This window comes from Cydia strobilella, chromosome 7, assembly GCF_947568885.1.
Source record: "Cydia strobilella chromosome 7, ilCydStro3.1, whole genome shotgun sequence".
NCBI lineage: Eukaryota > Metazoa > Arthropoda > Insecta > Lepidoptera > Tortricidae > Cydia > Cydia strobilella.
Window position 1 is genome coordinate 20,450,496 of NC_086047.1, and position 72,089 is coordinate 20,522,584.

The window sequence follows — 72,089 nt, forward strand, 5'->3', positions numbered from 1 at the left end:
CCCTGTCTCACCCCGCACTCCAACCTGTACTCATCGGACAACGCGTCTGCCCATCTAACACTGTTGACCTGGTTTCCATACCAATACTTAAAAATGCGAATGGTTTCCTGCGGTAAACTTGTATTTTCCAGCTTTTTCCACAGTAGGTCATAGGAAACCAGGTCAAAAGCCTTAGATAGATCAAGGAAACAGGCCACCACCGGGGTTTTACTTTTGGCATAATACCTGACAGTGTGCTTAAGACACAGGATCGCCGACTCTGTAGATAACTGTGGTCGAAAACCTAGTTGGTTATCATGCAGTTTAACATGGCTATTTAACTGGGAGTTAAGCACACTATCAAGTATTTTTGCCATGACTGTTGCCAACGAAATGGGTCTGTAATTACTCCTATCCGCCAGGTCTCCGGTCCTGTTTTTGGCAATAGGTACGACGATCGTCCGCATTAGATTATCTGGCAGATAAGAATGCCTAATACACAAGGTATAAAACATTGCCAACACTCTCGATATGTGGGGACCTGCATGTTGGAGGTGCTCAATAGAGAGACCGTCGTATCCCGGGGATTTACCTCCAGACATTGATTTTATAATTTTGGCAATGTCCTTAGCCGTAAGGCTAGGACCCACACTCTCTATCTCGGTCTCACTATCGAGCCCCCCCAGCTTCGTTGGGCCTAAAGCCGATTTTATAACGAAATGATCCTTAAAGAGGTTGGCAATGCTTTTAGGATCACTAACGCCCCCCACGCTAGCCGGGTGACCATTCAAAGGCTTTAATTTATTTGTGGCCTTCCAAAAGGAGCGGAAATTCTTCTTTGAATGATGAAAGGTAATTATGTCCATCTTTATTTGATCTTCATGATCTTGGCACCATTTCAAGCGCGATTTAAAGACCTTGCGACTGTCACGCATTTCATTAAAAAGAATACCACTTTCAGGCTTTCCAGCCATTATCCAATCATAAAACCTTTGTCTAGCCACCCGGTGAGCGGCACTAACATGTTTGTTCCAACCTACAATCCGTTTCTTAGCCCTCGGTTTCCTGTCTCCCCGACCGACAGTCGCTGCACTCTTAAGCGCACCAACGATTTCCTCATATAGCCGGTCCAAAACTTTTTTATGTCCCTGTTCCTGACAATACCTATCGGCACAGGACTCTAATTCTATTGGAAAATTTATTAAACGCAGTCTTTGATGACATTCGTTGCGATAAACAACAATTTGTTCCGTCGTTCTCTCCCCCCATATTACTTATTCACTATATGTGGTATTTCCTATAAAAAGGGACCTTATTGTCGATGGCGCTTACGCCATTATAAACGATGCTCCGATATAAATACAATGCCGCGCGACGCTGTGCGGCCTAAGCGCCATCGACAATAAGGTCCCTTTTCATAGAAAATGCCTCATATGTGTACTTGTGTGCCTACTATGTGAAATCATCAATTGTGACGTTATCAACCAAAAGGTACCACATTGTCGCTTGTTGATAAGGTTGATTTCTAATTGATATAGAAATAGCGCCTTACTGACAAGCGACAATAAGGTCCCTTTTGGTTGAAAATGGCACAGTTAACAAACATAGGTCAAAATAAAATTTAAGTTTCATTTTTAATATTGTGCCTGTTATATTGTTTGAGTTTACGTGCAGTTTCGCTCGTGATGGCGCTTTTGGTGCGAGCTAAGTCTCCTGATGAGAAATAGTTACTTTATTTTGACGTTTATTCCAAAAGTTTCCAACTATGGTTTAAAACTAACCGGACTATCTTCGTTCAGGTGTGACTATTATTTAAAATACGCATTTCTTAAGCAAAATATTTTCATTAATAGAAGAAAAAACTCACACAACATCAAAAAGAAGATTGGTCAATACCAATCTTCTAGTATCAATATACTTAATTATGTAGGTATTGAATTTGTGGACAATATTTTGTGTTTTTATGGTACCTAATCAAAAATTCAATTTGGATTTTAATTTGTAACAGCATAGATGTTATTTATGATAAACCTATGTACATTTATATTATCAGCAAAATAATGTCTTGTTAGTTTTGTGCCCAGATACGGCCACGACACGTCCCAACCGAACCAATCATCCGTACAACCAAACTAATCCATAATCCATGGATAAATTACGCATTTTTTGTTACCAGCATTTAGCTCACAATTGTATTAATATCTACAAAGTTTTTTTACTCCCCCGTTCCGGTAGAACACGCCTTTTTTTCCAGTTTCTATTTTAACCTTTTATTTTCCAGTCTAACCCATGACTCAATTTGTCTCAGTGAACCGTGAACTATATCGTGTTCTCAAATGCACATGATGAAGTGATCAATACTATGTTAGCTGGGGCCAGAGGCTAGGAAATATTCAAGACGAACAACCTCCATATAACACCGCGTTCCTGGTGCCTTTTAACTATTTCTACATTTTAGTTTTAAACAAGGTGTATCAAGGTGTATTATGTTGCTAAGTTAATTTGTATTTTAGTTACTCCCTTATTAGTTATCATTTGTATACGCTCTGTTCACATATGTGGCTGCGATAGTGCGCAACCTTAGTATAGTACCTACTAGTTTAGTATCATGTCACTACCTGTGAGTTCCTATAATTGGCTTCCTGTATCTACTATAATTTTTATGTTAATGTCACAGCTGTTGGATCTCCAAATAAATAAAATAATAAATAAAAATAAAAATTGTGGGAATCCGTTTAAGGACATATTCGGTGTCGTGTTCTGATTAGGATAAAGTAAAAAAAAAATTGACCCGAAAATTTTTTGGCCTTTGTATGGAGGTATGTCCGGCTTGTATGGCTGTCAGTCTTCTTTATTTACTAGAATCTTGGCTTAGTTATCCATTTAAAAACTGTTGCGTATGTATGAAAGTGCAGGGCTTACGTGCAAATGCGGCAGTCATCTCAATTACACCTTAGGTTAAAACTACATAATTTAATTTCTGAGCTACATTTTTTTCTCTATTTTCGAGAATCTGCACTCTGTATGGTACGTGTAGAAGTTGTGTTAATTTTTAGTGTTTTTTATTGTTTGATCGATATGTTTTTTGATCTGTAACAAGCTCAAACAGTTTGAAAAGGCTCAGATTCGAAAACAGAAGCTGATTTGACCTGTAACTTAACATCCCTATTGTCGCAATGTATTTATCAAACCTACTCATCAATAATTCATTTTAAGACGTACGTCAAAAGACTTGCCTTCAAACATTAGTTTAAACAGGTTTGCAACTAAGTGATTTACGTCAGAACTGCTCTGTGTCTGTCAAGAATGCGTGCACGCATATCACCGCGTGATGGTCGCGCGGGCGCGGGCGGAGCGACCCGCCCATCGCATGCGACTGGAAATAGTACGCGCGGTAATGGCAATAATATTAAAGTAATACTGTAAGTATTTACCTGTGAAGACTGTGAAAAATTGTGAAGAATATGAGGACCAGAAATGTTACCACCTGATCGGTTAATTTTTTTTTTCAAATGCCAGAAGGCATTCTTTACCAGTCAACCATGGGCTAAACTGAAAGACCTAGTTGGTGCAGGGTCAGAATACTGTTAGAATAAAATGGAAAAAAAATTATAATTTCGAAAACCAATGGCAGAAACAACTTTACCTTTGGATACTTGTAGTGTTAACTTTAAGTAATGGTTAAAATATAAAGGTTTATTCCGTTTCGATTACATAACTTTAAAACCATAGCTTAAAGAAAAAATATTTTCCAAAAAATAATTGTTACGTTACAAATCGGTTTCAGAAATTTAGTACCTTTCGCATAAATGAATACTTTTTTTTTATACTACGTCGGTGGCAAACAAGCATACGGCCCGCCTGATGTTAAGCAGTCTCCGTAGCCTATTGTACGCCTGCAACTCCAGAGGAGTTACATGCGCGTTGCCGACCCTAACACTCCTCTCCCTCGAGCTCTGGCAACCTTACTCACCGGCAGGAACACAACACTATTAGGGTCTAGTGTTATTTGGCTGCGGTTTTCTGTAAGGTGTAGGTACCTCCCCAGTTGGGCTCTGCTCTAGATCTGGAATGACATCCGCTGTCCTGTGCCCTACCACACAAAGCGAGATGTCATTCACAGTGCCCATACCTCTCTTTTAGACGTAGTTTAAGGACATACCCGGGTCCGGGTCCTGGTCCCTACTTTAGGGCTATTGAAAAGCTTGTACGCAGGTATTTATTGAATGTATAACATTATTAAGCTTAGAATAAATTTTAAAGTAATACCATCGGTCGCAGACGTTTCTACTTGTTAAAAATTTAATTTGTATGACATTATGCCTTATGGCATTATTATGTAGCATCAACACCAACACGTACTAAACTGTTTGCAAAAAGTTAACTGTTTCAGCTGGATAATTTTTTGAATATTTTTTTGTGCTAATAAAATTGAATATGAGCAAGCCAATGAATCTAGAAATCTAAATACGGTAAGTAATAACCACTAGTACTTGCCACCTGCTCGTCTCAAAAGTCGCAGGAGTTTCATGCGGAGCACCAGCCCCCTGCAGGGTGAGCCGCCCGATGTGCGCCGCTTGCTGTGGCAGACCCGGTGCCCCCCACCGGACGGGTACGTGCAGGCTTTAGAGCAGCTGCCGCCTGGCTATAAAGAGCCTTGGCCAATTTGGGAGTCCTTAAATAGGCTCAGGTCCCAAGTTGGTCGATGTAAGCAAAACATGGCCAGATGGGGACTGCTCCGTACCCTCTCAACTCAATGTACCTGCGGCACAGCAACGCAAACAATGGCACATCTACTGGTGTGCCCCGCATGCCCACATCACTGCTCGGAGCTGGATCTGAGGGACGCGACAGCCAGAGGTGTCAATACCGCTGCCTACTGGGCATCCATCGTATGAAAAGGAACCTCGACACGAAAAGAAGAAGAAGACTAGTACTTGAAGGAGTAGTATAATATGCAACTACACCATCAAAACTGACAGCATACAAAATGAACTATAAAATGCATTCTGCTCAATGTATCGACATCGACCACAATTTTTCATCTCCGCCTTATCTGACCACATATTCTAATCGCTTGCGAGATTTCGGTGAGTTTAGTCCGCGGGTTGACTAATTTAACATGATCTCGTATCAGGGATGCAACTGAAATGGATTTGAACATTTCGAAAGTCTAACACATTTCTTGGTAAGCTTTCCGTCTGTTAAGGTCTCGTGGTGCAGCCATCCCTTACTACTACGAGTATAGTTTATACCTACATGTGTATTTTCTATGGTTTGTGCTAGGTATGTAGAGCATTAGGGTGCTAGGTTTGTGGTGGAGCCATAGGGCGTAAGGATGTAGTGTACAGCTCATCCCATAGGCATAATTTGGTAAAGCCACTTACTTGGTTTTACATTTGGTAGTAAGTTCCTACGTATAACTTCTTACGACAATGCTGATTGTATCCTTCCTGGAAGGCCTTTGGCTTCGAAAGTTTCACTGAATCCAAAGAGGCCGGATTTTCCAATTCACAGAGCAACCGATAGAATATTTATTATATATTGCGCTGTCCTATCATGCTATGTGTAATTATAAGTAATCTGCATTAATAAACTTGGCGTTATGGCTTCTGTCTGTCTGAGTTTTGGTTTATAAAAAAAAAAAAACGGTCAAGTGCGAGTCGGACTCGCCCACCGAGGGTTCCGTACTTTTTGGTATTAGTTGTTATAGCGGCAACAGAACTACGTCATCTGAGAAAATTTCAACGGTCTAGCTATCACGGTTCATGAGTTACAGCCTGTTGACAGACAGACGGACAGCGGAATCTTAGTAATAGGGTCCCGTTTTTACCCTTTGGGTACGGAGCCCTAAAAATGAAGTTTATTTCACATTATAGCTGTTTCATGATTTTTAGGGTTCCGTACCCAGAGGGTAAAAAACGGGACCCTATTACTACGACTCCACTGTTCGTCTGTCACCAGGCTGTATCTCATGTTCACGAATAAAATTTTCTATTTCTATTTAACCTCTAGCCACCCAAACTTGCCAAGACAAAGCTCTGGGCGGCTAGACGTTAAAACTATATTCTCCAGAGCCTATGACCGCTCGTCGAGCTTTTATAATTGCACAGCTAACAAATGATCTGGATACCACATCCAATTACTACCGGCCTTCGATCGCGTTTCGCGCGACAATCACTCGCGCGATAATTGTTGCGGGCGGGGCGCGGTGACGGATCGCGCGACAAGAAAACTTGAAATGGCTCGCTTCTGTCAGCAATCCATATTTCTGACAGGTGATAATCGTTGGACTACAATTAATTTATTTAGAATACATATTTCTTACTTCCCTTCGGATTAAATTAAGGACATGGTTTATTTCCCAAACCGCATTTTGACAACAATACTCCCTAAGTATTTGTTTTAATTACAGACTCTCTCTGTCATCGCATATTCAGGTAAAACCTTTAAAACTTCTTTAAGAAATCAAGCATCTTGATTAGGATCATTCGAACTTTTAAAATTGATTTTAAAATTTAAGGCCTACAACACTAAACAAATTTGATCTGGTTCCCAAAAAATAAGAAAACCCATTTGGATCAAACATTTCTTCTAATTTGTTCCCAAAAGATTGTTAATCACTTTTGTTTGAAACCTCAAGCACAAACATCATGTGGAGCGATAGGACGATAAAATTAGGTTCCAGCATTCTAGCTATGTGATCCAGAAGATAAAAAATATATCCGTGTATGGGCCATTTGCCTCCTACTCCTATGACTTCCAGTAAGTGTTCACGATTTAAGCAGATTCTTGCCATTAGCAGTCAACGGTACACAGTGTATGTGGCCCGCCCATTAAACTCTGGCAACTTGCACGAGTGACATCGTTATGGACATCTTCTGAGACGATCGCATTTCTAGTATCATAATTGGCACTGCAAGCCGCTCTTAAGCAACACCTACATATATGTATGACGATTTGATTTAGAATGTATGAGATTGAGCTCGCCAATTATCAGATATCCCAAATTACCCAAGCCATTAACTGAAACCGTGTCGAAAATAATATTTCAATTAATAATAACAGCAGGTGCGTTATCAGATGGTGCGCTAATGCGTACATATTGGCGCGCGGGCGCAACGCAAAATAATGGCGTCCATCGCGCACTGTCAGCGCATCACACAAACAATCCAAAACGTATTACATTTCCTTAAGAATCTATGTCCTTAAACCCTTCTTGTATTGATACGGTTATAGGGAATATGTAGTAAAATGGGGTAAGTGTGTTGAAATGGAATGGACTTGGGATGTTTTGTTCGGAGGGTAGGACGGTAGCGACCGGTTGGGTTGGTGTCCTGGGATGAAATATGATGGACAAAGTCGTCTTAATTGGGGTGATTTTTCAACGTCCTACGTAAAATGATAGAGGAACTGAAAAATATTTGAAGAGTTGATGATGTTTTGTAAATATTAAATAATAATGAAAATAATAAATGTTCAAAAGTAGACTCGGGAAATGAGTATTTCAATTGCAATTGCCAAAAGTGAATCGGACGTATAAATGAGGTGCCTACAGTGTTCAGAATATATATGTTAGTTGGAAATCTTTTTCACCTTCTCAGCTTAGTAACGAAATTCCAGTAGACTTGCTAATTTTCGATATAAATATTTGTGCACATTACAAATGCGCAGAACTAGTTCTCGCGTTTGGTCAACGAGACAGACATTGTTTTGTTATAAATACGCTAATAACTATGACCATAGGCATGAGGTGCCATATCACGTCTCTAAATTACTGACTACAAGCATCCAGGCCCAATAATTCCATAAAATTTCGCCATAGTGGAAAAAGACATGACGAACTTTCGAAATTTGATAGCTTAATAAGAAACCTGTAAGGTAACCGTCTAGAATCTAAGCGTCATTAGCCGCCGGCATTACCGGCGATTATTCCGCGGACATTCTGCCCACATTCCCCATCGCTACTGTATCATCTCCCGCGCATCGTCATCCTCCGTCCCCGCAAGCAGTTTTCAACCCAATCGGAAGTACATAAAATTGAAAATGTCTTAATAGCGTTGTGAATCCAGACCTTTTGTTTTTGAGTTAAAGCATGTTAAAGGTAGAGTTTATTTCATAAGAATATAATTAGTGGGCGGAGTTCAATCAAATAGTTTGTGCTCCCGGCTCCCGCGGCCGAAATAAATCGCCGCTCGCGCACTTTATGGCCCATATTAAAACAAATGCGCATCGGAGCCTTCTTAATTTATTTGAACGACTCGACTTTAAAGGGAAAATAATGTAATTTGCAAATGCTTTCGATCGACTACTGGAATTGAGTTTACTATCCGATACACATCTGCCTCATTGAAGAATGAAATCGTTATTCCATAGCAACTGCATGTATTATATTTTGTAAAGTTTCTTTTCATGAGGTAAGTACCTACTCATAGAAGCTTACATTTCATAACTTCAAGTGGTACATTACAAACTAATGATATCCAGGTTTGTATTTATAAATCTGTCTCACGTGAATTTTTTTAATTCATGAGATACAGCAGTATGTTAAAAATCTATCATAGAAAAATACATAAAAAATTATGACCGATCACATTATATTATGTATATGTAATTCATAATTTACGAGCAGGTTCACCAATAACACTGCACCAATTGTAAGTTTCTCTGTTTGGCCCTATGGTTGACTGGTATAGAATGCCATTTTGCCATTAAGTCCGTCATTTGTATGTTGTTGTATATATTGTGTGCTATAAAGTTTAAATAAATAAACTCTACTTATCCTATTATATTCAATATATTATCTTATTTTATACAAAATGAAATGTGTCTTTTATTATTTGTTTTATATTGTGTTAGTATTCTTAGAACTGCACTAGTTCATGGCCCCGACGGAAGATCAGCGCTAGCCCAGCCAGGCTAGCACCATGCTGAGTCGGGACCATTTCGTGGCTTATATTATTTATGTTGTGTTTCCTATGTACGTGTTTTCCTCTTTTTTGCCACGAAAAAACGCTATCCATCTATCTATCTATCTATCTAAAAATAAACTTTTAAATGTAACTACGAGTATAGTAACTGTACTCTTAGTTACAAACGTGCTTGATGCTACAAAATACCCAACCTGATAACGGATGTACGGGCTGTGCTTTCCTCGGTGTACTAATCTCTCGGAACAAGACTTAGCGACGCAGTTACAAGCCGCACGGTAGCAACACCGGTGTTCGATTACTGTCTACTGAGCAGGTCCCGCACGGCGGACTGAAGGCAAAAAGCCTTATATCTTGCTACTAGGATTGTGTCTTGTCTTGTGAATTGCAATGAAAACTCCGTTGCGATAATAGTAGTCTATGTGACTGCTGCATAATGAAAGGCTAATGCGTATTTAATAAATACGAGTGTGGATTTATGAAACGAATGAAATGAGTTTCATAAAAGGATCACACGAGATCCATATCATAAACTTCAATAAAACAAACTAATTTTATACTTACAAACCTACTAAACGTCAAATGGCGGCAAATGAAAACTTTGCACGCATGACACGCATCCGAAGTACGATATGGAAGTAGTATAGATAAAAACTTTTACATGTAGATTGGTACTTAACTTGATATTCTAGTTCTTCAAAATAAAATAAAAGTTTACTTTTAGTTGATTAATAGATATACTATTTTACTATTGGTACCTACGATAAGACACTCTTTCGTAAGTAATTCTTACTCCAAACGAATAACATGAAAATGCAACCTTTTTTGACCCGTAGACTCGCTTCACTCAGTCGATAGTTCTGTCTGTCTGAATCAGTAACAACAGGCATTCTTTAACTTACGATGGAAAAAGACTAAAATTATAAGTTTATATGTCTGTAGATGTAGATGTAGATGTGGAGGAAAACCGAGGAAAAGGTGGATGGACTGTGTGAGAGATGATATAAAACGAATGCGAGTGAGTGATGAGATGACGGGCGAGAGAGAGGTATGGAAGAAAAAGACATGCTGCGCCGACCCCAAATGAATGGGATAAGGGCAAGCGAATGATGATGACTGTAGATGTAGGTACCCATATGTAGTATCTTAGTTACTGAACAGATGAATCGGATTGAGTGCAATTTTTTGGTCCAAAATTAAAATGGTTTCTTTCCAAGTTCTAAATTTTGTAATAGACGTAGGGATGTACGTACTTATTCAATGTTTTTTTTTATGTAGAAAGCTTTTTAAAATAGATACTGTAGCAGTTTCCGATCGAGTTTAAGTCGCATGCGCACGCCAGACGAACGCGACTCCCGTGCTACGCGCACTATGATTTAGGAATATTACGCGTGGGCGCGTAATCGCCTGATGATAATGCTTAGCGTAACCTGCTTCTGTGCGGGGTGATTCTGCCGATCGGAGAGATAATCGGCAATCGGTGTTACTTTGCCGAGTTTGAAGACAGTTAACCTCGACAGATTTATGAAGCCAGTGATAAAAAGTAAATAGTTACTTGATAAATCTGTGATAATAACATGAGTGACCATCATCCACACGATAAATTGACAATTCAATTGGCAATATTTTCTTTTATGACATAGGAAGCAAACGAGCAGATTGATCGCCTGATGGTAAACAATTACCGTCGCCCATGGACACCTGCAACACAAGGGGGTTTGTAAGTACGGTGTAAGTCGGAGGACCTTGAAGGTCGTATTGACACGGAAATACCCCGCGGTTTTCATAAAAAAATAGTAAACCTAAGCCGTATGTAGTTTTGTAGGCAGACGTTGATAGAAAGCAGACTCACAGAAACACCCACGAAATAATTAGGTATAATATGGGAAAATATTTACTGTTCACTGAGTTTGGCCTGCGGCTTTATTTTATGACACAAGTTAAGGCCTCAGACAGCTTTAATAGCAGATAGTTTTACAAAATTAATATTAGTTCTATAATTCCCTGTGGCTATCCATGCGACAAAACCAAGGTCTTTTCTAGCCTGTGCCCATACTTACAATTTTATGTGTTTCTCAAATCCGCTCGGATATATTGACGTTATGTTCCGATACCGAAGCATCAAGTTTCGAGTTTCGAGCACAGGTAATTACGGCGCCTGTAATGGACGTCATAATCGCGACAGTAACGCTGCGTTGAACGTCACTCATTTTACCAAGGAATTTGACAGCAAAAACATTTATTGACAGGCAACAAAGGGCCATATATTTACATAGCTTCCAGACTAACATAGAAATAAATTTCATAAACTTAAAACTAAGCAACAGAACGGCGTGGGTCCATTGAATCGTCTGGATTGGATTCGGCAGTCTGCCCCAGAACCTCCTAAACACGATACCCTTCGGCCAGATGTCAGGCTATAGATAGATATAGGTCTGATGGGAACGGTAGCAATCACGTTGCGAAATGAGAACACGCGGTGCGCAGGCGGCGTGTCGCGGCGCGGCACCGGCGCGGGCGCTGCCAGACGCCAGACACTGATGGTATTCATGTTAAAGGGAGCGACAGCAAATTACCTATAGCTACATGCATGCATTTTGTGAAAGATGTCAATCGATTCTAATTCTGGGATTCAACTGTTTTTAATAAAACTGTAAAAATCTATTGTACCCCAGAAACTTTTGCGAAAATAAATATGACGCGCGCACCGCGAGTATGAACGGGGCATACAACAACCGCGCGTGACATCACAGGCCGTACGGCTGCTGCAAAATGTATAGAAAGCATGAAAAACTAGTTGTGTTTGAACGTGTTTATTTAACACACATTATAAAATATTATTCATAAATGTTAGCCTATTGTATTTTATACGATCGTGACATAATACTTACAGAGCTTTTAAAACGAGTACCGCGTTAGGTATCGAGTAAGATACGAGATTTGAACAGCTAATTATGTCAATACTTTTTGTACGAGTGTAAATGTAAATCTAAGTCCCGCGAAACAGAGTGCATGCCTAATTCAGCCAAACAACGAGCTTCAAGGTCAGAAAAGAAAATTCTTCCTTCTGACTTTTAAACCGCGGAAAAAAATCATGAAAAGAAGTGTAAATACATATTGTACGTTTCTTTTCAAGAGGCACTTTCAAAACAGTCAGTTTAAGTAAAACTACCTATATAATTTCTCTGTAAAAACAATCACGCAAACTAAATCACCTTAATCCAAATTGATCCTTTGTTGGTCTTAAATAAATTAAATTTAATTAAATTTAATTTTAATGACTCTACTGGCCGTACTCCTCTCAATCGGTTCCCTATTACATGATCGGTCGTTTGCGTCGGAAATTGATAGGAATTATAAAAATGGCGGCGGAATGCGGGCGCAGCGCGGGCTACCGGGCTTTAGCGACAGATACCTGGCAACATGGTACACGTACATAGTTAATGACTTGCAAGTTTGATTGCATTAATTCATTAGATATGCCTTTGACTTCATTGATCGAAACTAAGAAGCTCACCGTCTATCTAAGATCAAGACGAGCTAAGCGAAGCGCAAGGGCACTAGCTACTTTTTCTCGAAGCGCTTTGTCGTTTTTTTTAACCCTGTTAGCTTGGGTTTGGATTATACCAGATAAACAAAATTTTGGGGATATGATGTCAATATCAGACTTATTAAACATACGAAGTTTCAATTGCATAGCTCTTATACTTAAGTAGGTACTTTAGATTTTTATTCATATCGAAAAAAAAACCGATTTCGTCACTGACACACTTACCTAGTCACTGACGACCATCAAAATTTTCAAGGTACTTCCTGAATTCCTAAAAAGCTGAAATTTGGTACGTAAGCTAGTACATATAAGTACACAAACAACAAGAAAATTCTATAAATTGGAACTTCTACCCTTAAATTAGGGGATGGAAGTTTGTATGAGATTTCTACACATTTTGATGCTAGAAGTCTGAAAATTGACATAGGGAGTCCTTGTTATAAATAATAAAACATATATTTCAGGATTTTTAGTAAATCGCCCCATCATTTAAATTGGGGAATGAAACTACGCAACATAAAGTCCGATCAAAAACATTTCCATGTAAAATGTTGCCAAAACGACCATATGCCTCGCACTGCCAAAAAGTTAACAGATCTCATATAGAGCCAAGCTTCTAACTTCTAAGTCTACACTCCTTAACTTCACAAACTACTCCTTAGTTTATATAAGATATGTATGTATGTATGATATGTGGCTAAGTAAGTAGGGAAATGTGGAATACGTTTGTATAGAGAGGTGGTTTTGGAGCGCGACGTATAGCGCGATTGGCAGCGCATCGTCACGCCATTAAATATGCGCGCGCGCATTAGACGCATTATAATAATGATGACGGCGCAGGAGTCGCCTTCATTGTGTATTAGCTTTAATTTGAGAATCGGTAGCAAAAAGTTTAAACTGACTGGACCTCGCTCTTTCCCGGGCAAATTTCACTTAATTTCTTTAAGTGAAATTTGTAAAAACATGTATAGCGGCAACGGCGTTTGATCAATATTAAGATATTTACTAAATCTTATGTATATGTCTGTTAGACTGTCCTGTCTGTTGCTCTGCCGTTAAATGGTAAAACGCTGCAACTCAAGTTACAGCGTTTTAAGTAACCTTAGATCTAGTGATTCCTTCCATGTTCTTCTACCATCCCCTTTTTTCAGATTTTTGATATCTCTTTTAATTAAGTCTGTAGAAAACTCAAAACGCATTACACTTACAATGTTTTCTTTTTTTCAATGAATTGGTTTGTGAGTTACAACCTAATGGCCAAAACGATGCAACTAGGAAATAACTGGTGCAAAATAATGTAACTCTGGAGTTACAGCATTTTGCTAAGAAGCTTTCTTGGTTATTTTTTGTGCGATCCTATTAGCAAAACACGTTATAACTAATATTTAAGTAAATACATTAACTTTTAAAATTTTCTTCAGGTAAGTATTTTATTTACATTTATTATTTTTATCAATATTATTGATTAAATTTCAACATGATAAGTTCATAAACAATAGGTGTTACAAAGACCTTTGAACGCGTTTTTCTCAAAACTAAATATGTTTTTAGGGTTCCGTACCCAAAGGGTAAAAACGGGACCCTAGTACTAAGACTCCGCTGTCCGTCTGGCCGTCTGGCCGTCTGGCCGTCTGTCTGTCTGTCACCAGGCTGTATCTCATGAACCGTGATAGCTAGACAGTTGAAATTTTCACAGATGATGTATTTCTGTTGCCGCTATAACAACAAATACTAAAAAGTACGGAACCCTCGGTGCGAGAGTCCGACTTGCACTTGGCCAGTTTTTTTGACTTGCAGAGTTCTACTCTATACAGCATAACCGATGATTTTTGACCGCCACACACATACCTATGTATGATTAAAATCGAAGTTATATTTTGTCAGTATATATACAGTTTCAGCTTGAAACGAATACTCTGAAGCAGTGACTTGTAACGGTCAGACCCGTAAATCAACACGTTGACATGTAACCACTTACCACGCAAATCGCACAATCAGCAACGTTGCAGTCGAAAAAGTCGCCACCGATTGCCGTAACGTCGCAAAAAAGTTTCCGCTCCGGTTGCCGCCCGTTGCGCGCGCGTTGCGAGATGTGCTCGAACGACTGCCAGGATGACTGACTGACATTTTGTGAAGACATCTTACTTGTGTTTCATATCCTAAACCAATCTTTCAGTCTTGCAAACATATTTTTCAGTCTTGAGCAATTCCGAAGAATTTTACTGCAGTTCGAAATATTATCTTTGTTTTCCATTATACCATCTCATCTTTAAAATATGGTTGAATGTGCTATACATAAAAAAGTACATTACTAAATAAAATAAAATAAAATAAATTAAATTAAAATAAAATAAAATAGAGAAAGATAATAATAGAAATCTTCATAAATACCTAGCATACTTTAGATTTAAGACTATTGCTGTGCCCTACCAGGGTCCATGTGAAACCCACTATGTATGTACCACCAAATGTAAACCATGGATGCAATAAATAAATTATGATTTATGAATTAAAACTAAAACGACAGGTCACGCGCTACGAAACTTCAGCGCAGAAGTTGAAACGGAGCATTCATTTGCATCGCTCTACAATGTAGCAAGTGTAGCAACCTAATTAGTAATTACAATATTTAAATCGGAGAACTATTACGACGTTCCAGTTGTTTTTTTCGATTGATTTATACAGTGGGGGTTTAATTACTCGACTATAGACGAGCAACTTACGAAGGAAAGTAACGTTACAAATGTCTTTATTATTTTTAAAAGATTCACCTGAATGATTGCTCCAACCCAACGCGTTTATTGAAAGCAAACTCGGAGATTCGAACCCCGGCTTGTACCAACGAGTTTCCTGTATTTTGAGTAAGAAATTGCATTTTTGCTCTGTTATTCTTCTCTATGGCATTCTCTTTAACCCCGCTACACCACCTTACCTCAAAGAGCGTTTCAAGTATCTCTCTTCTATCAGATGTTCTCAGACTCATATTCTTGCTCCTCCCTCATCTACTTCTAAATTTTATAATAGCTCTTTTACCTTCCGGGCTGTTCGGCTGTGGAATGCTTTACCAGTAGAATTAAGATTAGCTAAATCTCTCCCCATATTCAAAAATCAGCTAAAACTATAATTTCTATCTTTGCCTTAAGTTGCCATTTTATATATTGTATATATGCTTGTATAAATATATATTATATATATTGTATTGTATATTTATTTGTGTGTTAGGTTTCGTTTTAATACTTATATGTATAAGTAGTAATTGTAGTATGTGTGTTTGTGTTTAATAGTCTCCATATTTAGCTCTTTGCACTACCAGTTGACTTTTGTATGAGTTCTACATTTCCTGCTACCCAAAGGTTGTCTGGAAGAGATCGCTTTTTAGCGATAAGACCGCCTGTTGTTACCTGGTTCTATTTTTTCTTTAAATATTTCTTTGTAGTTTTACATGTATGTAAAATGTATAATTTTGGTGCAATAAAGAATATTTACTTACTTACTTACTTACTTATTCTTCGGTCAAGATAAATTAATAAGATTGTACCTACAGAAGTATGCATTGCGTATGTCAATTTTCTATTTGCGTAAGGCTAGCATAACCATTAGCCCAAACCATCTCACGCAATGAGAGGAGGTCTATGCCCAGCAGTCATAGAGATATAGGCTGGCGACGAAGATGATGATTTCGAATAATTATGTATGGACAATGAAATTATCTCATGATTTGCTTCGTTTTCATGTAGAAACACCACTGTCGCTACCAGGGCCACGTCTAGAGGTTATGCTATCGAAGTAGATATGCGTGAAGACGTTGTGATGTGATTACCTAACATATTGCTTATAGCCTGATATTTTAACACCTTCAATTCAAGTATCACGCTTATTTATACAAGCATATCCTGTAACGATTAACCTGTTCCTTTCACGGCGATCAATCGCATGATATTACAAAATATCGTGTTTTTGTAACAAACGTGATATTTTGCAAAGCAACTGAATGATAAGCTTGATTGGCCACGCCTATTAGAATCTTTCCATCGGCGTGTAATGATAATCGTTTGTTTCCCGCCTCGGTATGTTTCCTATATGTAAATACTTAGTGCGTAAGCAGGTGCCTTTGCCAATTGTTATAAAATCCACTAAGTACAAATTATGAGCTTTCAATGCAGAAACAATACAGGAAAAACGATCTTTTATCGAACAATCATTTAAATTGTTACATAAATTAGAACTATAGAATGTAAAGAAATCTGATTTCCTAGTGTTTTAGGCAACTTACCTAACCTAACCTAAAAATTGGATCAATACAATGACTGATGTCTTTTCCACGTTGTTAAGCTAAATAGTCATTTTTAAAACCTACTATTTCAGTAATAAATATATAATAAGAAAGTGGCGAATTTGACAAAAAATTTGCCGACTGAAACAGGAGCTAAATATATAAATAGTCAAGATGACAATCGTTTATTAACAAATGCGAATCGGCATACAATTCATGAAGAGTACGGCTACCATCAGTTCGGCACTAACATATACTCTAACGTTTACGTAATTTACTTTCTATGCATCTCGATCGTACTGACATATTAGTGCGAGCGAGATGTATAGAAAGTAAATTACGTAAACGTTAGAGTATATGTCAGTTTTGACACTGTCAGTGACTCATGGTACTGGTACAGACGCCTAACAAACATTATACGGGTCGATCAACTTTTTTTTGTCACTGAGAAAGACTCTTTCAAAAAAAATCTGTTGAATTCGTATTTAACACTTTAAACTCTCGCGTTTTGTACACATATTTTTTTTTTTTTTTTTTAACTTTATTTAGAACACAAACAGTCACATATACAAATGGGTTTGAAGTACAAATGTACTTAACATACTTAAGAAAACAGACCTGGAGGTTCATTAGTAAGTACATAATGTTAACATACACACTAAACAGCAGAGATAAAAAGGAGATAAAAGAAAAACATGAGCCTACGGTTGTCCTACCGGAAAGCCGGAAAGTTACATTTATACATTTACTTATTTATATTTATACTTGACATATTAAAACAACTTATGTCTAAGTTTCATTCTAAGACTAGACAGGGAAGTGTGAAAAGGATCAATGTCATGTAGGTGCTTATTATAATAATTTGGGACTCGTCTGAAAAATGTGTGCCGAGCGTAATTCTTGCGGGCAAAGCTGATATGAAATAGAGGTCTAGAACGTAGGGGTTGGTGCGGACAACTGAAAGTGACTAATTCTAAGAGATTCGGACATTTTATCATTACATCTAAGTAGTGTCTTCGGTTATAGAGGGAAGGAACACAAAAATGCTAATATAATTAATGTCATTACCGGGTCTAACGCGATTAAATTTCATTATTTTACCTTTTTTCCATCGTTTCAGCTAGGTTGCACTAGCTGTGGTCACGGAAGACTGACGTCAGTGACGTCCCAGCAAAATGTCAATTAAGATATTGCTAAAGGTTAAAATAATTAAATTTTATCATGTTAGACCCGGTAATGACATTAATTATGAATTCGTATTTGTTTTAATATATTTCACGTAGAATGACAATGAAAGTTTTGTTTGCAAATACGAGCAGCGCAATTTTTCATTGTTTTGGCAACATTGTTTATTATACTGTGATGACTCAAAACGTGTCCCCTGGGTTATCCGCGATTTAACAAATAAAACTTGATTTAATAGCTTGCTCCTGTGGGAAAAACTACATAGGAGAGACGGGCCGAAACATTTCCACCAGATTGTCCGAGCACATACGTAGTATGAAGAACAGGGATAGCCGGGGTTCTGCGGTGACGGAACACGTATTGGGTTCGGATTCGACTCACTATATACGTTTCGATAAGGTAACTGTGCTGGCGAAAGAAAAGTTTGTAATTCAGCGAAAAGTACGGGAGGCTATCGAAATTGGTCGTCATCCGAATTTTAACCGTGATTGTGGTTGGTCAGTGCCTCCGAGCTGGAAAACTGTTTTGGGTACTACGTCGGTGGACAGTGTGGACGAACCATTAGCGAATGACGTAGTGAGTGTTGTGTGCAACCCATCATTTGACAATAATGCCGTAAACGAGGGTAGTTTCTCGCCCCCCCTGTCGCCACCGGCGCCCGCGCCGAGTCATCGGGCGCGGAGGGCTGCGGCCCGCAGTCTGCGCCGGTCCGTCACCGTCGACGCAAGCTCCTGATGACGTTGCTCGGTACGGAGTGAAACATGTCGAGCGTTTTCGACTTAAAACACGTAAGTGACCCGTTATTAATATATTTAATATGTCTATGTCTCACGGAAGTTTCGTTATTAAAATTGATTTAATAGAATGAAATGGTTGTCTAAAAGAACATTTGAAAATGAGGACATTCTCTTTGCTTTCCATAACAGCAAAAAAATACTATCTCCTGGGTCACTAATGCCAAAAAATGCAGGAAAAGCTTATGTAATACTTACTTAAAACACGCATTCATGCATGTTCTATTTATCTTAGTGATAATATAATTATGTCAATACAGTTAAATAATCAGAAAAAATTATAAAAACCCAATTTATTAATTCCTCTCTTTCAGAAAAATACAAAACTTTCGTAAAGTTTACGTTTTCAAAGAGACAAATTTAGTTTGCCAAGAGACATTTTCACTGACTGATTTGCGGCCTGTACTAAAAATCTAGCATTATTATACTTAACTGTTTTAGGCTCAGAGTGAGTGGCCCAAAGCCTTTTCCATAAGTTACGTGTTACGTCTTTAATAATGTAAGAAGTTTATTGCAGTATCTGAAAAACTCTAAATGTATACTGAAAATATTAATTGTTTGTTTACGAGATTTTCGCTTTCAAAAAGCGATTGTACTTGGTTAGGCTGGACTCAACATTGACTTTTAAGCGACAAAACAAGTACGCTCAAAATTATTTCGATGGACAATCAACACAACGATACAGATATTTAAACAACTATTTTGGCAACACAGTCTGAATCCTGCATCGGCGCATGCAGCCAGATCCAGAGCCGCCGATACCGGCTCGGGAAGGGCATTGTTTGCTAAATAAGATGCGCTTGCACCCAGCCGCCGCACATGCTTTACGATACGTAATCATGTGTGTTCATAACTATTGTTTATAGTTTTGGTAGGTACAGTCAGCATCAAAAGTAGCGGATCAGACTACGCATCAAATTCACTATTACTGTTCGGAACGCACCCTAAGTGACGTCACGGACGGCCGACTGCGTCCGAAATTCGAACTTCGGCAATCATCGGGGGCCTATATAACGTCCGCCGACAGCAGCCAACGGCAATCTTCGAAACTACATTGAACGATAAAGTTGTGCTGTAATTCAGTCCTTAATGTAAAATAAAATCTTTGTAAATAATTTAAAATAATAGTCTCCATTGAAGATCCACTAGGCATCCCTGCAGTATATTTAGAAAGGAGCCTAGGCCTCAACAATTACCATCGTTATTTGTATTTATAATAAATAAACTAAACTAGTGACAAGGAGAAGATTTATCTCTATTTAGAAAAGTTATCCAGGGTGGCAGATACTTTTGGCGCGTTGTTTCATCCGCTACTATTGATCCCGATTGACGTATATTTACATTTAAGTGGCTGTTATATAGTGGTTTTAAATATTTCCATAATTCAGGTTTTGTCTATTATATAAGAAGCTTTTCACCATACCTTTTCTTTAAAGATGCTAGAGCGACGAACGCCACCTCCCAGAGAGTCAGTGCGGATTCCGTCATAGCAGAGGAGGAGTCCTCCGTATGGATGACCGCGCCAAAACCGTATTTTACTCGGAATTGGGGGAAGGCAAGCGGAAGCTCGGCGGTCAGCATCTGTGTTATAAGGACGTGCTCAAATGACATCTGAACGGTTGCAACATCGACCCTGAGCGTTGGGAGGAGCTTGCTACAGACAGATCATCTTAGCGGTCTACGATCTTCAACAACATCAAATCGTTTGAGGAAAACCTCAATACCTTAGATGCCAAACGCCAACAGCGTAGATACAATGCGTCTGGCCAACTTTATTGTAACACCTGCAAAAGACCAAGTTCGGCCTGGCAAGCCACATTAGAGCCCATAACAGGCGTAATCCATAATTGCAGGGGTCGTCGTCATCGAAATCGATGAGGAGGACTATTATATGTATCTCCACAATACAAATCATAAAGGGAATATCCTACGCATTAGCATACGTCCGCGAGATTTGATCGCCCGTTAACGACGTACATACAAAAACAATTTCATAAACAATAAATTCACATACGTTCTCAGTGATCCTGCAGATTAAGGGTCGCTCCAACTAAATTATTCCACAACCGAATAAAGAAGGTCTAACGTTGTATAAGTTACTTGTGTAGTTAGGATGTTTTTATAATTTGGTGAGGTTACCGCAGAGTATAGTAGCGTCGTCGGTATTGTTGTGATGTTGGCGTTGATATGTATCGCATAATGCGCTCGGTGGCCAACTGTTGTCTGATGATGGGTGAAATTAGCTCGTTCGTAATTTGTTCATATTGATTGGGCTTATTGAACAATTTTTATATTTTCGATGAGGATGCCTTTAGCTCTTGGGTACAGTCGGCATCAATTGCGTTTTAGACTCAGCGTCAAAAGTATCTTCCATCTTCTGATAGCTTAACGAAAAAAGATATGTCTCTTTAACAGAATAATTAAACTGTTGCAGATAATTCTGAACGCGAACCTTCGAGATAAATCTCTAATTAGCATCAGATCATGATGATGTTTTGAATAAATATCTAAGAAAGGTACAATCGGCAATAAAATTATCCGTCGAAAATGTCATTTTAGATTCAAAAGTATGACACGACTGACCAAAAGTTGTTGTTTTTTTTTTACCATAACATTTATAAAACACATTTTTTCCTAAACTACCTATTGTTCTTTTTTATTGCTTTACAAAATATTATTTCTTTTTTAAAGACAAATTCTTTTTTATACTAGTTATGTTTTACGTATTTTTCAATAAATATTGTACTTAATTAAGGAAACGGAAATATTATACTTACTTATGGAACCAGGACAAGTAGGCAAGTTTAAATATACATCAAGATAATCTTGTCTATGATGAAGCCGTTATATAGGTGGATACATTTTTTTCTTGTTATTCTGTCCCATCAGCTAGGCGACAAAAGTAGCATAATTAGAAGAAATGTTATACTATACTTCGTTCTACTGAAAAAGGCTTAAAACTGCCATATCTATGTTTGGTTTCAAAAGTGATCCAGGCGACCGTAATCATGGCAATGAGTGAAAAGAAAAAGTTGATTCAGCCGTATACAATATACATCTATAAAATAATTGATTCTTAGGACGATTGATTGAACTCATGTAGATGTTCGTAATTGCGCAAGTTGAAAAACTATGAAGCATGGCTTTATGGATATCTATGGCCACCATTATCGCTGCGACACTGCGTTCAGTTAATTAAGACCATAAATTACAAATAAAAAAGCGGGTGGTTGCAAAATGAGGTTTGAAATATTATTTTAGTAATAACGTAATTACTGCTGCCTTGCCGGTCGCCGCGGGGCAGGCGCAGGTGGCAGTGTTGTGTTGGCAGGAACAGTGTTTTGAGTCTTTTGAAGAACACTACTCGGTTTTACGAGACTGCGCTAAAATAACTTCCGAGTCTTCAAGTCCCGATATTATTTATTGGGCCTTTATTGCCAAGTCTAAAGGGCTAGTGCCTCATAATAAAGACTCCGTCAACAATTTTGTAGGTTTCATCAAAATACTAGTACTTAGTAGTAAAGAAAATATGCGTTATTTCATGGTATAACTAACCCATAAATTTTACATGTGGACACTATAATTCGTCCTAATATTTGTGACATTGACAACTATTTCTGTTCAATCTTCATGAAAAGTAAACTAGAAGTGGATTATAAGTTATTTTATTTTAATAATCTGTAATTATTGTTATTTATAATACAATCATATTACAATGTATGGGCTTCTGTGAGTTTTCGCCAAATATATTCCATCATACCTTAAATTTTTTGCCCGTTGTTTTATGATAATCTTCACTCTCTTCGTACATACTACAATGCCACAATTGTATTTATATTTTCATAAGCTGTTTTATGCTTATTAGAATGTCATCTTCTCAAAAACATTCTTTTTGACTCTTTTCTACTTGAGCTAGTCAGGAAAATTTTCTACTCCAAGCACTGAAGGCTGTTTTTATATGGGAGGCATTTTTTTTGTCAAAAAGTCAAATGCACCAAAGTTAAAACACCTCAGAACTATCTCAATCTGAACATTCTGAACACAATCAGAAAAATGTTAGGTATTGTGAAAAGATATTGTAATAAGGTATAATTTGTTTAATATAATTAAAAATAATAAAATATTTTTGCCGTGTGGTGCCGGGTAAGAATAGCACCACCCCCCCTCTCTTTCCGTGGGTGTCGTAAGAGGCGACTGAAGGAAATCCGGTGGATGGGCAGCAGCGTCCTCCGAGAACTACCTCTATCAAACTGCGGTCGCCAACCCGCCTGCCAAGCGTGACGACTACGGCAATCCCCCCCAAGGGATAAAAACAAAAAACAAAATAATGCAGACACAAATAAAACCCAGACCCCTAGTCCCCGGCAGCCCCGCTATTCCTGGCTCCGGTAGCGGCCAGGGTAATGGCGGGGCAGGGGGTGCTACAGTGAATCACCGGCAGAGGCCCGGCTACCATAACCGACGACCCTTGGCCCTGGCAACATACAACTGCCGTACGCTGCGGACCGACGAAAAGTTATTAGAACTGGAGGAAGAATTAAGCAGGTTACGTTGGGGAATCATAGGGTTATCGGAAGTCCGTAGAGAGGGGGAGGACATGATAACTCTGAATTCCGGCAACTTGCTCTATTTCCGGGAGGGCGAACAACGGTCCCAGGGAGGTGTCGGGTTTATCGTCCACAAGTCCCTCGTAAACAACGTGGTGAAGATCGAGAGTGTGTCGAACAGGGTAGCGTGCCTTGTACTCAGAATGACCCAACGTTATTCGTTGAAGGTCATACAAGTCTACGCACCGACCTCGACACACTCCGACGATGAGGTGGAGGCTATGTATGAGGATATCTCCAGAGCCATGCATAGCTCCAAAACTCACTTCACAGTTGTTATGGGGGACTTCAACGCTAAGCTGGGCAAACGAGACGGTGAAGAGTTGAGAGTGGGGCAATTTGGAGTGGGGCGTAGGAATCACCGGGGCCACCTACTGGCTGGTTTCATGGAGAAGGAAGGACTCTATATGATGAACTCCTTCTTCAGGAAACGTGAGCACAGGAAGTGGACCTGGGTGAGCCCTGACGGTGCAACAAGGAATGAGATCGACTTTATCATGTCGACGAAGAAGCAAATATTCAGTGATGTTTCTGTGATCAATTCGGTCAAAACCGGGAGCGATCACCGTATGGTAAGAGGCACACTGAATATTCAATTTAGGCTTGAGAGATCTCGACTGATAAAGTCTACGCTCCGCCCGGCACCGGCCCAGCTCCAAAACCCCGAGAGCTTTCAGCTCGAACTTCAAAACCGGTTCGAATGCCTAGCTAGCGACCTGGACGATTACAACGACGGGTTTGTGGAAGCTGTTCATACGGTCGGGTCCAAGTTCTTCAAGACTCGTCGTACAAGAACCAAGAAACTCTCGGACTCCACTCTCAAGCTCATGGAGGTGAGGCGTGAGATGATTCTGCAGTCGTCAGGTGACGTTTGTCGTTATAGGCAGCTCAACAGACGGATCTCGAAGTCTCTGAAGCGAGATATACGCCGATTCAATACTAACAGTATTGAAGAGGCTATCAAGCGCAACAGAGGCTCGAAGGTGTTTGCCAGAGATCTGTCTATTGGCCAAAGCCAACTGACAAAACTGAAGACCGACGACGGCAGGATCATCTCATCCAAACCTGAGCTCTTGGGAGAAGTCGAGAAGTTCTATGGACAGTTATACACAACAACCCGAGCACCCGTCGTGGATCTAGCTAGAGACCCTAGAGCTAGACTAACTCGACACTATACCGAAGATATCCCGGACGTCAGCCTGTACGAGATTAGTATGGCTCTCAAACAACTTAAGAATGGCAAAGCCCCAGGTGATGACGGAATTACGGCCGAACTCCTGAAGGCGGGTGGTAAACCAGTCCTTAAGGCCCTTCAGACGCTGTTTAGTTCCGTCATGCGCGAAGGAAAAACGCCGCAAGCGTGGAACAGAAGTGTGGTGGTGCTCTTCTTCAAAAAAGGTGATAACACCTTGCTGAAGAATTATAGACCCATCTCACTTCTGAGCCATGTCTACAAGCTGTTTTCGAGAGTCATCACGAACCGTCTCGCACGCAGGTTTGACGACTTCCAGCCTCCCGAACAAGCAGGTTTCCGTAAAGGCTATAGTACCGTAGACCACATACATGCGTTGCGGCAGGTTATACAGAAGACTGAGGAATATAACCTCCCCCTTTGCCTTGCATTTGTGGACTACGAGAAAGCCTTCGATTCGATCGAGACTTGGGCTGTGCTGCAGTCTCTCCAAAGGTGCCAAATCGACTACCGGTATATTGAAGTGCTGAAGTGTCTGTACGAAAACGCCACCATGTCCGTCCGACTACAGGGCCAGAGCTCGAAGCCTATTGCGTTGCAGCGGGGAGTCAGACAAGGAGATGTAATCTCCCCAAAGCTGTTCACCGCTGCATTGGAGGATGCCTTTAAGGTTCTGGACTGGAAAGGACGAGGCATCAATGTAAATGGCGAGTACATCACTCACCTTCGGTTTGCCGATGATATCGTAGTCATGGCTGAGACCATGGAGGACCTCAGTGCGATGCTCGCTGATCTCAGCAGAGTATCTGAACGAGTTGGTCTGAAAATGAACATGGACAAGACGAAGATCATGTCTAACGTCCATGTTGTGCCAACTCCCGTATTAATCGGAGGCTCTGCGCTCGAAGTTGTTGACGATTATGTATACCTAGGACAAACAGTCCAGTTAGGTAGGTCCAACTTCGAGAAAGAGGTCACTCGTCGAATCCGACTCGGTTGGGCAGCGTTCGGGAAGCTCCACAGTATCTTTTCGTCCAAATTGCCGCAGTGTCTTAAGTCAAAAGTCTTTGACCAGTGTGTGTTGCCAGTGATGACATACGGATCTGAGACGTGGGCGCTAACGATGGGCCTCATAAGAAGGCTCAAGGTCACGCAAAGGGCAATGGAGAGAGCTATGCTCGGGGTTTCTCTGCGTGATAGAGTCAGAAATGATGATATCCGCAGTAGAACTAGGGTCACCGATATAGCTCGCAGAATTGCAAACCTTAAGTGGCAGTGGGCGGGGCACATTGCTCGCAGAACTGATGGCCGGTGGGGCCGGAAGGTTCTGGAGTGGCGTCCGCGTACCGGAAGACGAACTGCCGGTAGGCCTCCAACGAGATGGAGCGACGACCTGGTGAAAGTCGCGGGAATTCGGTGGTTGCGAGCGGCACAGGATCGGTCGGAGTGGCGAGCCTTGGGGGAGGCCTATGTCCAGCAGTGGACGTCTATCGGCTGACATGATGATGATGATGATGATGAATAAAATATTTTTAATGGATAATAATCTTAACTGGAGTGCTCACTCCATACAAGGCTGTCCTTTATTCATAATAAATTGTACAGGAGTTATGGTAAAATATATTTCTTATTTATCTATACCTATACTGATGTGTATTCATAGAACTGTCTTCACAAATGTCCGGACACTACTCACAATCCCACAAGCACGCCCTCACTATCTCTTCCTATTCTCGTCACAACTCAGCAATTGGTCGGCGTGCGGCGCCGGCGCCGACGATGCGAGATAACCTGCGTACGCGACGTTACTAACAACGACCTAAGTGCCGTAATACTTATATGCGCTTGGGACGTTTTAGTTCGGAGCAATGGTAACCTCGGCTCGCTGCCAAAGACTGCCGACTTTAACTTTGCCAAATTTGCTTCCTTGTTATAGTGGGAAACCAGTTTCTGAGCTCAGTTGCTTTGTTTACGTATTTCTTTTTTTAGGGTGCAAAGGATTTAACAAAACCTAAATCCAACTGCCTACCTCAAGCATAAAATAACTTAAAATTATCTAGATTTCCATAGCACAAGCCTTGTTGAGCTTACAATGGGACTAGGTCGATTTGTGTAATATTTATATTATTTATTTATTATTATTTTTGCTATGTTCTCACCTCATAGATGTTAGGGATCTTGGCATTGAGCTGCTTCAGGCCTTTCACCGCATAATACAGGGAGCTAAGGGCCTCGCTCTTCAGGTTCTCCTCAGCGCAAATTTCGTCAGTCATCGCCTCCCGGGCAAAAACTCGTATAACGGTTAACGGCTATGTATGATGAACCCTCGTGAACGTCAGCTGCCGCTCCGTTGGTGGGTTGAGGAATGGCAGCCACCGGGACGCGTAACACGGTCTTTCCACCGCGATACAACCGGCTGACGATTTGTTTTATTAACAATAGCATCTAAACTATCATCTGACAAAGTATCAAACGGGAGGCGATGACGCCGATGACTGAAAATAATTTTCTTTTTCACATGTTCATGTAACCAGCTGACGGTCTTTCCACAGCGATACAATCGGCTCACGATTTTGTTTATTCACAATAGCATCTAAACTATCATCTGACAAAGTATCAAATGGGAGGCGATGACTAAATTTTTCTATAGACTTTATTTGCTGCCAGTGTGTTGGCATTGCCTAGTGCTAGGATGCTTACTAATAAAAATATTAAAAAAATGGCTAGTCTGATTGAGGTACCCATACTACCTAAATTCAAACAAGGAATGCATTGAAAATTGTAAAAAATTTGGTCACCTGAATATTTTTTTCAGAACAAGAATATCATATTTCCGCAAAAATTGGTGCGTAAATTAGGCCCTCTTCGCTTACTCCTTAAAAGGCATGTATTAAGGTGAGGGCTGGCAACATGGAATAATTATTAGACATTTTTTATTCGTTATTACTCCCTTTATTAGGTATATAAAAATTTGTTTAATAACTTTAAAATTATGGTCTCTCTCTAGAGGCAATTGACTTTGTAACAGAATTTATGGCTATTTATCTCTGCTTACAATTATATTTTTTGAATTGACACAACGAAATTTTGTATTAGATACACGTTGACTTATTAGACCAGCTAATTATGTCAACAATGTTCTCACACTTGATATGCCTTTCCGAATCCCGAGTATGCAAAATGGCCACGACAATTACGACTAATCGCACATCGGCGACGCAAGCGCAGCATTTACAACGATCCTGCGGTATTCAGATTTTAACGTCTGTTTAGGTTTTGATATTGATATGATATGTTCGCTCGCTTGGGCTCAGGGAGACTTTGTCCACAGATCTATTTCATAACCTTTTTAAGTTGCCATATGGTCCACTGTCCTGATTCATCGACATTCCTATGTGGCCACCTTTCTTAACTCGTCCACATTGCTAACTTGTCAACATTCCTATATCGCCTTAGCACTCTACTATTATATAATATAACTTATCAATAACAAACTGAAATAGATGTCATATACTAAAGGAAAAGTGACTAAGCCCTCCAATGGCAGAGGCTTGATTCGAACCGGCGTCTCCATCAGCTTACGCGGCTAATGCCCTGGACTGGACCCCTAGGCGACACCGTCACCACCTGCCACCATATCCACTTGCTTGCTTGACTTGGTTACTTTTTCTTTAGTATATGGCATCTTTTTCATCATATATACATAGTGTCATCACTACATAGTATAAAACAAAGTCGCTTTTCCGCTGTCTGTCCGTCTGTCCCTATGTATGCTTAGATCTTTAAAACTACGCAACCGATTTTGATGCGGTGTTTTGTAATAGATAGAGTGATTCAAGAGGAAGGTTTATATGTATAATATGTAATGGTTTTATATAAATTAGTTAAACTAATACCCGTGCGAAGCCGGGGCTGGTCGCTAATTAATATCGTATGTAAAAACACAAATCAGATAATTTTATTTGTTCCCAAAGTTATAACAAATCCATAACAGCTTTTTAGAGTTCTAATGGCACTCCTATATTCATTCCACACACCGCAGTTACTCGTGTTAGTGCGGTGTTATGGTTGTACGAATTATTCATAAGCAATTAAACCTATTATACAAGTGGTTGTTCAATTCAAACTACTTTTCAATCGCTAAACTATTCTATTTGTATCGTAAGACAATAACATAAACATAAAGTAACAATTTAATATTAGCTCCAGCTTCTAACACAAATGAAATAGAGCAAAAACAAGTTTTTTTTATGGTATCTGAAGCTACGTTTGTATGGGGAACCCAGCTTGTTGCGACTCTTAATCTGCGTACGACTAGTGTCTGAGGGCCTACCATGAAAATAACGAAACTTCGATTTTAGTTTTTTGTGGTAGTTTTGGTGGCCCTCTGAACATACAGAGAGTACGGAGTAGAGAAGTAGGTAAACACTTTGTCACGTTTGTTTGATCATTGTACCTACCTACATGTAGGGTGTAGGTAATTAGTCACCCTGGAATTCCGCGTAAAACTGTTCAATCAAAGTTAACAGCACCCCATTAGCATGACACCCGCCTCCGAGAGATCGGTGCCAGAGATTTCTATATCGGCTATCAGTGTCAGCAACCACCCACATTTTAGTAACTGACTACTGACTGTATCTTATTCCGTTGTAGCAGAGTCCACAATAAGTCGGCTGTCTTTTAGGTGATTCTTTGCTATTGAGCAGATATCAGCAATCACTGTCCGCGACACGTACATGTACGTACCTACATTTTAGGAACCGTTAGTATAACTTAGTAAAACAGAATTCAAATAATAGGAAAAACTATGTTAAAAGATGAGATTAAAGCAGAATGAAGACGAGGAAATACCTACTCCTATCCGAATCCTCCTCGACCTTAGAATATCCTAAAGCCTAGCCTAGCAAAGATTGCATATGCTCTATAAATGGATGGCCTAAGATTAGCTGAACGCCCTGCGGCGACCCCGACTTCGGCCACCGGAGCGGAGGGTATTTTTTTAGTGTATGACATTTATTTCAGTTCAGATATACCTACATTATTTACAGTAGGTGTTTACCTACTATATCAGGGGCCACCAAACGCATCCGGACCGCCGACCTATTTAATTTTTTTGCTTATTTAATAAAGTCAAGGAGAAACGGACCGCGATGGTCATTTTATTTGAAGAAGAAACTAATTGGTGACCCCTGAAGAAACTAATTGGTGACCTCTGGACTAGATCATGCAACAGTAAGATTTAACCTTTCATACGTGTGTCACTTGTGTGGTCGTCAAAAATCGTGGCCTCGGTTGTGCTGTATACCTAGACTCTAGATCCTAGAGTAGACAAAAAACGTTCTATTTTTTTTTAAGATGACTAAAAATTCTGTCAGGATCCTTATCATACACAGACAATAGGTTTAAAGCAGTTTATTTAAAAGTATATTTAAATAGTTCAATAGAGTAACAAAATAACACCTTATTTGTAACCTCACGTTAACCGTCGAAGTTCCCATACATGCGCGAGCGCCTGCTGCATCCCAATGTCGCAAACCCCCACTCTAAAAAGAACAATAGTGCATAACACTTTATGGTACACTTACGTCCTTTTAGTGAGCAAGGAAGCGACGATCGTAATTTCTGTGCACGGCTGGAATCCTAAGCAGTGTCGGTAGAAATGTCCCGATGTTTTGTCTCATGTGGTGGGTGTGGTGGGAGGGAGGCAGAGATGGGAATTGGGCAATTGTGGTGGACAATGGTCGAGTGGCGAGGTCAAGCGTGCTGCCATCCGACGAAAACTGTAGGGTAGCGTGAAAGTACGGTGCTTCATCAAAGTATGCAGTCACACTGCCATTATCAGATTTATTATGCTATGTCCATTGAGTTATTATTACTATAGAAGCCATACAAAACAATGAAATTTTCGCAATCACAACCTGTACCACGCGACCAAAATGGCGCTTACGCGTTTAGGTCGCGAGATTCACGCTCCGCTTCTGTGGTTTGATGTCAAAACAACATCAACTCATGGCCCAAAATACTGGTTCTCTGTGCCGGTTCTATACGGTAGTAATAATAGTTCAATGGCTACGTCTATTCGTTGCCCTCACGAAGCATCCTAGGGATTCGTATATGAAGTGCAAGCATGTACTGCTAGCCCTTAGAATTGTTCAAAGACTTTGAATTGGTCAAAAAATTGGGACGGGTACCGCCGTGACGGGGTAGTCTAGCTAGAGGTCCACCAGGGCGTTAGCTTCATAAGCTGAACCGGCTCGAATCAGGCCTCCGCCACAAGCCAAGCCATCCGGCTTAGTCACTTTTATATGTCATCTATTTCAGTTCATGATAAGGAAATTCGAGGTGTAATTTACTCAGCTAATAAATAATCCTAAGACGTTTTACCATGTGGATTTTTAATCGAAAGGAGAAACCAAGACTTATTGGGGTTGGGACAGTTTTCTCACCATAATTTTTTATCGCCTGTTTTTGTTTTCGTTGTCATGTGACCTGCCTGTAGGAAAGAGCCCGTTATCGATTTTAGTCGCAAAAAATGTAAAATTGATAGATTTAGTCGCTGAAATTGTACAACTTTTGATACGTAATAGAAATAACAAGTACTAGTTTCTATTAGCTTGTCTTCTCATCTTGCTGTTTTACAGATACATTTTTTGAAAACAGACTCACAAAATTATTAATGATTTTTTTTTCTGATGGACGTTTAGGTAAATGCGCGTAAAGCACTGATTTTGTCGCTCTTATTTGTAAATTTCGTAAAGTCTGGATGGCTAAAAATGGTAATTTTGTATTACACATATCCTGTACTCCACCTTTTACAGACTATATTTTTATTATTATGACTTTGAAGTAGTGTAAATGAAAGTTAGACGAAATCAATTTTCTCCAGAAATTACTTCAAAACAAGTGACAATTTCTCTGAATATCGAATTTTCTGAAACTGTTCTTATACATCAATTTGTATAATTTAACTCCATAATTTTTTGATGAATTTTTAAAAACTACCCCTTCTCTTCATATATTACCGGTGACGCACGCTCGCGACCTCATTATTAAAAGGCAAGATAAGGAGACGTGCTAAATAAAAACCAATACTTGTTATTAAGATATTACGTAACAAAACGTGTATAATTTCAACGATTACAAATTTATCAATTTATTTATGCTCCAAAATCGTTACCGGGCTCGTAAGTCCTGAAAACACTTTGTGGTTCTGTCGTTATTTTTACAATAATTAAATCTAAACAACGGTAGTCTAGTTCACACACACACTCTTACGAACTTTTAACTATTCTCGAGATACTGTTAGATATATAATAAAATAGGAAATTTGTCGAACGTAGATTGAGTAGTGCAGTCTTTGCGTTGCGGAAGTTGAAACCCCTTATTTCGTACGTTTCATTAAAATCGGTTTACTATGCTCACTTCCACTCACTAATGACGTATGGTGTACTCATTTGGGGGAACTCTACGGATGCCAATCGAGTATTTATAATGCAAAAACAGGCAATGCGAACACTAGCGGGTGTGAAGCCTAGACATTCATGCAGACCTTTTTGTGACGCACAAAATAATGACACATTACTCATTATATTTATTTGAAGTTATTATGTATGTTAGAAATATCTTTGTTTAAACGCGTCGAGGTATCTGGCATAAACATTAGAACTACAGGTCGATTACGAACAGTTCCTCGTCGCATGGCACTTGCAGCAAAGAACCCGCGTGTCATCGGTCCGACTTATTATGAGCGATTACCTGCAGAAATAAGGACGGAACCATCCGATACAACATTCAAGCGTCGATTGAGAAACTTTTTACTGGACAACCCATTACATTCAATAAGTGAATTTTTTGACATAACTGTATAATTTATAATCGCATACCATTTTTGACATTTTCCTTGTTTATTATTGTTACTATTTGACGATCCTTCTCAGGGGAAGTTTTTTATATAATGTTTAATTAATGAAATTAATATTGGATTATTTTGCTATTATTTAAATTTATTTTTGACGATCACAATGTAGATTCTTATAAATTGACATTAATGTAATTTGTACTGTAATCATATGTTGTGAAATAAATATATCTAATCTAATCTTATCTATGTAGTTACCTACAGATAGGGGATGAAAATGTCTTATGTGCTGCCGTATATCTAACTAAATCTAAATAAATTTAACTATGACAGAAGTTTCAGTCAAGTAAATAATCGCATGTCGCATGTCATCGTAATAAGGCTGCGTTTCAACCAGAGATGTCCGAGGATGTGTTGCGAGTACGTTGCGAGTGATATACATGTTTTTAAGAACCAATAGTCTGCATGCTGAGCGAGGAAAACAAATGAAGTTATTCTATTGGTTCTTAACAATCACATCCGTCGCAGCACATCTGGTCGAAACGCAGCCTTGTACGTCTTACAAAAGAAAAACGTCAAATAGTAGGTAATCGATTCAAATGGAAAAGCAATGAAGGTGAGTATGGAATATGGGTGATAAGAGTAATCGCCTTCCGCCACTGATATATGGCAGGCGGCGGCCATTTGTAATTCATAGTGCTGACGCCGCGAGTGCCGGCCGAGCGTCAATCATCCACACACTCAACCACCAATAAAAAACTCCCTTTCAAACGAAATTCAACCCTAAAGTCACAGGAAAAAAGGCGGTAGTGAACGCGTAATCTTTGTCTCTTTAAAACTTTTTATGGAAACTAAAAATGATGCTAAATAGGACCCATAGCAATGAGACAAATGACGTAGTCTCGTCGTATGTATATATTGAGATTCATATGGCGATTTATTGAAAACAACACGATCACAATTGGTGATTTTACTGGAAACATTCAACTTTTTTTTGGTTCCAAAAAAGTTGAGAAAAAACTAGAAAACGTTGTTAGAAATTTGCTGGATAGTGCCTGCGTCATATTGTTTTTTCTACATTTTTTTGGCCTTGCGATTGAAATTGAGTTCTGAAAAAAAAACTTGATTAATTTTTATGCAATTTTTATCTGATTAGAAGTTCTCTGATACATATGACAGAACACACATGGGACTTTTTTTAATATTCTTACTCAAAATGTACTAAGTTACTAGATATTTTCCAGTTATTTAACATAGCCAAATGTCACTAGACTTATATTGACCGGGATATAGACCGTGATTACCTTTCAATATAAGTCAATATAAGTCGTGGTCAATATAAGTCTAGTGAAACTAACCGTGAATCATTCAAAACTCTAATAGCCAAATGTATCCATTACTATAATCTAATTTCAAGTATTTCTACCCCCTGCGTCGTCGGTGAAGTACTTTTTACACTAATCTTGAAAAAATTCTGTAAACCATCTGCAGGGTCTGCAGGTAGTGAAACGATATTAATCGGTATTTATCGGACTTAATGTCGCTTATGATATGACGAATGTGGCAGCTGCATAGTTGCATACTGATTCTGTAATTGTCATACTAATAATTATTAGGTACTTAATGTTAATTTCATGAATTATATAACACGACCATTTAGTGTAAAACAACTTACTTTGCGCTTAAGTAGCAATAATGCATGGCATGAGTGGTCATGCTGTTAATTATTCATCGAGGGCCGACGACGGAGCATTTATTGCGCTAGTCTCGTATAGAAAATATGTTCCTGTATTAACCTTACTTGAGGTTAGGTGTATTAATTAAGACAGTGTTCGATCAAGGCTTTTAGATGTGAATACGCTAGTCGCTACTTGGGCGCTTTGTATACCTAGTGAATTGATGACATAGGTAATTCACAAATAGTAGTATGAATGGTAGAAAATGCCGTATGGCATTAAGTCCGCCTTTTGCAACTATATTTTTTCCGTGCAATGAAGTTTAAATAAATAAATAAATAAATAACTATTGAAAATCTAAAAACACAATTCACTTTTTTTCACAAATTACTTTTTTTTTGTACTTAAATCGAAAGCCCCTCAATGAGGGCTAACGCGTATGAATTCGCCGCTAGGGGCGCTAGTGTAGATGGTGGTCTTTTCCATAGTTCGAAATGTCAGATGTCAGTTGTCACTTCAATGACTGACACATGGAGACTATATAAAGGAGCCAAATCTCTATGTATGAAAAGTGTCCATCAAAAAACAGTAATTAGGCGGCGCCACCATACACCGAAATACTACCAAAAACAACCTACGTAATTTGGTCGAGTTATTTATTGCCTTATGTCCCAGAGCCTAACTAGCGCCACCGGAGAGATTAGGAACTATTATTTAAAGCTAAAAGCGATCCCTTTTGCAACAATTCTGCCTTAAGAGATTGGCATCCTTTCTATACCATCCATAGACTGACAGCTGTTCTTTAGTCTTTTGGACCACCATCAACAGAGGTGCCAACTGGTGAGCAAAAAAACGATAGCCCTCATTGCTTTCGATTTAAGTACAAATAAAAAGTAATTTGACAAAATAGATAAGTTGATGGTCTTCTATTGAGCTATCGGTTTTCCGCTAGAGTGAATTTGTAAATCTTTTTACTACTTTTTAGAGTAACTCTACTGCTTTCTTTTAAACTTATAGGTACAGTTGTTTAAGTAGTAAGTGCAAGCCATATCCAGTGTTTTATCCTGTTGTCATGCTAATGTCACCACCAGGTGGCCGGTCAAAATATACAACGCATAATAAGTAAATCGGTGCGCATTCAAATGTGCTTAATGCCTATAAGAATATACTTACAGGATAATCGTACTGTAATTCTATTTCAAGACATGAATACACTTTAGTTATCTCGTAGCATTTCGGTCGCAGCAAAGTTGAATTAATAAATACATGGGCACTAAGATACGTCTTAAACTCAGGAACAATTATTTTAATAAAACTAGGTCCATGGGGTCCCAGCGCGCACAAGTTGTTTGCAGAAATCGCGAAGCGTCTGGTTGACGTAACTGGTGACCGAAGAGCTGGCGGCTTCCTCGCACAACGTATCAGCATTGCGATACAGCGAGGAAATGCCGCCAGCATCCTGCCTCAAGGGCCTATTTTAGATTTAAGCTAGCTATTAATTTCGTTTACGTAGTACCACTGTATATATCTTGTTTGTAAACGACAACCTTTTAATAATATATAAGTTATATGTGAGGTATCACACTTCAGGTATGGTTAAACTTATTATAAATTAGTTTAGCCTATCTTAAACTAATTATATTTATTTATTTAAAATTTAATACTTATTTATTAAGATTAAAAGTTACTATACATACTTATTATAAATAGGTTTTTATCTATGTGAGCATTCTAAGCTTACTTTTTTATGACTAGGCCGTTCATTTTAGAAATCATTTTTGTTATTTTTTTTTTCAATTCTTCAAATGAGACCCTTTAAAGAGGTAGCTTTGTACCTACCAATATACTCCGAAGCGACAACTCATGTAAGTATATAAGCTAGATATTTATCAAGAGATCACGACAAATGACCGGAACTCTTCAAAAAAGTTCAGCATAAAAAAAGCACCACGTATTCTCGTGTCCCCAACTCCTTCGGGTTTATAGCAAGAACTAGATGACACAAAAGGACGTAAGTGTACATAAGGGTTGTATATACATACAACCTTACGAAGAGCCCTGAACACGCAGGAAGCACGTCTAAGGGACGTGCGCAGAGGCAGCCGTCGCTTCACACGGCTCCTGAATATCATTACCCTCGAAAATATACCTTTGTCGTAAAAGGAGATATATGGAGTTTGTTTTTGTGCACATAACGTCTATATCCGGTTGTATATGGTTGGACAAATTATTAAAGGTGTTAGACTTTCAGTTAATGTAAGGTTTTAAGAAGGTTGCAGGTGTAAATAAATAATAAATAAATATATAGAATCTTATTACACAAATTGACGGTAAGCTCAATAAGGCTTGAGTTGTGAGTACTTAGACAGCGATATGTTTAATATATAAATATTTATATATACTTAAATACATAGGAAACACCCGTGACTCAGAACAGAAACATATACATATTTGTGCTCATCACACAACTATCATCAGAGCTCTCAGCAACCAAACAGTTCAAGTAATCGGTCAAAAATCCATAACATGTTTAGTTCGAATGATGGACCATTAGTATTTATAGGTACACTGCGAGGATGATCGTCTTTAAAAAAAGTTTCATACCTATTTTATTTTCTGGATGACATTGGTGTAGATAAAGCTTCGATTGAAAATAATAGGCAAGACACTAAATTGAAATAATTATACACAATTCACAATTATAATTTTCACTAGGTTTTCCAGTTTGCAGAATTTGCTACGAAGTAAATAATCCAGTTTTACTTCCAATATTATTTAAGCAAGAAGTTCGAATATTGCTAACCTAAGGTCTAGTTTTCCCTTAATTTTTATTTCCTAACTGCTACATATTAGTAAATATATATTTGCACATGGCTGTATTCATATTATTCCGAGTGGTGAGAGGAAAACTCGTTTTTCTGAACTCTGAGCCCTTCTGCGGTGTTTCCTTTGCGCAATGCCATGGGGTTCCTTAAGTGCGTGTAAGCAAAAGTTATTCTTATGATGTTACTCATGAAGATACTGGCTTTCAATTAGTCGGCTCTTGTCGTTTGCTACCTAGTTCATACACAAAAAGACTTGGTTTTTGTTCTTAGAACATTTAACTGAAGTTAATTGCTCAGATCAGCTATCTATATCTGGTTATCTACCCTCAATACTTGCTACGCCTGCAACTCCGACGAGATTTTTAAAATAGCTTTAAGCAGCTATTCTCAATCCTTTGTAGGTACCTTGATTTGCAAGATGTTAAAGGAAATCGTGAGCAGGAAGTGCTTCTCGTATAAAAACATGGTGGAACCTAACGTCAAGCACGTAAGGGCGCGCACGTCTCTCGAAAGCGTCCGTCCGGTAGAGCATCACGCTTGTTCCCCATTGTTAATCATCACACCTTGCGCGGTGAGACATAGTCAAGGCCTGGTAATAACCAACTAGAAGAAGTCGGTTCAATCTTGTATGATAGGTAGATGGTTTTTAGGCCAATTCGAAGATATACTGATATCACTATGATATTTGAATCGTTATTTAGTTATCGTGTCCGTACATGTATTGGCGGAGACGCTAACAAATCCAATCGACGAGTTCAATAATAGGGTAGGACGTAAGGCATGGTCATAGACGCAGCAACTGATCATCAAAAAAATTCAAGATCCCTTGAAATCTGACGAATAACATACTTTATAAATATATGTAGGTATAATGACCCGGAAAAAGTAAACAACAATATTGTTAACGCGCACACAAAACCTATCATCATATGTCGTGATAGCATTATATATGCATTTCTTATTTAGTCGCATTACAAAAATCATAGCAACAGGACGTGTTTTAATTTCCCATTCAATAACGAACCTTACTGCATTAAACAAATATATTATTAGGCTTTGTCGAGTGATCTGACATTAATAAATAAGTTCCAAGTGGTTAATACAATAATATCACCACCAACACCATAACAGCAACATGCATGCATGTATATAAGTCACCAGCAACATGCTGAGATGAGGCCATTTCGTGGCACTTTAATCTTATTTTATGTTTTCTTTTATATTATGTAATGTCTTGTTTGTTTGTGCTTACGAATAAAATCTTATTCTATTCTATTTTATTCTAATATAAAAATAGCCAAGGAAGTTTCACATGGATTGTGAAATTGAGTGAGATTGACATGTACATAGATATGTAGGTATTTGCGCGGTACCCTACAATGCATGGTATGTTTGAATTAATGATTTCGGGCATTAATTGTAAATATTTTAATGGAATACCTACTGATACTTTAACTGTTTCATTAATTTCGAGAAAGAGTTACCTAGAAATTTAATTTCAATTATTTATTTAAATAAAACATATATTTATATTTGCGTAAAGTCTCGCCAGGCGGTAGTCGCATTCAGATGACTTATTTGATTATTATCCGCCGACATCGTTTGCATCATTTGTTCATAGTTGGCTGCTAAATAATCTCTCCTTGGTGGTTTGTTCACTTTCCATTTTCTGTCCTGTAGCTGAATTTGTATAGTAGCTAGTAATACTAAGTGATCACTCTTACCTATGTTAGCGCGGTATTCAACCTTGGTACATAGGTCCTCCTCATTACACATAATTAAGTCAAGGAGGGATTCTTGGTCATTCCTTTATATGTGTTCCTTTATATATGTGTTTTAACACCAGTCACCAGCATTTTTTTTCTTGATAAGCATCATAAAACTTGCATTTGCACGTTGGTAAGTAAATTAATTCCTTATTAGCCATTAAAGTTGACGACGACGTCGCTAAAAATTACAAGAATTCCGCATTTTCGTTTCTTTTGGTATTCGCTGGGCCTTTCTACATCAAAAACGTTTGCATCACCTGGCATCCACTATAGTCTGATCCCCTGTAACAACCATGCGTATCGGAGGTCAGAGTTCTTACTTACTGGTCCGCGCTGTCATGGATTTTGTAAATAGCACTGTCGAGGACACAGCACCTGCGAAGGGCAAAAAATGTTGTCTTCGTTCGTAAATGTCCATAAAATGGAGGCATCCGTTTGCGCACGCGCGCGCCATACAGAGCCGAACATTTGCATGTGATTCTTATTAAAACACGACTCGGCTGCGGCCGCCACACTAATTAGACAATTTGCGTATGCTTGCAGAAATTAGCTTTCACGACTCCCAGCGAACCGTCATAAGCACCATTTCGTTGGGCGTCATCGTTCAAGCAAACTAGAGTACTCTTCCGAGCGCTTTAGAACCAGAATCCTAGAGAAGTGTGGAGCTTTCTTAGCGGGTTAGACTAAGACGGCTCGGCCCGGGCTGATTCCCATTGTAATGTATGTTAAGCAGGATGACCGCAGCAATTAGGCCAGGCGTCCACGATCAGAATTAGCAGCATTACTTGCTCATTGGATCACGACCACATACGCCGCAGCGCATGCTAAGGGTCCGTGCGTGGGTTCGACCCTTGCGTGGGTATGCTTTGAAAATTCAAGCCACGTTATTAATAAGTCCAACAAATAGTAAAACAAAAAAGGCGCGCTCGTGTTCGGAATGTCGCGTTATATATTTGAGCGCACTCATTGTATTTTAAACCGCTATTGTTCTTATTTCGCGCCTGCGTTCTTGGTACTTTTATTTTTGCGAAATGTCCGTCAAAACGATACTCCTATAAATAGTGTTACCGTTGTGGTATTGTGTTGTGGAGGCATCAGTCTCGATCTGTTGAGCGGTTGACGTGACGAGATATATTGAGCCCCCGAAGCGTGCAAGGCTTCAAGAAGGTATCGCTTTTGGCATCCGTCTCAGGCTTGGGGTCTCAACAACAGTGGTATGAAATGTGATACTTTTTATTCTTAACGCATTGGTAATCCGAATTGTATATCATTTCCGACAGAAAAAGTAAAAAATCGTAATTTGTTAATTTCTTCGTAACCGCTACACTGGTTGTTATGATGCTTTGTATACTGATTCAAAATACCCTAATGCATTACATTTCGGCTTTGTCCAATGGCTAAAGACACCCTGTATGTGTATGCCCATCTGAATGATATGTAGACCTCAGACGCCTGAAAAGAAATGGTTATTGATAAGATTTTATGTACACATCATACCTAGTGTCAAAAAATGGGGCGTTTCACAATAAAGTCCACTTTGTCGGCAGCTACCTTAATAACCTACAGAAATCTGTGTTAGGATATACCGTTGAATTTATCAAACAGCAGTTATCAAACATTTACATGCCTAATATCGTCTTCTTGGCTTTATACAATAGTTTTAATAAAATAGCGTCACATACTCGAAACTTTTCTGGAATGCCCCAAATCAGCTTCTATTTAATCGTCCTAATGACCAAAGCCAAGCTACGTTTTATCAGAAAACATGTTGCCAAGAAGCCAATGCTATACCTAACTATAGTGCAGACCTAGGGCGCCAGTTTCAGGTCAAAACTCACCAACGACTCCACGAGCCGCGCACGCGCTGGTCTCCCACGGTCTTCACTTCCAATTCATAAACTTTACACCACCACTTCACTACAAGCTGACCAAATAAGACCTAACTAGCTCTACCCACACTTGCTACGCATGTACAGGTCAAATTACAGTAGCAAGGAGCTAAGAGACGGTACAAAATATTTTAAACTAGTGTCGTATGCGCAACGCGTCGCCTGACAATCGCGACTACGCACCGCTATGACGGAATTTCACCAATTACTGGGATTTACCGACCACCGAACTACGCAGTGGTGAGGCGAATACGAACAGCTGTCACGTGGGTGTTTAAGCTATCTAAACCTGGGTGTCGGGAAAAAGAAACGAGGATGTCTGAGCAAAATTTGCATGTATTTCAACAGAAGTGAGGGGCTGTCAATTTATACTTTTCATAGTTTCATAGAAATTTAACATCAATGATGTTATGTCCACAATTTGTCATTGCAAATGCCATGCAGCTTGATCCGGCTCTTGACATATACCTTAACATTTTTAGCACAAACTTTATGCAGGTTCTCTGACACATAAAGCTAAAGAGCTATCAACACTACGGGGATCTAATTACGTGCGTAATATGCTCCAGTCATTTGTTTCAGCGTGCGATTATCCCGACTACAGCGCATTAGCAGGCTGCAGGCGGCCACCGTGTTACACTCTTTGCCGCGCCGACGCGACGCGACGAAGGCAAGCTGATAAGGGAGATTTGTCGAGTGGCCGCCGAGCGGTTAAGGTGTGAGACTTTCATGTAAATCATGGGATCGAATCCTGGCTTAGAGCGTATGTATTATTTAAGATTCAAAATATTCTTTATTCAAGTAGGGCTAGCAACAAGCACTTTCGAAGACGAAGACCTAGTCGTACAAATGTATCATCTTACACTATTCAAATCGGTGCAAAGTTAGCTTAGACGAACTCTAATTTTTATTTTTATTAATCAACACAATTTTAAGTATGAGGTCAGCATTTTTGATGTTGTTTCACAGTTTCCAAGTCGGTAATGTTGTTTTATAATTGCTGGTCCAACAAGTAGGTAAACATTGACGCCATCGTCCCTGAAATATTTATACTACAGGAAATTGACATTTTCATGTGACTGTTTTTAAGTTGGTGAAAAAGTCGCCAGCTTAAATAAATAAATATATATTAATTATAATACAATCTTACATATAACTCAACCTAGCCCCATTAACAGTAAGCTCAATGAAACTTGTGTTGTGGGTACTATAGTATTAAACGACGATATATATAATAGACAGATAAAGACAAATAAAGATAGAAAACATCCATGATGCAGAACAAATATTTGTGATGAACACATGCACAAATAAATGCCCTTACTTAAGTACTCGATAAATAACATAGACAACTATTTATACATACAGGTATTAGAATTTCGTCATAAAATTTATTAAACTTAACATGCTAAACCAGGGATCAGTTCGCCTTTGTACTTCTTACTAATTGTATGTTATTTATAATATGTCTTTTGGTACAATAAAGAGTTTACTACTACTAAACCAAAAATTTCATAAACAGGAATATTCATAAAAGCTTGTAAAAATAACGAGCCACATTGCCGCAAATGGTCACTTAACTGTCAATAACAAAATAAAGGGTCACTTAACTGTCAATAACAAAATAAAGGGTCACTTAACTGTCAATAACAAAATAAAGATCACAACGCTCCACTTGTAAGTTAACTTTTATCGGTCACTAAAGCTGTGAAGTGACAACACAATTCCGCATGCATACCACAAGAACGATTACAATCTTTTCGAGTGTAATGTGAATTATAATGAAGCTGGTACTTACCTTAGTACGACGTATTTTTGTACTTACTAAATTCAATTTTGCTTTACCGAATTGTTAACTTACTTAAATACTTAGTATACCTCTATTTCTCTTCGAAAACAATTAAAACTGTATCACTTTAACAAGTTTTTATACTTGTAGCGTACATTGTATTGTACCTAATTGTCGTTGGATATGAAACTTTGCAAATACATTGTAAGTTATCCAGTAGGGTGGGTCACTCGTTTATGGAGAAAAAAAGTATTAGTTATCTTCGGGCACAGTTATAAAAAGTTGCATAATAATGCCAATAAACAGTAAGTATTTTAAATTATTTTGCAATTTGAATTCATTTTCTGCCTCCGGATCCATTTTAAAGTTTTTATATTGGAAATATTATTACATTTTGCACAGTATATCTATGTATTGTCTCTTTTATCAAAATTTAGCTAAAAAGATATACCATTATTGGCTCGAAATAGCATGGTAAAGGTTCAAAGCCATAAAATTGAAAACAAGCACTCTAAAAGAAACATTTTTTTTTTCGCAATACATTGAACGAAAACTATAATCCGGAGGCAGTAAAAATCAAGCTAAAATAGTTATTTGTTATACAAGGGTGCAAAGTTGTATTTTACCAGCGAGTGTGGAATTGAAATACGAGCAAGCGAAAGGATTCTATAGTTGAACCACGAGCGAAACGAGTGGTTCTAAAATAGAATCCTGAGCGTAGCGAGTGTTTCAACACACGAGAAGTAAAATACATTTGCACCCGTGTGTAACACAAAAATTTTCCCCTCACTATAGCGAGGAAAGTGCAACATCCACAGGCGTTAGATTATCTTCATCACTGGAATCACTAATTTTTTTACGATAATACGATATTATAACAGAAAACTCTGGAAGTTGTGTATTTTTACGTGTCAGAGTCGGTGAGAAATTTTTTGTTTTGAAATTGCATCGACTCAACTTGTGCGTTCAGAATTACAATCAACATCATTAAAAAAAAAACAAATGTTTCTTATGGAATTATAGGTATAAGGTGTATGACTTAAAATTATTAAACAAATCTAAATTTGGTAATTTTTAATAAATTCTCAAACCATTTATTTAATGATAATTAATATCGAACGAACCATTATTATGAGCATTTTATGTTTTGTTATCTGTCAAAAGCTACTTAAACACGCTCCATCCAAGGTCATATTACTTTCCCCACTAGTGGATAAAATGCGTTTTTCCCCGCTTGTTTTAAAGGATAAAAGACGGCTTTCGGAGCTAGTGAGGGGAAAATAAAATAAAAATACGTGCAATAATGGCACCTTTTTTGAACTGTGCTCCCTAATTAAATATAATCAAATAAAGTAAATATAACCCATCCTATTATCCAGGTAACAATACAATAATATTATTCTTTGGTACTTAGGTATACTAGTAAATCCCTCGAGTTTGGACTCGTATAAGTAATTCGTTTTAATGAGTTCAATACTTTAGAGGAGTAAAATACAATCGCCAATCGAATATCACATATCGAAGTCTCTCGGGTCAGAAAGTTTCATCTCTAAGACCATTTGCCTTTTTTTTGCGACGCTTTAAAACATACACGTCTTAAATTCCAAAAGGTCACATAGGTTTAACCTGGTCATATAAACTATAGTCGAATATATTGCTATAGGCAAAATAGGTAACGCATGATCTAAGAATAACTCTTACAGGTCTTACAACTTATTATGCATACTGGTTCTCTGCAGAGTATTTTATTTATGCAAGTTACGAGTATTGTCTCTAGGCAACATGTCAAGCTGGTGACATAAGCAGTCACATCCATCAGTGACGTCACTGTCCGCCCTTCATTCACGAGACTCTGACGTCATGATTACTGGTCATCTCGGATACCTAATTCCGACTTAAAAATAAATGGTATATGTTCGAATATCAATGAAATTGTTAATGGTTATCACGCCTCCGTAAGGCGTGGAAACAAAACAAAAACAGTAATTGTTTCACTTTTTAGCTTTAATATAAAAAACAAACGTAATGACACGCCCAAAAGGGTTAGTACCTACAGTAGTAATAAAATGAAGTCCTAAGTGTGCTGGATTTCTTCTACCTATCTGCATCTGGAACACCTACTGACATTACATACATTTATTAAATTCCGCTACCTAAAGATTGTCTGGAAGAGATCGCTTTTAGCGACAAGAGGGCCTGTTCGAATTTAAACTATCGGGAGACATATTAACTTAACTAACTAAAAATACGTGAGTGAAACCGCTAAGTGTTTACCTCTTCTTGAGTTGCTGTATTCATTGTAGTGTTTTCTGTATTGAGGTTTCCAATAAAGAGTATCTGCATTTTATTGTATTGTAAGTCCGCGTGGAACTTAGAGCTGACGAACTAATCAACACTAAAACCCACTTAAAACGACATTGTGCAATTAAGTGTCATTCCGCGCGTGGTTCGGGAGAATCAACAGCGCGCACCGTGGCTTCGCAAAATAAACCTTATGATGAACATATACGCGGACTGCCACGGAACTTCGAAAGTACTTACCTATCAGCTGCGCTGCAAATTGGGTTTTTAGAGATCGATACCAGACTTGATTTAATACATGGTATGAGTTCCTTAAGTTTTAAGTCCTATTTAACTTTGTAATCATGATCAGAAACTTAAGATCTGCGCTCCTCTCGGTGAAACAATATCTCCATGTTTTTAGCCAGAGCTTACTCCTTGATACGAGACGACGATAATTTTTACTTGAACAATGTATGCCCTTTGGCTTCTTTCTCTTCCTTCTACTTTCCCTTCTGTGGTAGTCTAGTAATTCCAACGTATAACAGGTATTCCAACGTGTTCCCTCTTCTATTTTCGATTGTAATAGGCACCTCTGTTCTTTAACCTCGTGTCAACTTTGTTAATAAATCGCATTTCTCTCGTCATTATTTCGTTCAAGAATTGAATTTGTTCACATGTCCGCGGGGCGAGGGGCGCATTCCCGACCGCGGCTGCTTGGTATGCGCCGGAGTGCGCGCGCAAAAACGCACGCCATTCTCTACGTCCCTAAACGTTCCACCAACGATTGATTCCTGTCCTGCTATTCCAAGAAACCGTTATACGCGTCTGTAAACTAAAATAGAATTGTAATTTTTAAACTGAACTTGGAGATTGTCACAATAATCCTTAGCTGAGAGGTCTGACTTATATTGGACGGACTGTGACAATACGCATGGTAAGTTCGTGAATACCAGCGATGACAGAATCTGTTGAAGGATTCGCTTCAACATGTCCTATTTTTAAGCCCGTATAATGAGTTGATTCAGCAAAACGAATCTACATTTCGGGTAAGAAAGATTTCGTGGTTCGGAATGTACGGGATATCGCAACATCAGTATGCGAACGCGACGCTCTGTATAGGATCGTATAATTCCCCCATTCGATCCCAGGACTTAGGGATATATGGAGAGGGCATCTTCTTTTGTGTAACTAGAGTGGAGAGAATGTAGACACAGTTTTTAGTGATTGTTGGCCGGTGTGTCCATGCCTGGCGATAATACAATGCTGTGTGTAATAAAAAGACAACGGTGTACGAATACTAATCATGCGTTACAGACGTTGTTACATTTTGTGCTTTTGAATTTGAACATGGTACCTAACCTAACAATTGGAATGCAAACATGGCACTGACAGCAGTATATAAACTGACGATGAATCGATAATGCAATTGCATATGGTTTAATTAACACTACAAATAAAACTTATCTAAATGTAGACAATCCCACTTATTTTAAGGGCCAGCTTATAAGGTTGCTTGTCGGAGCATATTTTTGATAACCATTATTATACTCGTAATAAAGTTCACACAATAATTATTAATCCTTCTGTATCTTCTGAACCGTCTCTCATTGTACAGTCGAGTTCACCAACATCGTTACAAGCCGAAGCCGACATTCCGAAAATTTATTTACACGCCTCTAAAGGGGCCCACTGACTATCAGTCCGCCGGACACTGAACGGAACTGACTGGCCGATATCGTCTGGCGGACTGATAGTCAGTGGACCCCTTTAGACACTGACAATTAAGGTCGTGTACATTTTTGGAACTTGGGTTTTAAAGATATTTGTGAACTCGACCGTACACAACACATTCGTTATTGACTTGATGTTTTCGGTGCTGTTGTACTAACGGCTTCTTAACTGACCATTTCTATACCTTATATCAATGCAAGTAAAGTTTACAAATTGCCAAATAATGTTGAGGATACTTGTATTAGCTTCTGTAGCCTTTGTTCAGCAATGGTGCAGCACGAATACATTGCAGTGGGAAACAATGGGGGAATACAAATATGTAGCGTTTGAAAGATTTTATTCGTCTGTCTCTATTTGTGTGAAAAGAGGTGTATTTATTCATACATACCTAATATTGCCAACTGTAAACTCAAACAGAAAAAGGTTTTCTTAAAGCATAAGGCAAAGTTCATAAAGCATAAGTTCTACAAAAAGAATTGGTTTTAAAAGAGGCATGTGAAATCCCTGGAGGCCTATCCATGATGACAAACGTTAAGAAAAAAACGGCAATTTAAACTTGAACAACGTACCTATGGAAATAGTCGCGTGACTTTTCGCAACATCTGTCATTCATCCATTTTCTTTTCGTTTGGCGTTTGTCCATGTACGATTGTTATCTTGGCTAGAGGCTGGATTTGCAAGCATACATAACGCCGCTATACTTACTCAACCTCGTATCTGCAACACTCATTTGATGACAAAAACACCCGTATTCCGAATGAAATAAAAGCGACATTTCCATCAAATGATTGTTGCAGATATGAGGTTAAGTATAGCGACGTAAGTTCCTAACGATAGCGGCTTACTAATAGGGCTTTATACTTTCCTTGTTAACCACATGGTATAAAAACCCCTACTTTTCAAGCTATCTGATCTGCGTTGTTGGTTTTTTGGCACTGACTACCAGCACACGACCGGCACGATTGGCCTAGCCGTAACACGCGCGGGAGCACCGTTACCGCCGCGAAGACCCATGGCGCCGGCTCCAGCAGGCACTAAACATTTACTTTTACTATTTTTTTAGGAATTTTACTTACTATTATATAATTTGAGTATGGGCTTCATTAGGGAGTAATGAAATGGTTTTTTTTTACTAAATTTCGGTTGCGTCCTCAGCTGCTGTCACGGGGCCCAGTTTTCAGCTTTTTCTCCTCCACTTTGCATGAAGACAATGCGAATTGTAGGTTTCCTATCATCCCTCACAACGTCAAGGCGGCGTCTTTAGATGGACACGCCTCAAACGGGTTAAAATGTGCACAAACACTGAGAGAAAATACCGGCGACCCCTTCGGTATTCTTCCTTCTGAAGTGCCTTAACGCATTCTATCTTGAAATTTCAAGCGTCTGCGGGAACAAGTACCTACAATGGTTTCAACTACAATCAATTCAGTCTGTGTCTGTGTAAAAAGCCATTGAACTCGATGTGGAGAGGTCCGTCCGTGGCTGGTCTGATAGCCAAACTCAACCTTTGTTTAGGGCCGCAAGATTAATTTACTAAGATTTATCTATCTATACCAGAACCACCTGGTAGGCCACCTAAAAAAGCCCCGCCGCAGGCGCAGGTTGAGTATGACTGCATCAGACGGTACATGTGCTTGTTGGCCACCATCCTGTTATAAAAAGGTATTGTTGAACTGGCTGGAGAGGTCGGGCTGGTCGTCGCCGTGCGCGTGCGACGCGGTTGCGCACACCCGCCGGATCTCAAACTTTGCCAGCAGTTTTTGAACATTTGAATAAAATGTAAGAGAAAACATGAATATTATGCTAGACTTATATTGACCGGGATATAGACCGTGATTACCTTTTGTATTATTTGTGAGCTCCCGATATTACAAAAACAAAAAACACAAAACAAAAACAATAATACTAATAACGGTATATATCCCGGTCAATATAAGTCTAGTGAAACTAACCGTGAATCATTCAAAACTCTAATGAATATTATGATCAGAGTTTCAAAATAAAAAAAAGAGAATAAAATACACGAAATTATGAACAAAACTTATTATTTTGTATAAAAAAATCGTTTAATTCAGACTTTATAATGGTCGAAAACGGTGGTGGTGGTGTTGGTGGTGGTGCTTCATAATGGTAATGGACTTCATAATGGTTCATAATTGTGGTAACATATTTTGATTTGTATTATTTGAAACTAGTACTATTTTATATTTGCAAATTAAAATAGATGACAATATGTGATGTTCCATGAACAAAATAAATATTCAAGTCACATTGCTTAAAACGCTTGCTAGAATTGACAAAAACAGTAGATAATAAATTGTCTTTCCAAGAGTTAATTCCACTAAAGCTAATTGTTAATAAGAACACTGGATTGAGAAATCCGACAAGCCAAATAGCATAAACATAAATAACATGTCGAGCAATCATCGACTGTACAATTCTACATACGTGAGTGACCCGGTTCAATATCGGGTGAAACAGAATGAGGGACTTTTATACAAACGGGGAATTGTTTAGGCTACGTACTTTATTTTTTAATACAGTTGCTCAAAAAGTGCTACTTTACGTAGCTGTTTAGCGTGCGGAAAGTTGGTTTTCGCGAACTAGTGCTTTTTACTTTTCCAATTTTATTAAATTTATTCTTGTTCCAATTCATGACTACTTATTGATGAGTGTTAATATTAGTTTCCTTTAAACGTCGTAATCAACGTAAAAACCTACTGCTAATGTAAGAATACTGGTAGTGCCTTTATACCAATATTTAAGCGGAAAAAAAAGATGCGGGGAGATATGTATGGGAGCCCTCAAGACACCAGAAGGGAATTGAAATATTAAGTGGACTGTATCTAAAATTAACGAGAAGTACTTGTTTGACGCTTAGAATTAAGGGTGTTAGAAGAAATGCCTGCGCACATACCTTTGGAGCTCGTTGTGTGTCTCTTCGGCTGGCCAGCACTTCATAAAACTTTCACCAAGACTTCAGCGTCAATCACGTGTATCACATTCACTCCAGTTCAACAGTTTTTGCTAGTTTTCACACATTTTGATTTATTCAAATTAGAGACGATGCTGTTAGTCAAGCATCAATTCGGGAACTGACTTCGCCAAGATGGCGTCTCATATAAGTGCCGTAAAACGAGACGGCGATACGGCTTTGTGCGCGTTGGCAAGGGATAGGTAGCTTGGAAGGGTTTAGAGCGTTTTCACAAGTACCTACATTTTTAAAGTATTAAGAAAAAAAATAGCTACCTTAAACAAAAAATATCAAATTTGAAACTCAACATCCCCCCGGCCTTGAAGGAACCCTTCAAAGAAAAGGAAGGGGAGAGCAAAAGTGCTCAAACTATAATAATATAATCGCGGCATATGGTCATTGTGCCAAGTTACTTGCTAAGTTCGTAATAAAAATTCAAACAAAAAAATTACCTAACACAAACCAAACCAAAGAAAAAAGGTTTAAATAACAAAGCACAACAATCGTGCTAATAACTAAGTAAGTTACGTAAAACGCAAGAATAAGCTAAGCTAACTTAAGTATTATATTTAATTGGTCTATATTAGACGTGAACTAAACCTAAGATTCTTAACTAAACATAAGACTACTATTGAGTCGGTAACGGACATAACCGTATGACGGGACGTTTATACGTTCCAGTCTTCGTCTTAACTTCCGCCACGCGTACGACTCCGTCTTGGCTATTAGGATAGACGTTGGTTATGATTCCTAATGGCCATTGTAAAGGCGGGGCGTTATCAACGCTTAATATTACTACGGTACCAATTTTAATTGGATTTGAGGGAGTATTCCACTTTTCCCGTTGCTGCAAATTATGTAAATACTCCGTTTTGAATCTCTTCCAATACGACTGCACTAGCGAGTCCATTAATGAAAACCGAGACAGTAAGTCGGGGCGTTCATCAGATAAATCAGCCGCGGGTAAAAATTCCAACGGAGACGTGGTCAAAAAATGAGAAGGGGTAAGCGCGAGCGGTTCGGAAGGGTCCGAGCTTAAAGCATACAAAGGTCGACTGTTGAGCAAAGCTTCTACTTGAGTAAGGACGGTTTCCATCTCCTGAAAGGTTAGGATCTGCTTTCCTATGACTCTAAACAGTAAGGTCTTAGTGCTTTTTATATTAGCTTCCCATATACCTCCGAAATGACTAGCGGTAGGAGGATTCATTTTCCAAGTGATACGACGTTTCGCGAGCTCGTCGCTGAAAGACTTATAGTAGTCGTCCGATTGTAAAACATCGTGAAGCTCTTTAAAATAAGCTTTTGCGGATACGAAATTCGTCCCGTTATCCGAGTAAACAAAGTTACAGGGACCTCGTCGCGATAGAAAGCGCTTGAAAGCGTCTATGAAACATGCAGAAGTTAGATTTGAGGCCAATTCTATATGAACGGCTTTAGTTACAAGGCAAATAAAAAGGCATATATAAGCCTTAACGCTGCGTATGCCGCGTTTCCGGTAAGGAGTAACATACAGGGGTCCAGCAAAGTCTATACCTGTATGCATAAAGGCTTTGCATTGCTCTAAACGACATTTCGGCAAATCTGACATAAGAGGAAAAGTAGGTCTAGGATTCAACCTAAAACAACGGTTACATTTTTGAGTGCGGTGCCGAACAATGCGACGCGAGGAAATAATCCAAAATTTAGTTTTTAATATAGCAACTAAATGCTGAGGCCCTGCATGCAGGTTTTTGCGGTGATAGAAATCAATTATTAATTCTACTATATGACCTTTTTTAGGTAAAATTATAGGGTGCTTAGATCCATAATCCAGCGATGAGTTCGATAAGCGACCTCCAACGCGTAAAATCCCATCAGAAAGGAAAGGAAACAGTTTCTGTAACTTTAGCGAGCATTTACGTCCTTTAGCAATGGACTTGATGTCAGCTGAGAAGTGTGCATCTTGTACCGCTTTTATAATTTTAAGTTCAGCGGTATTTAGGTCATTAGCGGTAATTACATCATTTCGCGGTAGCTTCTTCAGAAAACGAAGCACATAAACAGTAGTTCGAAGAAGTTTGTTCCAAGTAGAACAACGGAGAGCGAGCGTTAATAGAGGATGTTCAATCTTAGTAACCTCCGTGGTCACGTGGGACAAGGTTTTCTCCTCGGGCAGGTGTGACCGATTCGGAACGAATCTTTGTATAGGCCAACACTCTGTAGGTTGTGATAACCAAGCGGGTCCTTTAAACCAAAGCCCATGCTGGAGCAATTGGGAAGGAGTAAGACCGCGTGACACGCAGTCACCGGGGTTTTGCGAGCCTGCAACGTGATATAAGTTGTCAGGTGAAATATTGGTTTGAATTTGCGAAATGCGATTCGCAACGTAAGTGTCAAATCTATGTGGAGAGGCGACCGACCAACATAAGGCGACCTCTGAGTCTGAAAATGCAAAAATATTATTTATTTTATGCCTATTCGACATGGTGTCGTGAACTTCCTTAAGAAGTTTAGAAAGAAGTAATATCCCGCAAAGTTCCAAACGAGCAAGAGTAATTTTAGGTTTAGCGGAAGCTACTCTCGATTTCGAACAAAGCAACGTGACCACAGGCGGCTCGTTGCCATTCACGACGTGGGAATATATTACGCACCCATATGCGGATTCGCTGGCATCGGAAAAACCAACCAACGAAACTTGAGACCTCATCTCAATGCCTAAATGTCGAGGAAAACTAAGGCGAGATATTTGCGGTAGCTCGGCTAAATATTGTTGCCACTGCTTAACAATATGCGAGGGGGGCTCTTCGTCCCAATCGATAGAACGAAGCCAAAGCTGCTTAATTATCAATTTGGCGTACAAAATAACTGGGCCGACGAGTCCTAAGACATCGTACAGGCGTGCGGTAGCCGAAAGAATGGCGCGCTTGGTACAAACGGACGGAGGACTCGAGATATCAAAAACAAAGCTGTCTCGTGCAGGTAACCATTTCAAACCTAAAACCTTAAAAGTACTTCCATCGTCGAAGGAAATAGATTTAGATTGTCGGTGCGACTCAGGTATGTGTTCGAGCAATTCGCGTGAATTGGAAGACCATTTGAGTAAATCAAATCCACCTGCTTTGAAAAGGGCGATCAATTCGTCTGCTATCTTAACAGCTTCCTCGGGTGAAGAAGCAGAAGAAGCAAGGTCGTCCATGTAGACATCTCTTTCGAGCACAGAGGCTGCCTTCGGCCATTTGTGCCGCTCATCGGCCGCTAACTGACGTAACGTCCGAATTGCCAAAAAGGCTGAAGGTCGAAGTCCAAACGTCACTCTCGTGAACGTTAACACTTCGAGCGGGTCGGTATCAGAAAACCGATATAAAATCCGTTGGTATTTGCGGTGCGAAGGGTTCACATAAATGCATAAGTACATTTGTTTTACATCAGCGAAAAATGCTGTTTTATAAATGCGCACATTTAATAAAATGTGAAAAATATTAGCCTGTAGGTTACATCCGGTATGTAAAATATCATTTAAAGATAAACCTGTATCTGTCCTTGAACTTCCGTCTAGGACAGGTCTCACTTTTGTACTTATTTTATCGCTGCGTAATACAGGGTGGTGCGGTAGATAAAATCCACGAGTATTAGATTCGTCATCAGTTGACGCGCGGGTGAGTATACCTTTATCAAGATAATCGTGAATAACTTCGTCGTATCCAGACTTAAGATCAGGATTTTTAGCGAATTTCTTTTCTAAAAGTAAAAAACGCCTTTTTGCGGTATTAAAAGAATCGCCCAATGTCTGAGGATTGTCTTTAAACGGAAGGTCCACCGTATAACTGCCGTCAGTATTACGGACAGTGGTAGAAGTGTAAATATTTTCACATTTTTGATCTTCTGGACTCAAAAAGGTACGCGAAGGTATCTCTTCTACTGTCCAAAAGTTCTCAACGAGCCTATGAAGCGGATCGCTAGTAAACGCGCAAAGCGTGCGAGAAGCGGTGGGCGGGTTAGCTATAGCGGCGTCACCCATTATTACGTACCCTAAGGTCGTTTCTAGCGCGGTAGGTATTGTAGGATCCGAACTCTCAATTTTCCTAGACAGTAATATTTTGCAATAAATATTAACCCCCAAGAGTATATCTATGGGTCCAGGTTCCGAAAAGCCACCGTCGGCGAGCGGTAAGTTGCGAGCAAAATCAATAACCTCTTTATTTACGCGCGAGTCGGGTAACTGTGAGGTTATACGATTTACTATCAACGGACGGATCGAATATTTATGTGAATCATCTAATAAAGATGAAAAGGTGAGCGCGGTATTGCCCTTTGTCTCGAGAGCTATTTCTCCCAAGCCAGAGGCTTCAGTAGCGTGTAGCGGTTTATTTATAGCAAGCGCAAGGCGATTGCAACAGGCGACAGTAATATAATCCGACATTGATCCCGGATCAATTAATGCGCGAAGGATATGCGTGCGGTTTAAGGAATCAATAACCTTAATTTTAGCGGTTGCGAGTAAAGCGGTAGTTAGGCATGGACCACTATTGTCCTTACATGCCATCGTGCGGATGGACGCGGAAATTACCTCACGAGGAGGCGGCAAGCTATTTTCGACCTTAACTGCGGAAATTGTAGGGTCTATATTAGCTTGAGCGGGGTTATCGGCCCGTACAGCTGAAAAGGCTGGGGTCGAGTCATAAGCGATAGCGGATGCGGGAGTAACAACATTATTTGTTATTGCGGGAAAACAATTATTAGAAGCGGGTGCGGATACCACTGCACTAACGTTGCAGTGAGATTTCTCTTTCGTATTAAAATGTAACATCGTATGATGTCTTAACGAACAATGAGAACAATGATGCTTGGAAGTACAAGCTAATGTCTTATGTTTCACACTTAAGCAGTTATTGCAAAAAGAGTTTGATTTTATGAAATTGAACCTATCGTGCGGTGTCATTTTATTAAAAGATTGACATGAATATAAATGCTCATGTTGTTTATTTTTACACAATGAACATTTATCGCTGGCGCTTGTGCTATTGGCCGCATCTGTGTTTACAAAAGACTTAGATTTTTGTAACAAGCGTTGTTTAGCAGAATTATCAACCGGTTTATTAATTGTCGCATTTGGCGAACGAGATAAAACTTTATTTTGTTCTTTAACAAATTCAATCAAATTTTGATAAGAGGGGATTTTCTCTTTGCGGTATGTAATTTCGAACAATTTAATTGTATCGGAATCCAACTTTTGCAGCGCTAAATGTAAAAGCATGAAGTCGGTTAAGTCATTCAGGTGCAACTGCTTAAGGGCTTCTACAGACGAGTTAAATTTATTTATAAATAAATCCAAGCCGGCGGCGTTGGTTGCGTTTAATTGTTTAAATGTTAGCAGCTGATTAAAATACGCTGATGCTAACGAACGTGGATCATCGTATTTTTGTATTAATGCGTTCCAAATTATTGGATAATTTTCCGCGGTTGTGGGCAAGCCGGAGCAAACATTTGCTGCATTGCCAGTCAATTTGCCAACTAAATAGTACACCTTTTCGCTGTCAGTCAGCGATGCGTTTTCGTGAATAATACTTTTAAACTGTTGGTAAAACAAAGGCCAGTTTTTGACATCTCCGTCAAAAGAAACTAACTCCAATTTAGGCAGGCGGCATTTTGGTTTCGACGAATTTGTCGGTTCAGAGGGAACCTTGGATTCGTTATCTATCAGAACTTGCTTGATATAACAATACATTTCCTCAAAGGCCGTCCATGACTCGTAATCTATTTCTGAGTCAGGATGCAATTGTAATTGCAATAAATTATATGACTCCAAAACGGCTTCGTAATCTTCACGCAATTTATCTAAATTTAATGCACTCGTGTGAAATGGCCTATATTGAGTAGCATCGGTTTCCGCCTTATAAGCAAGTTCCAAGATGTTTTCTACGCGCTTGTATATAACATCGCGCCGAACTGTATAGAGGGCAAGCTGATTTTTGTTTGTATCGCTATGAGCGTCCTCGCTGCCTTTTCCATTCCTTGTTTGTTTTGTCATTCTTATTGGGTATGAATAAGTTTTGCAATAAAACTAAATTAAAACGTCTTAAATAAATAGTGTACCTACGAGTTATTTGTATGCAGGTGTAGTGTACTATTTAGTATAGGAATTTGACTAAACGTATTTATGTGAATGGAATATAATATATGCGGTTTAAATAAATGAGTTCCCTTTAAAAATAGGTATACCTAACGAATACAAGCCGCGAGTCAACGACGTTATATAGCGAACGGAATATCTTTCTACCCGAAATATTTGAGCGAGCGGTGTGACGTTAACTGTGCCGTGGAACGTGCAATCGTATAGGTGCGAAACGAGCGGAATAAATGAACTAGCCGAACAAATCCGAACTATCACGAATGAATTGAAATAATTAGTTAGACTATTTCCAAGATGGCTAACAATTATGGAATGTGAACAAAGAAAAAGTGGAACACGTGTATAAGTATGTTTGTCATAAAATTAAAATAAATTAGGAAATAACCTACGATCTGTCGTGTTTAGCAACGCGGAGCGGAAACAAAACGAAATAACTGCCGATGCGGGAGATATAATAGGATAAATGACAGTATATTTCAGTTACGTAAACACAATGACCATATAGTTAGCGGTATATTTATGACAAATGGATATAGATCCGGCTCGAATGGATCAAAAAATATGGTAGTGCCTTTATACCAATATTTAAGCGGAAAAAAAAGATGCGGGGAGATATGTATGGGAGCCCTCAAGACACCAGAAGGGAATTGAAATATTAAGTGGACTGTATCTAAAATTAACGAGAAGTACTTGTTTGACGCTTAGAATTAAGGGTGTTAGAAGAAATGCCTGCGCACATACCTTTGGAGCTCGTTGTGTGTCTCTTCGGCTGGCCAGCACTTCATAAAACTTTCACCAAGACTTCAGCGTCAATCACGTGTATCACATTCACTCCAGTTCAACAGTTTTTGCTAGTTTTCACACATTTTGATTTATTCAAATTAGAGACGATGCTGTTAGTCAAGCATCAATTCGGGAACTGACTTCGCCAAGATGGCGTCTCATATAAGTGCCGTAAAACGAGACGGCGATACGGCTTTGTGCGCGTTGGCAAGGGATAGGTAGCTTGGAAGGGTTTAGAGCGTTTTCACAAGTACCTACATTTTTAAAGTATTAAGAAAAAAAATAGCTACCTTAAACAAAAAATATCAAATTTGAAACTCAACAAATACGAAAAATATACATATTTCATATTTTATTACTTACCTCTTCATCATTATAACACGTCTATTTTTTATATATTGAATATTGAAAAACCGTTCTTAATAAGTTGTCTGAATGGAACGGAACGCCTGTCAAAGAAGAGGCGTTTTTTCTTTCTGCTTTAAGTTTCCAAAGGCAACATTCAATATTGTTTTTATAAATGTACAATACACAAATAATCGTAATTAACGATATTTGGGTAATACTAGTACAGTGTTTTATATTTACAATTGCTTCTGTCTTATAGAACATGCATTTAAAAAAAATCATTGAAGTGGGTTCAATAATAATAACACCCAGCTAAAAAAACACCTCTTCATAATGTCAATGTCAATGATGTCACAGAATGAATAATATAAAAATTTCGAATTCCTTACTTGTTGTTTTTCTTATTTTTTCGCAACTGTATTAAAAAACGTCGTTCGATACACGTGCGGAAATGTCATTCTTCACTTGTCCCGAGTCTTATAGAGATATCTCGGTACTCATGAGGTAATGACATACTTTCTGCACTAGCATCGAAATGTACTATTTCACTTATTAATCACGTTAATATTTCTTACCGTTTTTGAGATACAGTTTGTTAAACATTAGTGCAAAAATCTGTAGGTATGTTTCAACCCTCCTAGCAAGTAGATACGATGAATGACATGACATTAATTTGTCAATTTAAAATTTAAATAACTTTGTAGGGTTGTCACTGATATAAAAATATTTCATTTTAACGATTTTTGTTTTACTTATTAATGCAGCTTTACGATTATAATGACTCTATTGTAGATCACTTAGATAACACTATCCTTTCAGCTGTCTCTAGAAATGTTCCACCCCGTATATTTAAAATGTCAGTGTCTCAAGGAAGTTTTGTTATTAAAATTGCTAATCTTTACGGGGAGATATGGCAAAATAATGCCAAATAAGTTTTTTTTTTCTTTTGTTTTTCTGTCCTAACATCTCATAGTGCTTAGGTTTTCATTAGTTGGGATGCACCAAGTCCCCTAAAAGCACCCTACTGTAGTAGATACAATATCTACTACAATAATTGACCACAAGTTTATCGCTTAATTTAGTACTTGTTACCAATACCATTGTTTTTTAAGTATTTTCTAGGTGCTTTCGGATCTTGCTTCAGAACTAAGTAATTCAAGTAATAGTCACATTTGAACCTAGATATTCATGTTAGTTTTGTACTAGTAGTTGGGAGATTTTGGACAATAGTTGGATTTAACGGTAATAATAATAATGCGACCCTGCAAGTTTGAGCACCACTACCTTACGTAGCCGGTCGACAAAAACGCAGCTCATCAGGCATTCCGCGCTCGTCTATACAATATTTATGTCACTCATGCGAGCTCCCGCACGTCGCGAACAATGACTTACTTATTATAAGTATAGCTCCTACGCTATACCGGCTCCTGGACTATAAGGATGGTGGGGAAGCGCGCGGGAGTTTTAAAGGACTTTTGTAGCGTTAGTTACTTAGTTAAAAAACCGGCCAAGTGTGAGTCGGACTCGCGCACGAAGGGTTCCGTACCATTACGGAAAAAAACAGCAAAAAAATCACGTTTGTTGTATGGGAGCACCATTTAAATATTTATATTATTCTGTTTTTAGTATTTGTTGTTATAGCGGCAACAGAAATACATCATCTGTGAAAATTTCAACTGTCTAGCTATCACGGTTCATGAGATACAGCCTGGTGACAGACAGACAGACGGACAGACGGACAGACGGACGGACAGACGGACAGCGGAGTCTTAGTAATAGGGTCCCGTTTTTACCCTTTAGGTACGGAACCCTAAAAAGTAAAATTAGGCAATCACTGATGCCATATAGTGAAAACAAAAAAAAACACCAAAATGAAAGATAAATTCCCTATTTTGTACAATTAGGTATACTTAAGCACTATTTCATCGTATGTCCTATCTTCCTCGAACTTACGAAAATGTATGGTATTTTCATAACTCAACGGATCATTACATACTTCTTTTGTCACAAATTGGGATTCCGTATTTATTCCGGCCACTATGAGGGGTTGAGAAAAAAAAAAACAAAAAAAAAATGTCCATCTCATATAAGATAGTGTCTCACCGCCGTACCACGCTACCGCGAACAGTCATCGTATTACTTCTGTTTCTCAGTAATATGCTCGTTTATGCAAATGTAATATGGTGTATCGGTGAAAGCGCCGATATGCCATCGCGTGCGCAGCGTTACACGGAGGAGGCGATTGTGGCAGTTCAATCACAAGGTTGCCAATGAAATTAGGCGTACCAACATACACTCAAAAACATAATAATGGGTCAGTTTTCATAAACATTATTACACGCAAAACCACTCTTTTTTAGGGTTCCGTACCCAAAGGGTAAAAACGGGACCCTAATTACTAAGACTCCTCTGTCCGTCTGTCCAAATGTCTGCCAAAAGCTGAAATTTTCACAGATGATGTATTTCTGTTGCCGCTATAAAAACAAATACTAAAAAGTACGGAACCCTCGGTGGGCGAGTCTGACTCGTACTTGTCCGGTTTTTTATTGCTTTTCAGAGTAGATATGAAATACTATAAGTAAAGGGCAGGGCAGATTATTGTTTAATTTCATCGCAAAATTAATGCATGCCGTTGTTATTTCAAGAGGAGTTTGTCACCTCAGATATTGTTGTGTAGGCTAGTAGATTCTGATTTGAAATGTTTTGAATGCTAGCAATATGCCAGAGAATTTTCAAAATTGCAATGTTGCCATGAAATGTTTTCGATATATTTTTCTGCACGTTTGTTGCCAAACCTTCTTACAGTTAGTTTCAATTTGTAGGACATTTGAAATAGACGCAAATGAGTGACGTAAATATTAAATGAAACGCGATTAAATGATTAGCGTGTATTTTTATTGAATTTGTATGCCAATAGGCACGACATAGTGATACTGAAATATGTATTTAACATCTTGTAACTTACCTATGTTGAACAAATAAATCTTTGAATCTTTGAATCTTTGAAACAGTCGTCAACGGTTAAGAACATTTTTTTTAATTATCGCACAAACTATCGTGAGACATATTTCAAAATATTTATCAGTACGGTTTTTACTGACTATTATTTTTAGTCGCTTTTGGCGACATGTTTCGGATTCTTTGGGAATCCTTCCTCAGGCACGAGTGTCCGCGGCGGTTGTACGTCGTGCAGTGCGTAATAGTGAGTAAAAACCGTCCTGATAAATATTTTTTTAAATTTTAATTTATTTAGAACACAAACAGTCATAATATGCATGTTACATATGTTGTAAGTACATACAATGTACGAATTGAGATGCGATACAAACAGACCATAAAAACAATATTTATAAAATAAAAAGGTAGGTAAGAAAAACGACATTGACATTGAGTAATAATCCCTAATTCTGAATGGGAACTTTCTAAGTCGAAACTTGCTGCATAAGAATTTTCTCATGATAGTTACAGAAATTTACTGCAATTTTGCACATTGCACTTTTGGAGTAAGACATAAACATAACATATTTTGGGTTCAATTTTAATTTTTACTTCCATTTTCAAAACATACCTACGTCCTAGATTTAAGAGTTCAAGCTATTTTAGATTCAAAGACCAATATTTTCCTATAAATTCATCATTCATCTTTCCCTACGAAATTCAACATTAAACCCTAAATGGGTTAACAATTAAAATTCTCGATTATAATACGGTCGAGTTCACAAACATTTTTACAAGCCAACGTCCCAAAAATATATTTACACGACCTTATGATATGTGTCTTAGATGCGTCTTAATATATTTTTGAAACGTTGATTTGTTAAAATGTTTATGAACTAGACTGTACATAGTTCTAAACCACATTAGACCCTACTAGCTTTTGCCCGCGACTTCGTCTGCGTGGACTTAGTAACAGCAGCTAAAGTAAGTATAGCGCCTGGAATAATTCTCATAGCAATTCAATTTGAGCATATTATGCACACAAATTAGCAGGCACTTCATTAATTATCTCAATTTTACCCCGCTTTTTACTTTCTTAAGGGATGATTTTCGGGATAAAAACTATCATATGTCCTCAGGGATTCAACGTATCTCTATGTCAAATTTCATCTAAATCGATTCAGCGGTTTAAGCGTGAAGAGGGAACACACAGACAGACAGACAGACAGACAGACAGGCTTTGGCGTTTATAATATTAGTATGGATTGTGGACGAATTCATCGTCAACAATGTGGTTATGTGGCCGCCGCGTTCCCGAGCAAGCGCGAAACCTGGTACCCAGCCGACGGCGACGCAGGCGCAACTGCTGTTTACCGAGCGGCACGGGCGCCTCGGGAATAGATAAACAACTTTGTTATTTTCTCACACTTGTCTATGAACTATTTATCTCTGTATTTGCTGCCTGCAGTGTTTACTGTGAAAGATCAATAGAAAACCTTTGTTTCCAGGTATAAAGCAATTGTTCCATCGTCCACATTTGTTAATTGACGTAAGTTAAGTACACCGATCTTGATATTCTTGATGTTAGTTCAAATGAATACCTAGTAATACATGCAGTAAATTCCGAAAGCTTTCTCATACTAAGATTTAAATAGCATGTCGAAATAGAAACTGAAATAGATAACATACACTAAAGAAAACCGGCCAAGTGCGAGTCAGACTCGCGTTCCAAGCGTTCCATACATTACACAATTTAAACAATGTATTTTTTATGTGAAACATCTTTAAAAAACCCGTAGGGGTCGGATCAAAAACTAAGTAATTAAGTCCGACTCACGCTTGACTGCACATTTCTAATAGGTTTTCCTGTGATCTACAAACGAACTAAAAACTAAAGAACTATTTTGTGTATATTTTTCAAAATTTTAGACCCAGTAGTTTCGGAGATAAAGGGGGGAACGGTCATTTTTTCCCTATTTTCATGAATAACTTCTAAACTGTTTATCTTAAAATTATAAAAAATATATATATGAGATTCTCACAATGAGCTCTTTCATTTGATATGTAACACGATATAGTTAGAAAACTTTATTTTTTTATTTTGTCATTTACCCCCCATTTACCAAAAGTGGACCCGATGTTTAAAATTCACTTGTTTACGTTACATGTCCGTCTTTGGGTCATCACTCATCAACGGATCAACTTACATTCGTCCAGTAGTTTCGGAGAAAATAGGCTGTGACAGACGGACATACAGACAGACAGACAGACGCACGAGTGATCCTATAAGGGTTCCGTTTTTTCCTTTTGAGGTACGGAGCCCTAAAAAGTGACCAAGTCCACCGGTGGCCGAGGCGGGAATCGAACCCGCGTCTTACGCGGCTAACGTCCTGACCACTAGAATTTAAAAATGGTTGAGAAAAAAAATAGTGCAGTAAGTTCGTGTTCTTCTCTCACTTTCACTGAGCGTAAGCGTGAGCGATATAAAAGTGCGCGCCTAGGCCGGGAGCCCGCGCAGATATCATGTTTTTTTAATTTAATTTTTTTTAATAATTTTCATATGTTTTGTGCAAAATTTATTATAATTTTTTGAAGTGCATTTTAGACCTATGTTAATTTTTTTTTCTATCGAGCGAGTCTAACTCAGGATTCGAATCGCTGAAGTCCCTAGAGAAAGGTCTCAAGATTGCTTATTAAATTTGTGGCAGACGTATTGTCAAATCAAAAACACGTCACTTCTTATAAGATGTCAGTTCATAACACCAATATCGCAAACAATATAGTGAACAAAAACAATAATGGCAGCGAATAAGTTACTGAAAATAAAAGAAGACTGCGGGAACAGCTAGTGAAGTGCCTACGCCAAGTCTGAGGCCGCTGGCTGTGCTTACGTATAATATCATTAGGTTTTACTTAAGTAAATCAATAAAATATACAATAATTAATAAATATTGGGCATTTTTACGCAAATTAACTAAGCCCTACAGTAAGCTCAAGAAGGCTTGTGTTATGGGTACTCAGACAACGATATATAAACTTATATTGACCGGGATATAGACCGTGATTACCTTTTGTATTATTTGTGAACATGATGCATGTAACTGCGTCGAAATATCGGGAGCTCACAAATAATACAAAAGTTAATCACGGTCTATATCCCGGTCAATATACGTCTAGTGAAACTAACCGTGAATCATTCAAAACTCTAACGATATATAATATAATATAAGTATAAATACTTACATAAAATTATGAAAACATCCATAACTCAGGGACAAATATCTGCGATAAACACACAAATAAATTACACAGCTACTTACATTTGCTTACCTACCGTTATTTTACCGTCTCATTCTGCAGTTCAAAATGTCACCGTACTTACCTGTGGTTGGTCGTCTTACAAAAGTTGGCTCAGACCTGTCCAATTTTGCCAATTCTTTTAACATCCAAAATTCAACTTCAAATAAACATTTCACAAAACATTAGGTACTTTTCTCTTCCTTCCATCGACTAAATAAAACTTGGCTAGGTATATTTAATAAACGATGGATATACTTTTTTTACTGCACAAGCGCGCTGGTGCTCCATGCGTCATACTCGCAGTTTTTGCGAACTTGGCCGCTTATGGCAGATATATGACACGTATGACAGACTGCCAAGTAAAGTCGGCATTAATGTCAATTCTAGTCTTTTAGTCGACTTTCTTGTGTTAGTTCTTTAAGGCTCTTCACTTATCCGAATTCCGAACGCAGAGTACGTATACGTAGTACATATTATGACGAGTATATGATTGGTGTACTTCCTTTTTAGCGAAATTTATTTCGCCAAATTTCACTTGGCAACCAAATTTTCGCCAAAGTTTCATTTGACAAACCAATCGTTGGCATAACCTTACTTCGCAACCATTTCATGAAAATGACGTACTGGTTGGGTTAGGTTAGGTTGGATTATGTAAATTTGCGAAATGAAATTTCGCCCAAGTAAAAATATGGGATAAATAGTTTGGGAACAGAGTTTGTCAAGTAATTTTCACCGAAACATCAGTAGACCATATAATTATATATCATTAGGATATCTATTTTGATTTTAAAATGGCGAACGACGGAAAAAAACCTAAATCCTACCTACGCTAAACTGCCAAAAAAACTGAATTACAGCATTTTTTTAGGTAGCTTTGGAACACATCAAGATAAAATTATAGATAAAATTCAAAAAGCTATTATGAACTTCAATGAGCTTATAAATGGAATTGCTTGAATTCATAATAGTAAATCTAAATTGTTATCTTTGACTCGCCTCTGACTAGGTACACGCAGATTTTTTTTTAAATAAGATGCGTTATTCTTCACTAAACTGAAGAATGATGTAATCATTTCAGCGTATTTTAAACATGAAAATTAATGTAGGTATTTAAAGGCGTCGATAGCTTAGGACTAGCTAGTTAGTGATGGTATTCGTTTGTATTTTATTCGTACTAAACCAAAGCTTTCACAGAAGGAACTCGAGAAAAATTTACCCTAGAAACTTAGTGTAAAGACTTTGATCGGAGCTTACATGAACTTAGCTTCGTGATTAATGATCGATGCGGGACACCGCCACCTACCGAGCTTCGCGCGAACGTCGCACTAAATGTAACTACACGTATTACAACTACAGAACCAGGCAAGCTAGAGCCTCACCACACCGCGTTGCCGTTGCCAAGACAACCAACGAAGGGTTCAGGGAAGGATGGTTGTCAAACAATGAGCAAACTCAAGTGTTCGTAAGTGAGTGCCATTGTTTTTCGCCGAGTTTTTTCCTGACGTCGGCCAATAGCGCGCGTGCGATGCCGCCATTGGGCGAGCTGAGGGGGCGGGTCGAGCGCGAATTCTGTGCACCTTTTCACTGCTATTTGTTCGTGTTTTTGGAATTTTCAAAACAAACGCGAGATGCCATCGACGACCTGGAGATAGAATCTGCTAGACGATGCACGTTGCTATAGCAAACAAAGGGGCCCACTTGTTCGGAACTGTCAAATTTTTGTTCTAACTGACAGGCCGATATCGTCCGGCGTACTGATAGTCAGTGGACCTCTTTAGAACAACAACAAATCTATTTATAACCAACTTGTACGTTTCCAAATTTTAATCATGAATAATATCATCCATAAAACATAGGAGTTGAATTCATAAGATACCGTTATGCATGGAAACTAACAAGTAAAAAACATTATAAAACACCAACATAACTACATATGAGTGTTATGTGAATAAATTTTTCTAATTTCCAATTTTGCTTCGAACTTATCGATTTTGTCTTCTAGTTTCTTCATTTCTTTCATCACTAATGTAAACTTTTGTTCCATAGGACTTATGTACTTCACTAAGGGCCTGTTTCACAATGTCCAAGTAAAGTCCTGAATAAGCTACTTGCCACTTATCTGACGAATAAAGTCATCGTTGGCGTTTTACAATCTCCAAATAAGCTTTATCTGCTGGATAAAGTGCTTTTTTGTAGGAAATTTTATCTGGCAGTTAATTTATTTGTTAATTAGCTATCCAATACTTTAGTTGGACATTGTGAAACAGGCCCTAACAGTTTTATAAATATATTATTTAGGTACAAGCGTACCTAAACAAAATATTTACTACAGTTCCTTCCTGATAGTTATCTTTACATTTACTACAGATCTACGTAAAAAAAACAAGTGTTTAGCTTAAAAATGACTTTTATCGGAGTAGGTATAACGTATATTCAAGGCCATAAATTATAATTGATATGTACCTAATTACTTCTATGTAGTGTAAAAAACAAATGTGGGAGTTATTATAATGTATAAGGTAATAATTAGATAAGTAATTATTAAGACAAAGATGCACTGAATGTAGGTACATTTTTCTCTACATTTTAGATGAATTGCAAAAAATATTTTTTAACAAGCAGAAACGTCTGCGATCGATGCTATTAAGCTTAGAATAAGTTTAAAAGTGGAAAAAATTACTGCCCTGGGTGAGACTTGAACTCACGGCCTCTGGATAGATACTCCAGCGCTCTGCCAACTGAGCCACCAAGACCTCATCCATAGTCAGCAAATCTTCCCACTATATGGGTCTAGGGGACCCTAGCGACATCTACCGTAAGAGTGTTACACTTCTTAAACGGCCACCGGAGTTCCAAGTCATATTGGAAATTCACCAGTTACGATGTGCTACCCATTCTAAATTAATTTTTAACAAGCAGAAACGTCTGCGATCGATGCTATTAAGCTTAGAATAAATTTAAAAGTGGAAAAAATTACTGCCCTGGGTGAGACTTGAACTCACGGCCTCTGGATCCAGAGACCGTGAGTTCAAGTCTCACCCAGGGCAGTAATTTTTTCCACTTTAAAAAAAAATTGCAAAAATGTTCATACCTAATTAAGAACCGTAATTACGATGGTCGGTGTTATCTACTAAATAAATCTCCAGTCACTGTTTAACACTGCGAGGTGGAAAGAGGCGGGCACTGTCATTATCACTCTGTCAGCAGTCAAGTACAGCCATCATATCCGTGCAGAACAAGTATTCATACTTCATACCTAGTTCTAATGGACGCTATAAACAATACTCTGGGGCGTATCAGAGACAAGTAAAGATACAGACTAGTAAAGTTCATGCTGTTTAGAGTTCCTCATCTTTGTTGAAGACGGTGCTAATTACAACTCACCTCACGTTTGGTAGCCCCTGGGCCAAGATCTAAAGATTGTTTATGGAAAACGCCAATCAGCACTTAAAATAATGTATCAAAATGATCACGTGATTTTCGTTCGCATCTGTCATTTCGATACATTTTTACTTTTTGATTAGAGTCGGACCAACCTAACTTCGCATGGCATGACATTTGCAATTACAAAGTGAGGCAATGCCCATCATTAATGTCAAATTTCTATGAAAATATGCCGTACACACGCCGCAATACACGTACTCACTTGTTCTGTTTAAGTTTTTCAATATGAGGGAACTTGGTTCTGTTCAAGTCGGTGCATATAATAACTATACAGTGTGGAAAGAATGAATGGGCCCTGAAGGGAAAGTACCTCAAAACATTAAATTAGCTCATTTTGCTTAAAGGAAACATTCTTATATTTTTGAAAATAAACAAAACTGCATTCTAACATTTTTAATTTTTTTTTTTTTTTGCTTGTCTAAAAATATTCTTGAGGTACTAAATATTCGAATTTATGGATATTTTCTACGACAGACAAGTGTAAGGCCTAATTTTATTTATTAACATTAACTGTATCGAATAGTTGAAAATATAAATATAAAAATATTCGACTCAGGCCAATTTTTTTACTCACAAGTTTTTTAATTTTTATGTGTTTGTGTTAATAAATATATTAAACAAGGAAATAAAATTGTAGAATAAAATAGCGTCTTTATTTTTTTTGTCAGGTGATTCCCGGTCCCGAGTGAAATAAGTGAATTTAAAAAAAATCTTTGAATGCAGTTTTGTTTCTTTTTAAAAATAAAAGAATGTTTCCTTTAAGCAGAATGAGCTAACTTAAGGTTTTAAGGCACTTTCCCTCCAGGGCCCATTCATTCTTTCCACACTGTATATGAGCTTAGGCGGACTTATTCTTTTTAGGGTTACGTACCCAAAGGGTAAAAACGGGACCCTATTACTAAGACTCCGCTATCCGTCTGTCCGTCCATCTGTCTGTCTGTCACCAGGCTGTATCTCATGAACCGTGATAGCTAGTCAGTTGAAATTTTTACAGAAGATGTATTTCTGTTGCCGCTATAACAACAAATACTAAAAACAGAATAATATAAATATTTAAATGGGGCTCCCATACAACAAACGTGATTTTTTTGCTGGTTTTTGCCGTAATGGTACGGAACCCTTCGTGCGCGAGTCCGACTCGCACTTGGCCGGTTTTTTTTTTCAGCTTTTCTCGATAAACGGGTGCCCGCTTGGCTACGGCCCTTTTTAAGACAGTACGTCTAGATAGAGTGAATTCGAATTACTAATAAATAGAAAATAAGCATTCAATGCTCCACAGAACAGTCTGTATCATTGACTCGTCTCTGGCTATATCGCCGCGACATCGTTATGCGATATTGCCGTTATTACGATAAGCGATCAGATACACAGATAGCGACGTATAAGGCAACCAATCAATGTTTGATTACTGTCGCTGGAAGAGATCATTTGTCTGCGCTGTGGGGTTAAGGTTGCATTCGAATTACGACCGCACATCGCAGCAGTGGGAAGTGGGTTGCTACCTAGAATCTAGATAAATTGAGTTGCTGTCATTGCTGCATTGCTGTCGCGCTTGTAACATTTAATACGGGAGGTTGGAGAAGGTGACTACACTGTTGCAACACTACAACAGTAATGCTACTGCAGTCGTAATCTGTATGTGAGATACGCTAAGGTTGTTATCATCGCCATTAGCCATTTATGGCTGTTTTATGCCAGAAATCAGACGCAAATTGAAAAATAAACCTAGAAGTGAGTTACATTATAGGATACGGATTCGAGTGGGATCGTCTGTCTAGACGATTTTCGAATCTTGATATCACGAGCTGTAAGTCAAGTAAACAGCCCTTAACTTATATGAATGACTAGCTTCCTCCCGCGACTTCGTCTGTGTGGAATGATGATGATTGATGAAAACTATCCTATGTCTTTCCTCGGGCTTCAAATTATTTTCATACCAAATTTCATCTAATTCTATTAACACATTCACTGACAGGGAACCGCTGGGCGGGTTCTTTGTTCGTAGGCGCTTTTCGCTACATACGGGTGTTATCGGCTACACTCGTGCTGGCCCTGAAAGTGTTACGCGAAGTGTGAAGAGGTACCTAACAGTTCTAATAAAATCGACCTGTCTTAGCTGTCATTTTAGTTTAGTTTGCGTATCTGCCGCATGGCGCTAGTTATAATCTTAGGCGTAATGTACGGCCAAGTTGAGTTCGGCCGGATATAACAGCTGTACGTAATAATACCGTTTATTGTAATATGTATTTTTAACTTATTTCTGTCATTGTCTTCTGTATGTTATATATTAATTTTGTTGTTTTTCTTGTTACCTGTCGTGATTGTTTTACCGGATGGTCCCACCGGAAGATTTTTATTTATTTATTTATTGATAATAACGATACAGCTATCATAACAGTTGCCCAATGCGATAGTTTAGCAAAATGTAAACTAGACATAATAAAATATTTATAATACTATTTCTAAGTATAACATAACACAAACAAAGTGACTTTGATGAAGTCATTCTCATAACAATGGAACACATCAGCGCTGGAAGTACTGGAAGTGGAAGTGGATACTTTTTTGACTTCCAAAAACGGTCCGTATAGGGCTGACACTTATCTGGCACATATCATTGAAGGTTATCCCTTTCCCTTCTCCATAAATATAGGTTGTTTTTGGTTTGTTGTTGGGACTGTTAAAACGTGTTTCATAATGTTTCTGTCCCTCACAGGCGCACACGTGTAGAATCTTTAGGTATGCTTATTTTTAATATTACTTAGTTGAATACCGTTCAAGAAACTAGCCTACGTTAGTCAAGTTACAATAAGGCAGCTCTTAGCTCTTCCCTTATGAATGAATGTAAGTACGTAAGTAGATATAAGATTAGACAAGACTAACGTGTGGTTGATGTGCCGCGGCGCGTGATGCGGCCGCGATGCTGGAGATAACGAGACTGGATTGAAATAACTGCAATTAAATGGTGAAAGGTGATTTTTATTCATATCTACGTAGGTGCCATAATTATTTCCGTACCTATAAGATTCGCAAAACTCCAGCAACTATACTTGCCGCAGCACCAAGTGGGAAATAAAAGTCAGGGACCTACCGTACTTTTTAGGGTTCCGTACCCAAAAAACGGCACCCTATTACTAAGACTCCGCCGTCCGTCTGTCCGTTTGTCCGTCTGTCTGTCTGTCACCAGGCTGTATCTCATGATCCATGATAGCTAGACAGTTGAAACAACAAATACTAAAAAGTACGGAACCCTCGGTGCGCGAGTCCGACTCTCACTTGGCCGGTTTTTATTAACCGCTCCCTAAGCCCGTGCAAGTGCGAAAGCGTGATTCCGACGATTGACGACCTGACTCCCTACTTAGTTTTGAGATGGTCTGATAAAAATCCTCGTATGTAATTTTGTAGTTTTTTCTAATGCTAAAAGCAGTATAAGTATCTAAGAATAACAGTGACAAGTCTGGAGTCACAGGGAAGGTTGGTGACGTGTCCCGCTCGGTTCCCGCGGCGTCGTGCGCGAGGCGTCGGCGCACACGCACGAAATGACAATAAACGGCACAGCCCGTGGGACCGCTGCGCGTGCGCGGCGCCCGGCCTGCCAGTTACTGTGTGATAGCCTACTTGGTGGCTATTTCTTCGTGTAACAATTCATCATCAGCATCTCCTAGCCGTTTTCGGCCACAACGACCGCGTTCTACCGCTGAGAGCGTCGCTGGTGCGCCCTCAATGACGTAACTAAGTTTTCCTGCAGGTCAGCACCCTCTGATCAGCTTCAAACTGACGCACCTGCACAATATGACTCCATCGTGGGCGGTCACTGCCTATCGTAACTGTCGGTCACAAGTGGAGACCCGCGCGAAATAGCCTTTTCATACAAACGTAGTCCTTTTGAAAATGTTTTGATACAATTTGCTGTATATCAACCAAAGCTATAGCGTAGGGGACGTTTGATTTTTTTTTATTAGAGTTAGGAGCATTTAAAAATTTGTATGAAATCTGTTTTTCGCACCTACTAAATTTTTACATTAATCAAAAAATCTTAAAAAGTCTAACGTAGGGGTTTAGCTATTGGTTAATATACATCAGAGGTTCCCAAAGTGGTCCAGGGCTCCACGGGAGACCAGACGGGGGTCTACGTTGGCATGAAAATAAAATGGGGGTTCACAAAGTTATGTCGGTGTCCACGATATTTTTTCTGTTTTCGATAGTAAGGAGCAAAAAATGTTGATTTGGAATTATTTACCTATCAAGTAGGTAGGTAGGTACTACCTGTACACTAACGTATCTTCTTTGTCCTACCCTTATCCCAGTTTATCTGGGGTCGGGTCTTCCCGTACATTTGCGCCAAAGAATTCTATTTCGGGTTGTCTGTGGGTTAATGTTCTGCTTCTGGACCTCTCTTTGCACGTTAGACCACCATGTAGAAGGTGGCCTGCCTTGTCCCTTCGGCTGTTCTGGGAGATTAAGGACCCGTTTTATGGGATGAGTTTCTTCACGCCTCATTACGTGCCCGTACCAACGTAATCGTCCTTCTTTCACCTTGGCATCTATAGGAGCTACTTTGAACGACCCTCGAACATACTCATTGCGGACTTTGTCTAAACGAGTTACTCCGCCTGCCCATCTCAGCATCTTCATCTCGTTGACGTGCAATTGCTGTTCGTGAGTCTTTTTGATGGTCCAACATTCCGACCCGTATGTCATAGCTGGTCTGACAACGGTTTTGTAGACTTTGCCTTTTATTTGTATGGGCATCTTGGGGTCACATAGCACACTAACGTATACCCAAAAAAATTTAGGGAGCAATAAGAAATTCTTTCAATTTGTCAAGCCCATATCCTACGACTGATTTCTTTCGCGCGGAAGTGGCGATTGAAGGAAAAATATGAAAAGAGTCCCACCGTGGACAGTATGTTCGCTTCAACGTCTCAAAGTAACTATGATAGGTTGCGGGCATCTTACAATATCTCAATGCTTATAGCGAGATCTGGAAAACCGCACACTATCGGGGAAGAGTTAATTTTACCCGCTGTTGAAGAGGTTTTAAAACCTATTCTGCACAAACCTCAGTAGCGCAGCAAACGCATTTTGTTTATATTTTTACTAACCCGACGCCGGTGTGTCTCCAACTTCACCGAAACGTTTTATAACTTATTATATACCTACCTACGGACTATCCTCTCCCTTTGTAGCTTCCAAACTGTTTGCACAGTCTCGTTAAACAACGAAATCACGCCCTTTACCCAAATTAAGTCAAAAGAGTTGGAACGTGGGGCCCTAAACGCGATACGGGGGATAAAAACTCGCATTTAAATCACTGCAAAACAAACTTAATATAGGAGAGTCCTCAAGCGGGGTGGGTTCGCCACTCGTCTCGCTTTGCACTTCGTATGTAAGTACCACGGATCTACAATGTACAAGATTGCCTGTCAGATATCAAAAAATCTGAATGATGTCAAGTGCAAGGAAGTATTAAATTCAGAAATTATATGTGATTGCGTAAATTGCGTTTGTAACAGCATATTCCAAGATATCCCCTCAATACAGCCTGTATTTCCAGTTATATACGTTACGTCGTGGAACATTCAAGCATCCGCTAGCGGGATCTGTATTAGGTTCACATTTTGTCTGTCGTGTTGTGTTGTGGGCTTAAAGCTCAAAAGTGGTCACCTTTTTTTCATTTGTAGCCTGCGTCTTTCGCACTCATGAAATGTTCATACCTGCGTGATTGTTTACCCTTTTGCACACTTCATGCATTCTAGATCTGTGATTCATACAGTTGAGCCACTACGGGCACCTTAACTGACATTCAAAAATTCATGCGAATGTTTACCGTACTCCTGTGCTATAAACTCCAAATTCGACCT

The 72,089-nt window shown here is 38.7% G+C and overlaps 1 protein-coding gene across 1 annotated transcript; it reads right to left on the minus strand.

Annotated features, from left to right (window-relative positions):
* Positions 1–16,631: 16,631 nt before the first annotated feature.
* LOC134742634 (uncharacterized) lies at positions 16,632–51,376 on the minus strand. The gene is made up of 2 exons (XM_063675811.1): positions 49,580–51,376; positions 16,632–16,643 (listed from the first exon to the last, which is right to left on the minus strand). The coding sequence occupies exon 1, from the start codon at positions 50,890–50,892 to the stop codon at positions 49,933–49,935; it is 960 nt and encodes a 319-aa protein (XP_063531881.1). The 5' UTR covers positions 50,893–51,376; the 3' UTR covers positions 16,632–16,643; positions 49,580–49,932.
* Between the last annotated feature and the right edge of the window lie 20,713 nt (positions 51,377–72,089).

Bases quoted from the DNA above. Each gene is read 5' to 3' on its own strand.
- LOC134742634 (XM_063675811.1), bottom strand. From the start codon at position 50,892: ATGTCAGATTTGCCGAAATGTCGTTTAGAGCAATGCAAAGCCTTTATG.